Source organism: Arvicanthis niloticus, chromosome 1 (genome assembly GCF_011762505.2).
Source record: "Arvicanthis niloticus isolate mArvNil1 chromosome 1, mArvNil1.pat.X, whole genome shotgun sequence".
Taxonomy (NCBI): domain Eukaryota; kingdom Metazoa; phylum Chordata; class Mammalia; order Rodentia; family Muridae; genus Arvicanthis; species Arvicanthis niloticus.
This window is the reverse complement of record NC_047658.1, coordinates 17,160,653-17,218,335: the sequence shown is the minus strand read 5'-3', so window position 1 is coordinate 17,218,335 and position 57,683 is coordinate 17,160,653. Positions and strand designations below refer to the sequence as shown.

Sequence of the window (57,683 nt, the reverse complement as noted above, 5' to 3'; positions counted from 1 at the left end):
ACTGGAAGCAAAATGGTTCATTTTAAAACTCTATTTTGCTATGGTCCTTTAACGTAGGAATTTAGAAAGTTTAATCACGAGGAAATCAAGGTCATTGCCCTGGGGAGCAATAGACTCTGATCAAGGCCACCTGAGTCAACAAAGTGTGTCTCAGAAACCTTTTCCTAAAAGATGGAGCTGTTCTAGAATTCATATGCCTTCCAGGGAGAAATCACTACATGCACAATGATAACATTAATTAAGAAATATCTCTTGCCCTTCCGCCCCTGGCCAGGATACCAGTGGCTGGAGCAGTCAGTCTCCCAGCCGATCTGCTCCCTTCTGGAAAATGAGTCCGGAGGCACCCTAGGGAGGTCACGGACCACAGAGCAGCAGGTAGGAGAACCCGCACACTGCCCTAGGCCTTAGAAGCACAACTGGCAGTAGGGAGCCCCAAGAGGGCACCTGGTATCCAGACCCTGCCCCTGCAGAGAGCCACTCCCCTTCCGCCCCTGGCCCTGATACCAGTGGCTGGAGCAGTCTCCCAGCCGATCTGCTGCCCTCTGGAAACTGAGTCCGGAGGCACCCTAGAGAGGTCATGGACTGAAGAGCTGCAGGCATCCTAGAGAAAACTCGGCCCACAGAGCTGCAGAGCAGGGGACACCATATCCTGAAGCATCATAGAGGAGCAACTACATTCAGAGCAGCAAACACCCAACTGGTCTACTACCGTGGAGACACCATATCCTGAAATATCCTAGAGGAGCCACTGTACCCAGAGCAGCTGGAGCTCAGGATCACAGAGTAATCCGGACCCCGAGGAGTTCTGACACAACCAAGATAACTGGAAAGGCAGACCCTAGTCAGAACCAGTGAGTTCGAGTAGAACTACAGCTAACCAAATGGTGAAAGGCAAGAGTAAGAATGTAAACAACAGAAACCAAAGTTACTTGGCATCACCAGAACCCAGTTCCCCCACCATAGCAAGTCCTGAACACCACATCACACCAGAAAAGCAGGACTCAGAATTAAAATCACTTCTCATGATGATGATGGAGGACTTTAAAAAGGACATAAACAACACTCTCAAAGAATTTGAGGAGAACGCAGGTAAACAGGTAGAAGCCCTTAAAGAAATGCAACAAAACACAACCAAACGGGTGAAGAAATTACACAAAACCATCCAGGACCTAAAAATTGAAGTAGAAACAATAAAGAAATCTCAAAGGGAGACTACCCTGGAGATAGAAAACCTAGGAAAAAGATCACGAGTCATAGACGCAAGCATGACCAACAGAATACAAGAGATAGAAGAGAGAATCTCATGCCCAGAATATACCATGGAAAACATAGACACAACAGTAAAAGAAAATGTGAAATGCAAAAAGCTCCTAACACAAAACATCCAGGAAATCCAGGACACAATGAGAAGACCAAACATAAGGATAATAGGTATAGATGAAGGTAAAGACTCCCAACTTAAAGGGCCAGTAAATATCTTCAACAAAATTATAGAGGAAAACGTCCCTAACCTAGAGAAAGAGATGTCCTTAAATATACAAGAAGCCTACAGAACCCCAAATAGACTAGACCAAAACAGAAACACCTCCCGTCACATAATAATCAAAACATCAAACATACAAAACAAAGAGAAGATACTAAAAGCAGTAAGGGAAAAAGGCAAAGTAACATATAAAAGCAGACCTATAAGAATTACACCAGACTTCTCACCAGAGACTATAAAAGCCAGAAGATCCTGGACTGATATCATACAGGCCCTAAGAGAACACAAATGCCAGCCCAGACTACTATACCCAGAAAAACTCTCAATCAATATTGATGAAGAAACCAAAATATTCCATGACAAATCCAAATTTACACAATATCTTACCACAAATCCAGCACTTCAAAGGATAATTGGTGGAAAACTCCAACACAAGGAGGGAAACTACAACCTAGAAAAAGCAAGAAAGTAATCTTCCAACAACCCTAAAAGAAGGTAGCTATACAAACATAACCCCACTGCCAATAACAAAAATAACAGGTAACAACATTCATTTTTCCTTAATATCTCTTAATATCAATGGACTCAATTCTCCAATAAAAAGACATAGACTATCAGATTGGATACATAAACAGAACCCAACATTTTGCTGCATACAGGAAACGCACCTTTGTGAAAAAGACAGTCACTACCTCAGAGTAAAAGGTTGGAAAACAATCTTCCAAGCAAATGGCCCCAAGAAACAATCAGGAGTAGCGATTCTAATATCAAATAAAATTGTTTTTCAACCAAAAGTAATAAAAAAAGATAAGGAAGGACACTTCATATTCATCAAAGGAAAAATGTACCAAGAGGAACTTGCAATTCTGAACATCTATGCCCCAAATGCAAGGGCACCCACATACATAAAAGAAACTTTACTAAAGCTTAAAGCATACATTGCACCCTACACAATAATAGTGGGGGATTTCAACACCTCACTCTCAGCAATAGACAGATCGTGGAAACAGAAACTAAACCGAGACACAATGAAACTAACAGAAGTTATGAACCAATTGGACTTAACTGACATCTATAGAACATTTCATCCTAAAACAAAAGAATATACCTTCTTCTCAGCACCCCATGGTACCTTCTCCAAAATAGACCATATAATTGGTCACAAATCAGGCCTCAACAGATACAAAAAGATTGAAATAATCCCTTGTACCCTATCAGACCACCATGGACTAAGACTCGTCTTTGACATGGACAAAAACAAAGGAAAGCCCACATACACTTGGAAACGGAACAATGCTCTACTCAATGATCACTTGGTCAAGGAAGAAATAAAGAAAGAAATTAAAGACTTTTTAGATTTAAGTGAAAATGAGGACACATCATATCAAAATTTGTGGGACTCCGTGAAAGCAGTACTAAGAGGAAAAATCATAGCTCTAAGTGCTCACAAAAACAAAATGGAAAGAGCATACATTAACAACTTGACAGCACACCTGAAAGCATTAGAACAAAAAGAAGCTAATATACTCAAGAGGAGTAGATGGCAGGAAATAATCAAACTCAGGGCTGAAATCAACCAAGTTGAAACAAAAAGAACTATACAAAATATCAACAGAACCAGGAGCTGGTTCTTTGAGAAAATCAACAAGATAGACAAATCCTTAGCCAGACTAACCAAAGGGCACAGAGACAGCACTCAAATTAATAAAATCAGAACTGAAAAGGGAGACATAACAACAGAAACAGAGGAAATTTAAAAAATCACCAGAGCCTACTACAAAGGCCTATACTCAACAAAATTGGAAAATCTGGATGAAATGGACAATTTTCTAGATAGATACCAGGTACAAAGTTAAACAAGGAGCAGATAAACCATCTAAACAGTTGCATAACCCCTAAAGAAATAGAAGCAGTCATTAAAAATCTCCCCACCAAAAAGTGTCCAGGGCCAGATGGTTTACTGCAGAATTCTATGAGACCTTCCAGGAAGACCTAATACCAATTCTCTTCAAACTATTCCACAGAATAGAAACAGAAGGAACAATACCCAATTCATTCTATGAAGCTATACTTACGCTTATACCTAAGCCTCACAAAGACCCAACAAAGAAAGAGAACTACAAACCAATGTCTCTTATGAATATTGATGCAAAAATACTCAATAAAATTCTCGCAAACCAAATCCAACAACACATCAAAGCAATCATCCATCATGATCAAGTAGGCTTTATCCCAGGAATGCAGGGATGGTTCAATATTTGGAAAGCCATCAATGTAATCCACTACATAAATAAACTCAAAGAAAAAAACCACATGATCATCTCACTAGATGCCGAGAAAGCATTTGACAAAATTCAACATCCCTTCATGTTAAAAGTCTTGGAAAGATTAGGAATTCAAGGTCCATACTTAAACACAGTAAAAGCAACATACAGCAAGCCAGTAGCCAACATCAAACTAAATGGAGAGAAACTGGAAGCAATCCCACTAAGATCAGAGACTAGACAAGGCTGCCCACTCTCACCCTACCTATTCAATATAGTACTGGAAGTCCTAGCCAGAGCAATTAGACAACAAAAGCAAGTCAAAGGGATACAAATTGGAAAGGAAGAAGTCAAAATTTCACTATTTGCAAATGATATGATAGTATACTTAAGTGACCCTAAAACTTCCACCAGAGAACTCCTAAATCTGATAAACAACTTCAGTAAAGTGGCTGGATATAAAATCAACTCAAACAAATCAGTGGCCTTCCTATACTCAAAAGATAAACAGGCTGAGAAAGAAATTAGGGAAATGACACCCTTCACAATAGTCACAAATAATATAAAATATCTTGGAGTAAATCTAACCAAGCAAGTGAAAGATCTGTATGACAAGAATTTCATGTCTCTGAAGAAAGAAACAGAAGAAGATCTCAGAAGATGGAAAGATCTCCCATGCTCCTGGATTGGCAGGATTAATTTAGTAAAAATGGCCATCTTGCCAAAAGCAATCTATAGATTCAATGCAATCCCCATCAAAATTACAAATCAATTCTTCATAGAGATAGAAAGAGCAATTTGCAAATTTATTTGGAACAACAAAAAACCCAGGATAGCGAGAACTATTCTCAACAACAAAAGAACTTCTGGAGGAATAACCGTCCCTGACCTCAAACTATACTACTGTGCAATAGTAATAAAAACTGCATGGTATTGGTACAGAGACAGGCAGGAAGATCAATGGAATAGAATTGAAGATCCAGAAATGAGCCCACATACCTATGGTCACTTGATCTTTGACAAAGGAGCTAAAACCATCCAGTGGAAAAAGGATAGCATTTTCAGCAAATGGTTCTGGTTCAACTGGAGGTCAACATGTAGAAGGATGCAAATCAATCCATCCATATCTCCTTGTACAAAGCTCAAATCCAAGTGCATAAAAGATCTTCACTTAAAAGCAGATACACTGAAACTAATAGAAGAGAAGGTGGGGAAGACCCCCGAATGCTTAGGCACAGGGGAAAAGTTCCTGAACAGAACACCAATGGCTTATGCTCTAAGATCAAGAATTGACAAATGGGACCTCATCAAATTGCAAAGCTTCTGTAAGGCAAAGGATATTGTCAATAACACAAAACAGCAACCAACAGATTGGGAAAAGATCCTAACCAATCCTACATCCGATAGAGGGCTAATATCCAAGATATACAAAGAACTCAAGAAATTATACTCCAGACAACCATATAACCCTATTAAAAAATGGGGTACAGAGCTAAACAAAGAATTCTCAACAGAGGAAACTCGAATGGCTGAGAAACACCTTAAGAAATGCTCCACATCCTTAGTCATCAGGGAAATGCAAATCAAAACAACCCTGAGATGCCACCTCATACCAATCAGAATGGATAAGATCAAAAACTCAGGTGATAGTAGATGCTGGCGAGGATGCGGAGAAAGAGGAACACTCCTCCATTGTTGTTGGGAATGCAAGCTGGTACAACCACTCTGGAAATCAGTCTGGCGTTTCCTCAGAAAACTGGACATAGCATTACCTGAGGATCCAGCTATAGCACTTCTGGGCATATACCCAGAAGATGCTCCAACATATAATAAGGACATATGTTCCACTATGTTCATAGCAGCCTTATTTATAATAGCCAGAAGCTGGAAAGAACCAAGATATCCCTCAACAGAGGAATGGATACAAAAAATGTGGTACATCTACACAATGGAGTATTACTCAGCTATTAAAAATAATGAATTCGAGAAATTTTTAGGTATATGGATGGATCTAGAAATTATCCTGAGCAAGTTAACTCAATCACAAAAGAACACACATGGTATTTACTCACTGTTAAGCGGATGTTAGCCCAAAAGCTTGGAATAGTGAAGACTCAACTGGCAGACCACATGAAGCTCATGAAGAAGGAAGACCAAGAGGGGATGCCTCAGTTCTACTTAGAACGAGTAACAAAAGTACTCAAGGGAGCAAATATGGAAACAAAACATGGGACAGAAACTGAAGGAGGGGCTATCAGGAGACCATTCCACCTGGGTATTCATCCCATGTACAGTCACCTAAGCTAGACACTGATGTGAATGGCTGCAAGTGCATGCTGTCAAGAATATGATATAGCTGTCTCCTTAGAGGTCTGCCAAAGACTAACACATTCAGAGGACTATGCTCACAGCTAACCACTGATATGATCAAGGGTTTCCCAATGAAGAACTTAGAGAGAAGACTGAAAGAGCAGAAAGGGTTTGTGGCCCCAGGAGGAAAGCAACAATACCAAACAACCAGAGCCCCCTAGAGTCTAAACCACAAGCCTGGGAGCACATAGGGAGGGACCCCTGACTCCAGCAGGGGAGGATGGCCTTGTCGGGCATAGGTGGGAGAGGAGTTTCTTGGTCCCATAAAAAATGAACACAGAGTGGGGGGGAGGAATGTGAGGGTGGGGAGGGTGTAGTGGGGGGGGTAGGTGCGAGCACTGCCTCATAGAAGCATGAGAAGGGGGGATGGGATAGGAGGTCTCTGGGTGGTGGGAGGAAGTGGAGTAAGAAGATAAAATCTGAAAGGTAAATATAATACCCAATTTTAAAAAAAGATGAAAAAAAGGGGGAAAAGGAGAAAAAAAGATAAAAAAAGAAAGAAAAAAAAAAGAAAAATAGGAGATTTAATAACACAAAGGGAAGGATTTAGAAATTTAGGAGGCAGTTTATGTTAATGGAAACAGCATCATAGAAACTGGAAAATCACACCCTTATAGAAGCATAAGGAGGGGGGATGGGATAAGGGGTTCCTGGGTGGTGGGGGGAATGGGATAAGGGGATAAAATTTGAAATGTAAATATTACAACCAATTTTAAAAAGGGGAAAAAAAAAGAAAAGTTGTTAGAACCAACATCTTTAAAAAAATGTCAGCCCTCTAGGAAAAAGAGTTTTGTTTTTTTTTTCTTGATACTAAAACTTGTTCTGAGAATTGTATATTGCAGAATACACAGTCTTGGTGTATCTACTCATCAAGCAAACTGAGCAGACCTGCTCAAACCTCTGATGTCCTGGAATTCCAACTGAATGCAGTGAAGACACAGCATCAGAGGCTTATCAATTTACTCTTCCCCCCACCCCTCTTCTAATATCTCAACGCCTGTAATCAGCTTGAAGAAGTTTGAGACGAGTCAGCGGCCCTATTCCCTAGGCTTGGGGACTAAGGTGGTTAATATTGGTCTGTCTTTCTTGGGAAAAGTAGTGGTTTTGTTGGAACAGGGAGGATTAGCTAGGATTCATTGCATAGCCATAACCTATTGGTAGAAATCTGTATAATTAATATCAAGATGAAGATATAATTTCTTAAATGGTACAAAATTTACTTTGATTTCAAATTTAAGGTTTTCATTGGTATGAGCTTCTTATTGATATAAAAGTGAGATGAATATTGATACTCTCATGGGCATTGTGCCTGTATAACACATTTAGGAATACAAGGCTTAGACCCAGTCCTTCTTTAACTTTTTAAACTGATTTGGGACAGTTAGCCTATGAGTTAAGGGACTATAGCAAATTCATGGCTTTGAGTTTATTGTTAGGGTGTTTTCTATATTTTATTTAGAAATAGCTGAGAGGAATTAACATATGTTAACCCTGAGAGGGTGTAACATATTTCCATATTGTTAGGGTAACAGACAACAGTCCAGGTTACCTTACATGGATAATTGGTTTTCAAAACGTCAGAAGTCCATAGAATTGATGTTACAAATATTTCTATATTAATGTTCATTTTGATTAGAGACCTGTCTGCTCCTGATAGCTTCCTGTCATGGATTCTAAGAAGAAATTGAGCGTCCTTGGAGTTACTCCAGTTGTGCGGTGACAGCCACTAGGCAAGAATTGCCTCTTTCCATCTACAGACAAATTACTGTCCAGAAAAGGACACACTTGCAGAATAGTCGACTGATTATATCTGCCTAGACAAAGTAATCAGCCCTTAATAATTCTGCATCACCAAGGTCTGTCAGATGATTCTGGGCCAGAAGGCTGAAGATTTGATGCTCCAACGTTCGGTAGTATAGGGGCTTTTCAGGTGTTCAGCGGTCTCTATAAATTGGCTAAGTTTTAGAAGCTATGCTTAGTGCTTTCCATAATTTCAGTTAACTCAGTCAATCTGGATTTCTGATGGGGTTGAAGACCTATAGTCTCATAGCCAATCCTGGCTATTTACTTTGAGAGAAAAGATCTGAGTGAATGGTTTTCAGCTGACATTCATTCTAAAGCCATGAAAAAACCAGGTTCAAAACTAAGTGTTTTAGTTAGGACAGATGACAGAGGTTCTGGTTAGTCAACAAAATGATGGACTGGGTATTAGGACTATCTTGTACCTCACTGGTACAATTAGGAACAATTATGCTCTAATTGCATTTTGAGAGAAAAAAAATTTATTTTAACAGGAAGGGTGAAGCTAGGTGATGAGAGAGAGAAAGAGAGAGAAAGAGGGGGGACATGGAGGCAGATGCTCACGTGTCTCCACCAGTCAAAGATAGTTTATATACCTAGGTTGGGTATTGGGTTACACTTCTGATTGAGCATTACAAAACTTATAAAGCCTTTGATTAACATTTTAAAAAACATATAAAAGGAAAAAGGAAAAGGGGGCATGGGATAGGGGGTTTCTAGGGAGGGGAAATGGGGAAAGGGGATGGCATCTGAAATGTAAATATAATATAAAAATAAATAATAAAAAAAGAAATATCTCTTTAAGCACACACGGACTGGTCCCTGGCATGTAAGTAGCAGAGGATTACCTTGTCTGGCCTCACTGGAAGAGTTTGAGCCCAATCCTGGAAAGATGAGATACACCAGGGAAGAGGGGTGTGGGAAGGAGAGTTGAGTTGGGAGTGGGGGTGGGGTAGGGGTGGAGAGCAGCAACATCTCAGTGGCAAAGGAGAGGGGGATGGGGTGAAGACTTTTAGAAAGGAGACCGGGAATGGGAGCAACATTTGGAATGTAAATAAATAAAACAATTATTTAAAAAAGGAAACAACTATCTCTTTAGTAATAGCAAGCATCCAGCTCTGGTTAATGCTCAAAGGGGATCCAGCCTCGAACAGATTTTGCATTGCACAGATGACATCATCCTGAAGTCTCTTTTACCTTCAGTCTCCAGGTTACACTTTGAACAACTTCAATAGGGACAGAAGCCTGCACGTCTAGCCACTTAGGCAGAGGGGAGAGTTACACAGCACAGACATCCCCAGAAGTACGAAAGTATACCAGAGACCTGAAACAGTGACACAGTCCTAAGTGGACGTTCCCAAAGAATGAAAATACAAGTAGAGCAGAAGGTACCAAGTACAAAACGTGGGATAGGGAAGTGTCACTACGTCTTATGCCAAGCCAAGTCTGCTACTGCTGCTTCTAAGATTTATTTATTTTATGTTTTAAACACAGTCACACCAGAAGAGGGCATCGGATCCCATTACAGATGGTTGTGAGCCACCATGTGGTTGCTGGGAATTGAACTCAGGACCTCTGGAAGAGCAGTCAGTGGTCTTAACCACTGAGCCATCTCTCCAGCTCGCCAAGTCAGCTTCTTAAGAAGAGTATCTTTTATGCTACTTCCTGGAGGAGAAGGGGATGACATGTATGAAGTCAGCAGATACTGTTACATACTCGGATAAACTCAGAGGAGTCAGCTTCTTAAGAAGAGTATCTTTTACGCTACTTCCTGGAGGAGAAGGGGATGACATGTATGAAGTCAGCAGATACTGTTACATACTCGGATAAACTCAGAGGAGTCTAAACAGTGCTGCACAGCTTAATATTGGACTGCTACCCAAGGAAAGACAGGACGTTTTCAATTTTCTTTTTTTTCTGTTTTTTTTTTTAGACAGGGTTTCTCTGTGTAGCCCTGGCTGTCCTGGAACTCACTCTGTAGACCAGGCTGGGCTCGAACTCAGAAATCTGCCTGCCTCTGCCTCCCAAGTGCTGGGATTAAATTCCTTTTCTTTTCGAAACAGGGTTTCTCTGTGTAGCCCGGGCTGTCCTGGAACTCAAGGCTGGCCTCGAACTCAGAAATACTCCTGCCTCTGCCTCCCAAGTTCTGGGATTAAAGGCCTGCGCCACCACTGCCCAGCTACAATTTTCTTATATTGACTCCAAATAATCTTACGCCACAATGTTAAAACAAAGTGCAAAATTGTATAAGATACTGTAGAAACTAGAAGTTTCTATGTTTGTCATCTTGCCAACAATGTTTCAACACACAAGCCCATGCTCCAAATGCCTGCGCAGATGCAGCCCCAGGGCAAAGTTATTCAGAGGTCACCTCCAGGCCCAGGGAGTGGCTAAGACCACAAACAACCTCACAGGCGGCCATGTCTAGCTGAGGTTCCCACCCAGCCCCAGGGAGGACTCACCACACTCGCTCCAGCTCTTCAATCGCCTGCCCCTTCCCACTGGAAGCAGCTGCCATATACTCACCATATCGCCGGTTCAGAGCTCGCATGAACTCCACACACAGCATGTAGCAGTAGCACAAAAGCAATCAAGCCTGCTCAGCTAAAGCATTGAACCAACAACATGGCACCCGGAAGCACCCTCCTCCTCTTCTGATTGACAGGTCAGATTGGAGGCCCTGATTGGCCAGCAAGTCTTGAGTGACATGAGCACCTCCCTTAAGGTTAGAGTCTGATAAAGGGACACAGCATAGCGATTTCTGGTCAATGCTTCTGGTCCAGAGCCCACCCTTTTCCTGATATGTAGGGTGAGAGTGCTCCGAAGGGACAAGGCAAGGTGATTCCTGTACCAGGCTCCATTCCAGAGCTAGACCTTTTCCAGATCTGGAGAGATTTGCATTTCAGAAGCACTTGTGCCTGTTGTCTCCCACCCTACCCTTCTCTCTTCAGGCACTTCCCCCTCTTCCTCCTGGAATCAAGGTTGATAGCTTGCAGGGCCCATTATTCACTTGGAGTGAAACAAAGAATCCGTAAGGGAAGGGTGCCCAGAATAGTAACAATTAAAGAGAGATTTTTAGGAAACACTAAGATTTTTGTTCTGTGTTTTCCTGGTTAAGTTAGGTAAACTGCAGCTACTTTTCACCTTTTACACAACCGTGGGAGAAAAGCAGGAAACAGATGACAAACTCTGGCTGTCTGCAAATGGACAGATGAAGAATACAGTAGTGGGTTGGTCCTTGTGGCTGGATTTCTCATCTGGTCTTCAGTCTATACCAGAATCACGAAGAAGTAGGCTAGGGTTTTGTTGTTGTTGTTGTTGTGTTTTTATTTAAATGAGCTTGCTAGCCAGAGGTAAAACATGAAGACAAGGAGAAAGAGCTACCATTTTCAATGACCTTTATAAATGTAGGCTGCCGAGCTTTGTGTGGTAACGCACTGCAATTCCAGGTTCAGGAGGCTGAGGCCTGAAGATGATAGGTTTGAGGTGAGTCTGGGTTACAGTATCATAACCCATCTCAAGCAACAATCCCCCACCCCAGCCCAAACCACAAAAATCTTATAATAATTAAACATTTTAACTCTATGGGCTGGAGAGATGGCTCAGCAGGTTAAGAGCACTGAACTCCTCCAGAGGTCCTGAGCAATTCAACTCAATTCCCAGCAACCATATGGTGGCTCACAACCATCTGTAATGGAATCTGATGCCCTGTGTGTCTAAATACAGTAACAGTGTACTCACATGCATAAAATAAATAAATAAATCTTAAAAAAAAAAAAAAAAGAATCACAAGAGATTAAAAAAAAAAAAAAAAAGTCGGCTGCCACCAGAAGCTGCGGCCTAGATTAAAGGTATTATTTATCACTTTAAAAGATTCAGATTTTAAAAAGGGATTTACAACTTAAAAAGATACAATTAAGAAAAACCCCTCACAGTACTGAATTCTTGCCGTATAGTTAATTCCATGTATTTGACTACCAAGAATAGCCATCACAAGAGCCAGGACAGAAGAGCTGAGAAAGATTCCTTTCCTGTTGCAGGAAGGAGAGCATGGCAGTCATTTTTTTAAAATTTACTTATTTTTATTCATTAATCAGTTTTTACAGTCCAGACTTCACCCCCTCCCTGTCTGCCCCATAACTGCTCCATCCCATACCTCCTCTCCCACCCCACCACCCCCACCCTACTAGGCCTCTCCACTCACTGGGGCCTCAAGTCTCTTGAGGATTAGGTAGGGTTAGGTGCTCCTTGTCTCACTGAGGCCAGACCAGGCAGTCCTCTGCTGTATGTGTCGGAGGCCTCATATCAGCTCCTTGGTTGGTGGCTCAGTGTCTGAGAGATCTCCGGGGTCCAGGTCAGCTGAGACTGCTGGTCTTCCCATAAGGCCACACTCCTCTTCAGATTCTTCCAGCTTTCTCAAATTTAACCACAGGGGTCCCGGGCTTCTGTCCATTGGTTGAGTGTTAGTATCTGCATCTGACTCAGCTGCTTGTTGGACCTCTCAGTGGACAGCCATGATAGGCTCCTGTCTGCAAGCACACCACAGCAGCATTAGGAACAATGTCAGGGCCCTGGACCTCCCCTTGAGCTGGATCCCAATTTGGGCCTGCCTTTCTCCCATGCTCTTCTCCATTTTTGTCCCTGTAGTCCCTTCAGACAGGAACAATTCTGGGTAGAGTTGTGGTTTTTTTTTTTTTTTTGGTTTTTCGAGACAGGGTTTCTCTGTGCAGCCCTGGCTGTCCTGGAACTCACTCTGTAGACCAAGCTGGCCTCGAACTCAGAAATCCGCCTGTCTCTGCCTCCCAAGTGCTGGGATTAAAAGCGTGCGCCACCACCGCCCGGCTTGGGTCAGAGTTTTTGACTGTAGGATGGCAACCCCATCCACTTGATTTCCTGTCTCTCCACTGGAGGGAGACTCTACAAGATCCCCTTCCCTACTGTAGAGTACTTCATCCAAGATTCCTCCCTTTGAGTCCTGAGAGGCTTTCAACTCTTAGATCTCTAGTACATTCTAGAGGGTCCCCTACCTCCCTAGGTTGCCTGTTTCCAGTCTTTCTGCAGGCCTTCAGTCCTGTTTCCCCTCCCCCAATACCTGATCATGTTACCAACTTCCCCTCACCCAACCAGGTGCCCTCCCCCCCCACACCATTATTGCTTTCTTCTGCCTCCCAAGTGGAATTAAGGCATCCTCACTTGGGTCTTTGGGTGTGTTAACCTTCTTGAGTCCTGTGGGTTGTGTCCTGGCTATTCTGTATCTTTGGCTAATATCCACTTATTAGTGAGTACATACCATGCATGTCCTTTGGGTCTAAGTTACCTCACTCTGGATGATATTTTCTAGTTCTATACATTTGCTTGCAAAACTCATGATATGTTCATTTTAAACATCCGGGTTGTTTCCAGCTTCTGGCTATCAGAAATAAGGCCACCATGAATATAGTGGAACACATGCTCCTGTGGCATGTGGGGGTGGAGGTGGCATCTTTTGGGTATATGCCCAAGAGTGGTATGGTTGGGTCTTCAGGTAGATCTATTTCCAATTTTGTGAGGAAACTCCAGATTGATTCCAGAGTGGTTGTACAGTGTTTGCAATCCCACCAGCAGTGGAGGAGTATTCCTCTTTTTCCACATCCTTGGCAGCATGTGCTGTCACCTGAGGTTTTCATCTTAGCCATTCTGATTGGTGTAAGGTGGAGTCTCAGGGTCATTTTAATTTGCATTTTCCTGATCACTAAGGACTATGAACATTTCTTTTTAAGTGCTTCTTGACCATTCAAGATCCTCTGTTGTGAATTCTCTGTTTAGTTCTGTAGTCCATTTTTTGATTGGCTTGTTTGTTTTTTTTGGTGGTTAGCTTCTTGATATATTTTGTTCTTTATATATTTTGAATATTAGTCTTCTACCAGATGTGGGGTTAGTGAAGATTTTTCCCAATCTGTAGGTTGCCGTGTATCCCATTGATTATGTCCTTTGCCTTACAGAAAATTCTAGTTTCATGCGGTCCCATTTATCAACTCTACATCTTAGAGCCTCAGCCATTGGAGTGATGTACAAATGAATCTGAGGCTCTTTCCCACTTTCTCTTCTATTTGATCCAGTGTGTCTGTTTTTATATTGAGGTCTTTGATCCACTTGGACTTGAGTTTTGTACAATGTGATAAGTATGGATCTATTTTCATTTTTTTTTTACATACAGACTGCCAGTTAGACCAGCACCATCTAGTGGCCCTCAGAGCTTCAGTCTTGTACCCCCTACCCCTCCCTGTTCCCTCTCCCACCCCGATCCCTCCCATCCTCTGCCCCTCCACGCCCCCACACCACATGACTGCTTTCTTCTCACTCCCAAGTGGGATTCCACATCCACACTTGGGCCCTTTGGCTACTTCTCTAACTTGCAATAGAGCTTCACTCTTTAATGAAGAAAAGGATGTTGGGGCACAAATGTCCTTGCACCCACAGATCACCAGCAAAACTAGGAGTCTTAAATATACATAGGCCTTCACTCAATGAAGAAAGTAAAATACCTGCATTCAACCTAAAAGGCTGGAAGTGGATTTTCTTAATGACCCAATGACCTTTTTGCTCTCTGTGTAGGCACATCTCACATAACTTTTGCTATAGAGGAAGACCTTAAAGAAATTCTCCAAAATGACTGTCTTAAACTCATATAACCATTTTCAAATATGAATATTGCCATGCATGGTAGCACATGCTATCAACTCCAGGCCTTAGGAGGCAAATTCATGTCCATGAATTTGAGGCCATGCTCATCTCCATAGACACTTCCATAGTACAACCCATCTCAATGTAATTAATGTTTTTAAGTGAATATTGCTCTGGCATCTAAAACCAGGAGCAACCATTGAAGTGGAATGTCAAATTTTATTTTACCACCAGGCCAAACTTGCAGTCTCCTCTGGATTAGAAGAGAGAAGCATTCCTGATTAAATGTGGGGGAGCCTGTTCATACTCCAGTCTTCCACGCTGTCTCCGCAAGGCTGGGCATTGCCCAGACCATTCCACCATCCATGTGGGCCCAATAGAAAAATGAGACTCTAATGCTTAAATATTAATCAAAGGCTTTATATATTTAGTAATGCTCAATAACAATAAATATGCCCATACAAAGAGAGTTGTTTCCCAATTAGCTAACCTAAATATAAGTTGTTACCCACAACTGCTCTCCATACCTGCATGGTTCTCCATCACTCCTACATCTCTGCTCTCCCCAGCTCCTCCTCTTCCCTTTCCTCTTCCTCTCCTTACCTTCCTCTTCCTCACCTTACTCCTCCCACCTCAGCCCCTCCTACAATACTCAAACTCTAGGCTGAGATATATAGCAGATGATAACAAAAGCCAATTTTGGGGATTTAATAATTTAGTTAACTACCAACCAGTTCACAGAACACACCATGAAACAACGGGAACAAAGTGTGATGTGTAAATCACAAGATTACTGAGAAAGAATACATTAAATGGGGTTGACTTTTACCTCTGAACCCGAGGAAAGAAAAACACCACAGGGAACAATATAAAAATAAATAAGGAGAAGGTGGGAACTAAAAAAATACAAACAAATAAAAGTTTAATAGTTTAAATAGGAAAAGAAAAAGTCAGCTGGCCCTTAACAAGTATAATTTTCTTTATTTGGGTGTCATTGAGAACTCTAGATTACCTTGATTTAATAAGTACACTATAATATATAACACATATTGAATCTGTAATAGGTATTGCTGTATATTTAATCTTGTGCCTTTGGATCATCATTCTTAAAATAGAAATCTTCTACAGGACAGACAGCCTGGGAGTCATTCGATGTTGATCTGGGTAGAAGTTAGGGTTTCCGTTGCTGTGAAGAGACACAAGTTTATTATTATTATTATTATTATTATTATTATTATTATTATTATTATTTTGGTTTTTTGAGACAGGGTTTCTCTGTGTAGTCCTGGCTGTCCTGGAACTCACTCTGCAGACCAGGCTGGCCTCGAACGAGACACAAGTTTTTAAAAGAACAAGATTTAATTGAAGCTGGCTTACACTTTCAGAGGTTCAGTCAATTATCATCATGGTAGAAGCAAGGTAGTGTCCAGGCAGACATGGTGGTGGAGGAGCCAAGAGTTCTACATCTTAATCCAAAGGAAGTGAGAGGAAGACTGTCTTCTGCAGGCAGCCAGTTGGGGCATAGAAGGTCTCAAAGCCCACGTACACCATCCCTGACCTCAAGCTGTACTGCACAGCAATAGTGATTTATAAAAAACTGCATTGTATTTGTACAGAAGCACACATGTCGATCAAGAGAATCAAATGGAAGCCCCAGAAATAAAACCAGACACGTATGGACACTTGATTTTTGATAAATAAGCCAAAACAATACAATGGGAAAAGAAAGCATCTTCAAAAATGGTGCTGGTCTCATTGGATATCTACATATAGAAGAATGAAAATAGATCCATATTTATCACCCTGCACAAAACTCAAGTCCTAGTGGATCCCACAAAATAAAAATGAATGCATTAAACCTCATAGAAGAGAAAGTGGGGAATACCCTTGAACACATTGGTACTGGAGACAGTTTCCTGAACAGAACACCAATGGTTCAGTATCTAAGATCAATAATTGATAAATAAGACTGCATGAATGCAAAGCTTTCAGAAGGAAAGGACACTGTCATTAGGACAAAATGGCACCGTACAGATTGAGAAAGAATCTTTACCAACCCTACATCTGACAGAGAGCTAATAATCAAAATTTCCCAAAAAATCAAGAAGTTAGACACCAACAAACCAAATAACCAAATTAAAAATGGAGCATAATACTAAACACAGAATAAAACTAAACACAGAATTTTCAAGAGGAATCTTGAATGACTGAGCAACACTAAAAGAAATATTCAAAGTTCAGTGGACCTCTAACATGTTAATGATCCCAGGATATTGTGATGGCCAAAGAGATAATTTGGTCTGAGTCTGTGTGACAATTTGTGTGTGCTGTGAATAGCAAAACCAGAGAAGTGGAGCTACACAATCCACTTTTGACAAAGAAGATTTGAGTTTCAACACTGGACACCTTGCCAAAGACTAGGCTCAGCTTGGAGAGAGTTTTTGAGGAAGCGGTGTCTGGGAGTGGCTAAATAAACTACTCAAAGTCTAAGTGGGTCCAGGTTGGTGGCCTAGGTACTGCTTGAGACAGCTGTCCAGATTGCTCTCTCTATGTTCTGCTTTCTCTGGAGATCTCCAGATAGTTCTCTCTCTCTCTCTCTCTCTCTCTCTCTCTCTCTCTCTCTCTCTCTCTCTCTCTCTCCTGGTCGAGAAGGCTCTCTAAACAGTTTTCTCTTGCTGTTCTAAAAGATTCTCTAGCTATATTATCATCACTTGCAGACCAAGAGCCCAGTCTTTTATTTTACATATCAATCTAGTCATTTAATCCAGGTTCCTGTTTGATTATCTTATGAATCCAGTGACCTCGGCCTCTTAATTCTTAGGAGACAGCAAGCACACATTTTCTTCTTCTTCTTCTTCTTCTTCTTCTTCTTCTTCTTCTTCTTCTTCTTCTTCTTCTTCTTCTTCTTTTTTTTTTTTTTTTTGGTTTTTTTGAGACAGGGTTTCTCTGTGTAGCCCCGGCTGTCCTCGAACTCAGAAATCCACCTGCCTCTGCCTCCCAAGTGCTGGGATTAAGGGTGTGAGCCACCACTGCCCTGCAAAATGAATCTTTATTTATTTATTTTTATTTTATATGTATTGGTGTTTTTTTTTTCCTGCCTGTATGTCTGCTGGTAATTGAACCTGTGTCTTCTGGAAGAGCAGTCAGTGCCCTTAACCCACTGAGCCATCTCTCCAGCCACATTTTCTTTTAATATTGCAAAAGAACTCAGAGATCAGCCGGCCTCTGTAAAGCACAGTTGGTAGATGAGCTGGGTGGGGCCTCATTGTGAAATTACCGTTTCTACCACACCTGGGCCTAATCTTACTCTGTCCCAGGCTAGCCCAGAACTCAGTGATCTGTCTTTGTAAGCATAAACAAAAAGACTTAGCTTGCTTGGGTCTCCTGCTATCACCACTCCCTAAGTCTCTTTATCTACTTCGTTATCCTTCTGACAATTTGGTTCAGCTCAGGTGCTTTTGTTCCTTTAGATTTCTGAAACCTTTCATGTAGTTCATATTGCATCCTTATTGTTTTTGAGAAATTATATATATTTTGGACCCATGTTTCAAGAGTTCTTTTCCACACAGCCTTACGGGCTGCTCACAAGGTCCTAGTATTTACCGTCTTTGCTGCAGCATTGGCGACTCCTTAGCCTTCCAGATTTGGGCTCTCTCTGATTATCATGGAGTCATTAATGGACACTCATTGATGGAGGAATGTAAAATATGTAAATATATATATATATATATATATATATATATATATATATATATACCCTTATGCCCACAGCAGTCACCCATACTCCTGGAGGCCTCTGTCTGCTAGCCCTGTCCCAGGGGCAGGAACCATGTCATTCTGTCCCTACCAAGGCCATTCAGTACTCAGGAACACTAACTGATTTATAACATTGGGTTTTTATGTTGTCTTTGTGTTGCAACTGTGCAGTGGTTCTTCCTTCTTGGAATAAGAAAGTATGATATAACTTTATTGTAATTTTTCAGGAGCCCACAGTTGAGAGAATGGATATATTAAAGAAACACTGAGTCTTTAAAGTGTTGAAATTTTTGAAATTTGTAAGGACTATCAAAAGTTGGACTGTGTTATATTATGATAAAACTTAAAATCTTGAGAATAATGCAAAAAGTAAAGGTTAACATTTGGTAATGATATATTTGTTGAGTTGACAAGATGTCAATTAGAATATATATATATATATATATATATATATATATATATATATATATATATATGAAAAAACTGATCATTCTCTTGGAAGGAGAAACCACAATTCAGAAAACACACATACCAGATTGTACTGCAGGAAAGCAGAAGGATCCTAAGCGGGGAAAGGGAAAAATTCTATTCTATCTGGGGAAAGGTAAGCATTCTGTTCTACATACTGCTCTAAGTGGGGAAAGGCAAAAACATTCTCTCCTGTCTCTTTCTCATCTCTTTGTCTTCAGTACTTATACATCTTTCAGAATACATGATCACATGTTACAAATTTCATCACAAGTTCACACCAAAAATCAAATCACAAATTGAAATGGAAGTTTCTGACAGAGAATGTTTACATACATATACATTAGGAGTAATTATCTGGCTTAACATCCATCACCTGTCTAGCTCCACAGGTTCACTGAAGGTTTAAAACTATAACTAAGTTATTAGTGAAGTTTTGTATAGATAAACCCAGGCAGTATTTTATCTTCTGTCCTAGCACCTATAATAAACCATCAGTTACCTTTTTGTGACCTTTGGTTAATTTTTTTTTAAACAGCATAGGACACTGGTCATCTGCAAATAGTGTGTGGGTAGGTGGGTCACAGCAGTCCATCTGTCTTCACACTGGCAGGAGCCTTTTCTATGGGGCCTTCACAGGGAGCCTTTGGGAGCCTGGGCTGAAGCTGAAGCCTGGGCCTTAGCTGGAGCTTTGGCCTCTGCCTTGGTTTGAACCTTGGCTTTGGTTGGCAGAGACTGCGACCCTTAGTTATGTAGCTTCAAATCCGCTTCCCAAGCTTGGGATGAGCGATGAAAGCCAGGCGGCTGAGTTTGTGGCTGGGGCCCTTTGGCATCTTGGGCTTGATGACCCGAGGCTTTACTAGGTCTTGATGGCCTCTGCTCGTGCACTCACTGCCTTTGAATTGTTAGCCTGCATCTTCTTCAGGCCTTTCTTGTTGTGCTTCTTGGCAAAGCGCATGTTCCTCAAGAACTTGGGGTCAACCCCCTTAAGAGAGTCGTATCTTTGTGACCGGGGTTTCTGATGCCATTTCTGTGCCATTTACAGGACTGGTTGTGTGTGGTGTGGTTCTTGGACTTGGCCATGTCTGCACTGTAACCTGAGGCTCTGGTTAATTGTTTTAAAACCTTTTAGAATGTACTCTGAGGAGGAGAAAGTCTGGTTACTTTCTAAGAACAATTAACTGGTGACACTTGGGAGACTGGCAAAGTTCTCATTGCAGTTTTGACTATCAGAAAAGGACCTAATGGCAGTCCCATTATAAAACAGCTTGATAATCATTGATATAACTTTAGAAATTCTTATAGGATCATCATTAAGACTTAAGAAGTCATCTATTTGTTTATATAGCATCACTACAAGACAATACATCTTGTGGATCTGCAGAGATCTGCTCCAAAGGGTTGTGCTATTGCTTAGTGATTGTTATATATGTTTACTAATAATAGGAAAAGCATATTAATAGCAGGAATCTTTCCTAAAATGAATACCTTACAGCCTTCTGAATAAGGATGCACCTGTCACAGATTATACAATAATCCAAGGCAAGCCATTTCAGGATGATCACCTGCTAGTTATTAGCTTGTCCCATTATGACTCCTGACAACAAATACTTATTAGTCTTTTCAGTGCAGGGTAAAAGAGAGTCAAGCTCTTTGGTTTAAACCTAGTGTCAAATAAAAACAAAAGGCCAGGCCTTTAGGACTTTTCTTAAAAGAACAGTTACAAATAGTGATAAGTTCTTTTACTAGGAACCATGGGTCAAGAAGTCCTTTAATATGTTATTGTCAGGTGTTATAGGAAACAAAATTGATATGGCTTATTAGCCACAAATTTTGTGAATGGCCTATTTTTTTTGTAATGTTTCATATGATGGGAGAACTTAATCTTGGCAACAAAGTTTCATCCCTGCATATTGTTAGTCTATTTGGGATGTTCAAATGAAATATCAGGTTTCACATCCTGTCTTATTGCTACATAAACTGGGAAGGTTACTTTTATAAAGTTAAAATTTTGAGTTTATATCTGATAGTAACAGCTTTGCCAGATTTGGGGGTCTATCTGTCAACAAAGGTTCTACATACATTTATTTAGAAAATAAATACATTAAAAATAAAAAAAAAGTTTTACCATTGCTGCATAAAGCACACAGGGAGCCTTCATTGTAGGAAGATAATCCTTGTAACTCTAATGTCAAGTCATCTCTCCTCTCATGAGGCGAGTCTGCATGTAAAAGCAATGCTCACCAAGTCTCGTAACTTGATTAAGTTCCTCAAGACCTGATATACTCCGATCCCTACATATGTGGCACTGCTATCAAAGTGAGTAAAAAATAGGTGAACATGATAAAAAATTCTGAACAGAGTTTCGTTCATGAGCATCTGCAGCTGTTTATTGCAAAGTCATCAAGCAATCTTAGGAAACATTATTTTTCTTTTTTCTTTTTTTTCTTTTCTTTCTTTCTTTCTTTTTTTTTTTCTCCAGACAGGGTTTCTCTGTATAGCCTTGGCTGTCCTAGAACTCACTTGGTAGACATTATTTTTCAAGGGGAGCCATAATTCAAGAAGTCGAGTGTGTGTGTGTGTGTGTGTGTGTGTCTGTGTGTGTGTGTGTGTGTGTGCTTGTGTCTGTCTGTCTGTCTGTCTGTCTGTCTCTGCCTCCATCTCTCTATCTCTGTCCCTTTCTCTCTCTCTCTCTCTCCTCTCTCTTTCTTGTCCTATAGTTCAAGACATAAACCTCTCAGCTACGTATTCAGCACTATGTCTACCTAAGTGCCACCAAGCTTCCCACCATGATACTAACGGACTACCTGAAAGTGAAAGCCAGCCTAAAATTAAATAGCACATTTACACTGTCTTCCTACAAGTTCTCTTATTATAGTGTTTGTATGAGGGGTGTGTGTTTTAATTTGGATTTCAAATCATTATTTTTCTTCAAAAATTGATGGACAGAGATATTTTTAAATTACTTGCTATCAGCAGGACTCAAAGGGCATGGGGTAATGGCCAGTGTCTAAGAGCACTGGCTGCTCTTTCAGAGGACCCAAGTTTGATTCTCAGTATCTACAGGACTAGTAACCATGTGTAATTCTTTTTTGTTGAAAGTTAACTTGGTCAGGCTGTTGGTACAAATAAATAAATAAAATGGAATAAAAATTAAAATTTGTACCAGTTAAGTGGGGCTGGCCTTAGGAGGAATGTGAATTTATGTGTTTTATGACTTTGAACAATTTCCTAGGAGGATACTGAAGTTATTTGGAAAACTGGACTATAAATGCCATTGAGTGATTAAGGGGCTGTTCTTGACAAAAAGTGCAGGCATGGTTTGAGAACTTCTCTGTCTAAATCTCTCTATATATATCCATCTATCTTTCTGTCTCTCTGCCCGTTTTCTGTCTGTCTGTCTGTCTATCTGTCTGTCTGTCTCTCTGTGTATTTGCACGTGTATATGCACATGAATGTAGGTGTCCATGGTGGACTTAAAATAATCACAAGTGTTTACCCTAGAGGTACCTTGCCATACAATTTAAACTGCCTGATATAAGTGTTGGGAACCAAGTCTTGTTCCAGGAAAAAGCAATGTTTGCATTTGCAACAAGATAGATAAACTCTCAGGCTAACTAACTAAAAGGCACAGAGATAGTATCCAAATCAACAAAATAAGAAATGAAAAGGGAGACATAACAACAGAAACTGAGGAAATTAAAAAAAATCATCAAATCCTACTACAAAAGCCTATATGCAACAAAACTGGAAAATCTAGAAAAAAAATGAATGATTTTTCTAGACAGATACCATGTACCAAAGTTAAATAAAGATCAGATAAACTAAACTGACCCATAAGTGCTAAAAAAAAAAAAAAAATAGAAGGAGTAATTAAAAAACTTCCAACCAAAAATATCGAAGGGTCAGATGGATTTAGTGGACAATTCTACCAGACTTTCAAAGAAAGCTAATACCAATACTTCTCAAATTATTTCACAAAATAGAAACAGACTACCTAACTCATTTCATGAAGCCACAGGTGCTCTGCTAGCTAAACCACACAAAGACCCAATAAAGAAATAGAGCATTAACCAATTTTGCTTATGAATATAGATGGAAAAATACTCAATAAGACCCCAGGCCACATCAAACCCATCATTCACAATGGGATGAAGTAGGCTTCATCCCAGGGATGCAGGGATGGTTCAATATATGAAAATCCATCCACACAATCCACTATAAAAACAAACTCAAATACAAAAATCACATGATCATCTCATTAGATCCTAAAAAATGCCTTTGATAAAATACAGCATCCCTTCATGTTAAATGTCTTGGAAAGATCAGGAATTCAAGGCACATATTAAACATAATAAAAGCAATATATAGCAAATCAACAGCCAACATCTAATTAAATGGGGAGAAACTTGAAGCAATCCCACTGTCTTAGGGTTTTACTGCCATGAACAGACACCATGGCCAAGGCAACTTTTATAAGGACATCAGTTAATTGAGGCTGGCTCAGGTTGAGAGGTTCAGTCCATTATCATCAAGGCAGGGACATGGCAGCATCCAGGTAGGCATGGTGCAGAAGCTGGGAGTTCTACATCTTCATCTGAAGGCTGCTAGCAGAATACTAACATCCAGGCAGTTAGGATGAGGGTCTTAAGGCCCACACCCACAGTGACACACCTACCCCAACAAGGCCACACCTACATCAACAGCGCCACAACTTCTAATGATGCTATTCCCTGAGCTGAGCTTAAACAAACCATCACACCCACTAAAATCAGGAACAAGACATAGCTGTCCATTCTCTCCCTATGTATTCAATATAGTACTTGAAGTTGTAGCTAGAGCTAAAGATATTAGTTGATAAGTTATTTTATGTAATTGAGAACTGTGAAGTCTAAATGGATTACATTACCATTTACATTCATAGGGCTTTTGTCTATATGAAATTCTAGGTGTTCACAAAATAAAAACAAACATGATAATGCTAGAAAAGACTGATGATACTTGTCAGTTTTTTTTCTTCTAGAATAAATAATCTTATTTAACTGAATGTAAGTGTGTTGACTACCAAGCCCTTCAGTATAAGCTCTCTCATGTCCTCAAAGACTACTATAATATGCAAAGGTTTTAACACATTGGTGACACACTAAAAGTTTTACTTGTGCATAAATTCTTCATGTCTTAGAGATTAAGATTTCTCCACGACAAACCTTTTTTTTTTTTTTTTCTTTTTTGAGACAGGGTTTCTCTGTGTAGTCCTGGCTGTCCTGGAACTCACTCTGTAGACCAGGCTGGTCTTGAACTCAGAAATCCGCCTGCCTCTGCCTCCCAAGTGCTGGGATTAAAGGCGTGCGCCACCACTGCCCAGAGACAAACTTCTTGATTGTTATAAAATATCCCTTTCACTAAACACAATAAAGTTACTGCAAGTATATAAATAAGACCAGGATTGCTATGGATTATTTGCTGATTATTTTGGGGAGCATATATATTTGTCACCTATTCAATGTGAAAGATATTTGTAATAACTGTGATTATGCAACAAAATATATTAACAGTTTTATAATATGACTCTCATAGGGTCATGATTAAAATGGTGATTTTTATGGCATTGTTTCCTTGTCTTATTTCTTAGAAGAATGCCTTTCAAACACAAGTCAGGTACCTGATATTGAGATACATGGTTTTGTGAGAATTTATAATCATCAATACATTTAGTTATGATTATATACAATGTTGCTTTTTCTTAATATATTGAGAGCATATTAAATTTTCTTGAGAGGCATATTTGTATAAGCTTTCACATGAAGTTACCTGCCATATCTTCTAGTACTTTGACAATATTCTTCAATATTGTAGTCTTCTAATTAGTAGCCTAAAATATAGTATGAGAAAAAGTACTAGAAATTTTGCAAAATTTATGTTACTATCTCAGCAAATGTTAAACCCATGCCTAATTTATTCACCACATTCGTTTTCCCAATAAATATTACATAAGAGCATCAATAACCAAAAAAAAAAAAAAAAAAAAAAAGCCTATGCCCTTATTTGAAAAAGTAAAGGAAAACAGTCTTACAGAGTTTCAGGTTACTACAGGTTTCCAGTATCACATGTTTGTAAAGATTCTTCTGGGAAGGATCCAGAAGGAGCCATTCCTCTTAAATGAAGTTCATATGTGTATCATTATACATCACTGCATCCTAAGTTATCCCTTACATGTGTACAACAAGAAGGTTGTTACTGCCACCATGGAAGGTGTGTATTTCATTGACAATATATTCATATAATTCTGATGCTTCCCACACTCAATCCATGACATTGATGTTACAATACTATTACAAAGCAATGAAAAAAGAGAACAAGGTCACCCCCATGTCATTTTGAAAGGGTAACATAAACCACATTTGTCTGTGTTTAAGGACCAGTCCTGATTTTTAAAAAGGCCATAAGGCACCAGCTTCAGGACTAGACTATAAGTCCCAGAATCTAAGTCATAATGCATCAGCTCTAGGAACAGAACATAAAATCCAGAACAAGATCATAAAACTCCTCCCAAGGAGCAGCTTGAGGCTAAGCACAAAAATGGGGACATATTTTATCTCAGAATTGTCCATTTGTGCTGGTCAGCCCTATTTCATTGCATGGTTGAACGTTCAGGACATAGCAATGCAGACCAGTGACCATGTATGATCCCCTAGTGCCTGCCAATGAAATTTGGGATTACCTAATCCTTCTAGACAGTTATCCCAGTTCCCTATAGGAACCCCTGCATAACTGCCTGGGATCAACATTTTAGAGAATGGTTGAACCCCACTTGCTGGTTGTTTCTGCAGAATAAATACTCTTTGTTTTTGCATACTATCTAAGTCTGGTTATTCATTCAGCGATTTTCAGACCCTTACAATTTCTGTGTGGTTTGAATAGGATATAGCCTTGGAAGAGAAATGCTTCTTATGAACAGACATACAGAATGACAAGTCAAACAATTAACAGTAGTGAGTGTATGTCAGAGAAATGATGTGAATAATTACTAATTACAAACAGATGGGCAAGCTGGGCATATTGGCTCATGAACTCCACAGGCAGAAGCAGGGGCATCTCACTAAGCAGGAGCCAGCTTGCTCTCTGCAAGAAATTTTGGGACAGCCAAAGGTACATACTAAGACCCAGTTTCCTCAAAAATCAATAAAACAAGTAAAAAACGTAGAAAAACCTCAGAGGCTTTCACTGAAGTTTCTACAAAGTGTTATGCATTTGCTGCAGTTCTGTATTCATCTTCAAACCTGAAGTGTCCCAGTTTAAATTGCAAAATTAATAAGATCTTACCAAAAGAGAATACATGTTAAAACAGTTGCAAATGAACAGATGAAAACATTAGCAATTTGAATGTTGATCATAAACAACATACGGTAGAAAAGATGCCACAGTGAAGAAGAACTTTACTGGTCTTACAAATAGGTAGACTCAATTTCCACGACTTATCTGGGAGGCTCACACCTATTTATAAGTTCAAGTTCAGGGTCTCTGAAGCAATCTTCTGACTTGGTGAGGACCAGACAAACCACAAGTGGTACACATGCGTGCATACAGGCAAAAGACTCATATTCATATTTTAAAAAATAAAAATATACACAACGGGTAAGAAGAATGCCACACACCTGAAATCCAGTAACTCTGAAGTCACTGGCAGTATTAATATAATGAATACATGTCATACTGGAAAAAATGATATCATCTCCATTGTTATTTTTTTTTTATTCACTTCAAATCCTGATCACAGCCCCTTCCCTCTGGGGTTCCCAGTCCCACTTGTATACCCATTGCCCCCTCCCCTTCTCCTCAAAAAAGGGGATTTTCCTTTGGGTATCATCCTACCCTGGGGCATCTAGTCCAATAAAGAAAAGACCATACCTAAAAATAATAAGAATAGAAGAAAGAGAAGGAATCATAGACTTAAAGGCACAGAAAATATTTTCAAAAAATTATCAAGACCTTGTCAGTGCTGTCGCCGAGTGAGGTCTTGCCACTGAGCTGCCCTTCGGACCTCTGCCGCCATGGCCTGCAGTCCTAGAAGCCCATCCCATCATGGGAGTCACCGCGATAGCAGTGCGAGCCCGTGGTCCCCTGCGAGATGGAGTCTCGGACAGAAGCGCCAAGCGAACGGAAGGGACTGGAAGCCCGAGGACTCCAAGGAAGGTGAGCTCCAGACTGCGGACCACCGACCTGAAAACTTTACAACTCCTTAAGGCCATAAGCCCCGTTCTAGATGTTCTGACTAGGCAAGTGCAGTTGAACAAGATGAAAAGAGGACCAGAGTTAACAAAGAGATTGCAAGGTACAAAAGAAAGCTACTCATAAATGACTTTGGAAGAGAGAGGAAATCATCATCAGAAAGTTCTGATTCAAAGGAGTCTATGTCTTCAGTGCCTGCTGATGAAAGACGGATGAAAGTGTCTTGATGAGAACGCAGAAGCAGATCAACTATGGAAAGAACACTATTGCCTATCACCGATACATTAAAGAGGTTCCCTGAAATACATCAAATTTCAGGTCCCCTGCGACGACCTGAAATCCATCCCAGGACCCCCAACAAATTTAAGAAGTATAGCCGGCAGTCGTGGGACCGACAGATTAAACTCTGGAAGGTGGCTTTGCATGCAAGAAATACAACCTGTAGATCTTGGAGAAATGGAGACAGAATTCACAGAAAGCAGCTCCGAGCCTCAGACAAGTTCACAGGATAACTTTGATGTGTATGCTGGCACACCCACCAAAGTCAGACGTGTGGACTGCCAATTGGAGGAGGAGTTTGATTGGGAAGCTTGTTTGACTCAACCTTTGAAAGACTTCTCTGCCGTGAGTTAACTGCCACCTGGTGGTTACTCTGAGAAATACTTGGCTCTGCCTGGCTGCCTGGAAGGCTTGAGTTGCTATGCATTTGTATTTGTTTTCTGTTAAGAGTTTATTTTCTCATGATATTGTTTTTCTTGCTTTATTTTTATGTATGGTGAATGTGTTACGCATGTTTTAAATTGGAAATAAAGCTGAATCCAGTGAAAACTTAACCCTATTATCTTTCTGCCCCCCAAGTTAGACTTGTGGTTTTCCACAAGCACTTGAGACTTCAGTTGCCGATACATTAAAGAGGTCCTTTTCAAATGGGTCGGCAGTGGATTTTAACCATGTGTTTATGGGACCAATTTAGAATCAGCTGCCTTTCAGGTAACTGATAAAGAATTCCCAGTCAGGCAGCTGCAATTTGTAAAAACTTATTTTCTGGTCTTTTATCAATGTGAATGTAGTTTTCCCTCATACAGAGCTCTGAACAAAGATAAGCTATTATATTAATGAGCTTTATGTAAGTTATATAGTTTTAATTTGGAACTTGAAATAGCATTAGTGTGAGGTAAGTATCTTAGCACATGCTCTGTGAGAGCTGAGGCAGAAGAGAGGGATTTAAGAAGAACTTTGTCTTTTTTAATGGTCAGTTAACTTACCATGTAATATTGCTGTAAATGATAATGTGTACAGATACTCTGTTCATGTATTCAATTGTAAACTTGTCAATATTTGCAGTTCTATTGCTTTTGTATGGAACGATAATTGCAAAATAAAGATGCTTTAACTGAAACAAACAAACAAAAAACCTCCAAAAATTATCTAAGAAAAATTTCCTAAACTAAAGAAGAACATGTTTATCAAGGTACAAGAAGGAATAAACACATCAAAGAGATTGTACCAGAAAGGAAAATTTCCTCACCACATAATAATCAATCAATACCAAACAAAGAGAACAAAGCGAGAATATTTAAAAGCTACAAGAGAAAAAACCCAGTAACCTATGAAGGCAGGCCTATTCAAATCACACCTGGCTTCTCAATGGAGACCTAAAGCCAGAAGTAAATGAAAAAAGGTTTGAGCCGGGTGGTGGTGGCGCTCGCCTTTAATCCCAGCACTTGGGAGGCAGAGGCAGGCATGATTTCTGAGTTTGAGGCCAGCCTGGTCTACAGAGTGAGTTCCAGGACAGCCAAGGCTACACAGAGAAACCCTGTCTTGAAAAAACCAAAAAAAAAAAAAAAAAAAAAAAAAAAAAGAAAGAAAGAAAGAAAGAAAGAAAAGAAAAAAGGTTTGAAGCTAATATCACACATTAATTCTCACAGACGTCAATATCCCACTTACATCAACGGACAGGTGCTCCAGACAGAAACTAAACAGGGAGGGAAATAATGGAACTAACAGACATTATACACCAAAAGTATCTATTTCTATTGAAATATTTACAGAACATTTTGCCCAAATGTAAAGGAATAGATAGAGCATGTTGTTAGCAGTTCATGAAACTTTCTCCAAAATTCACCACATACTTGCACACACTAAATCTCAATACAAAAAAAAAAAAAGCTGAAATAACCCACTGCATCCTATCAGACCATCATGGATTAAAGCTGGATATCAAAAAACTCACAAACAACAAAAAGCTTACAAACTTAACAGCTGAACAACTATTTACTGAATGAGAAATGTTCCACAACACAAAGAGATATATTAAAGACTTTCTAGAATTCAATGAAAAGGAATACACAGAATGTGCAAATTTATGGGATAGTATAAAAAATGAAAGTGGTGGGCTCATAGAAGTATATATGTATACACACACACACACACACACACACACACACATATATATTCTTATACTAGCAAATAACAGCATATCTAAAAAATCTAAATCAAAATGTAATAAGCACACCCAAAGCAGTAGGCAGCACAAAATTGCTGAATTGAAGTTGAAATCAATAAAACAAACCAAGGAGAATACAAAGAATCAATAAAAGAAAGAATTGGTTCTCCGAGAAAATCATAAAGATAGAAAAACCCTTTTCCAGACTATGTAGAAGATAAAGAAAGAATGCTCAAATTTATAGGGAAATGCATGCAAAATGAAAAATTCATCCTGAATGAAGTAACACAGGCTGACTCCAAAAGATGAATATAATGTGTATTCACTTATAAGTGGATATTAGATATTAGGGAAATGATAACTGATCTGAAAGCCCACAGATACAGCAATATTAGGTAAAGAGGGGGGAAGAGCATGGATCCCCTTGGAAAGGGGAAATAGAATAGATTCTGTGAGTAGATGGGGTGTGGGTGTGCCCAGGAGCAGAAAGGGTCAGAATGGGGAACGCAGAGAGAGGGAGAGACTGCTGAAATGAGGAAGAACTTGGAGGCTATTTTGTAAACCCAGTTCTGTGGCAATTTCTTGGAATCTATGAAGGTGACCCTACTGAGGACTCCTGGTGATGGAGGATATGAAGTCTGAAGTGGATATCCTTTACAAACAAGTAAGACTTCCAGAGGTAGGAGTGACATTCAGTTGAGTTGTTGGCTGAGGAGGGCATGTGGGGAACACTAAGCAAATCAGGCTGTTGCTGGGACAAAAGTTTCCTTTCTGAAAACTGAAAGTGCTGCCCATTTGCTCAGAAACAATTCCCACAGTTCCCTGAGGTCAGGTGCACACAGGCTTGCAGCCTTCCCCCTTATGCTCTATTCTCTGTGTGGTGAGAAGGTGCTCTATAGGCTATGGAAAGAGAATCTTGGAGACCAGCCCAGCTAAAACTTAAAACCCTCCACCTACAAGATATGCTGAAGCATGATGACACAGAACATATGAGAATGTCCAATGAATGTTTGGTTTGACCTGAGACCATACCATGAGAATGTCTTACTCTACCTGGATAGCCAGAAACCAAAGATTAAACAACAAGCCTTGGAAATGCATGGGTGAAGTTGAAGTTCTGTCTCCTTTAAAAACTAAGTTGTGTCACATGATGTTCTCTGGAAGCTGTCTCCTGAGAGAACAGGAGATGTTTTGCTGAAAACAGACTGTTGAGAGGGCATGTGATTTTAGAATGTAAATAGAACCCCACAAACAGTGAGAGGAGACTCTTGCATTGCTACATGGTGCAACACTTCACTGGTCTTTGATGGTCTCAGCTGGTTTTGAATTCCTAGAGTGAAACATGCCAAAAAACTTCTCATCGTTAAGAATACCAGCTGATTCTGGCCAGTTTCACAGACTTGGCAAAGTCTTGTTTCTGCTGGATCATGGAATCACTACTAATTTGCTTTTACTCTTGGACTGAACTCCTGGTGTCTTGACAACAAAGAGTGGGATAGTCCTAAGGAACTAGTTCTATACAAGTCCACAACCCCCTTTCCTATTAACTTTCATGCCCCAATATCTCTGGTCCATGGGCTAGAAGTGAGAGTAAAGTTAAATAAAGTAGGTTTTGAAAAATCTAAGCCTGCACATGGGTCTGGACCATGTCCTCTGCTGACATGGTAAAGCTGTTAAAATGGTATTTTTGTGGGACTTCTAACAGTTTGAGCCAGTGTAGCTCTTTTCTTCCTACTGGGTTTCCTTGTCCAGTCCCAATATGAGGCCTTTTGCCTTGGGATTGTATTTAGTATGAGCTTGTTTGGCGGTCCTCTCCTAGAGGAATCAGAGGAAGGGAAGAGGATCTAGGGAAGCAGGGAGGTAGGGTGGACCTAGAAAGAGTAGAGTGAGGGGAAGTGTTCAGAATATACTGCATGAGTGAGGAATGTATTTTCAATTTAAAAACATTAATTCAATTTTTGCTAAATGGAAACACAAAAGGAAGCAATAATGATCAGAGAAGTGAGATAGTGAAGACAGGGAAAGCATGATTTTGACAGATACAGTTCCTATTCTGTCTGTGTGGAGGGTGAGTATCACAAAGGAGTTTATGAGAATCTCAGTTTTGGCCATTTCTAGATCTATACAATCAGAAGTTTTGCTCTCCACAAGGTGAAATATATATCATGCAGGAATAAAATTCTTAATGACCAGAAAACATTAGAAAATAAAATTAGAGATAAGAGCAGTGATTTCCTGGCAGAAGGAATGGCATTAAAACGTATGTTTAAGCAACCAAAAATACAGCTACAGCCAATAGCCTTTATCTCAACTTTCTGAGTTGACATAACTTTGAAAATGCATTGGACACATCTTCAAAGGAGTGCCCCAAAGGTAGCTGGAAATCAATATTCATTGGATGAAGCAAACCTCCCCAAATAGTATACCCACCAATCTGCTCACCCTTCATTCATGTAACAGGGAATTAATACATGCTGGGAAATTATGCCCCCCACCCCCACTCCCAGGCTCTTTCAGTTCCTTGTTCGTAACGGTGACTACAGAAACTGATTGTCTACCCTGATTATTCCCAGCACTGGACACAATAAACTATTCCCCCTATTCTGGATTGAAGGCCAAGCCCATGCTCCTCCTGCAAAAGCTGTGTGTGTGACTGTAATAGACAGTTGACTACAGGACCCAGAGGTAGGACAATACTATAGAGAAGTATATGTTTTTTAAAGTGTTTATTTTATGTACATGTGTGTTTGTGCACATGTCTGTGCACAATATCTACAAAGTCCATCAGGTCCTTTGGACTGGGGTTACAGGAGATGATTGGCTACCAGGTCATTTCTGTGAATAGAAACTGTGTCATCTAGAACAACAACCAGTGCTCTTACCTAGTATCCTATTTTTCTGGCAGCTTTTTACTTTGTTTTTGTATTTTTTTACACTTTAATTAAAATGTTACATCACTTTTTACCTTCCTTGTCCTTTCTCCATCCCTTCCAAATTCTTCCCTGTTAAATAAACAATGGACCACTTAGTTGATAGACATTAATATACATTGAAGCCCAAAGACATCTGCCACCAAGTAAAAACACAATAAAAGACACCTGTAGCCATGGAAGCAAATATAAGGACCATCAAATAAGCTTTAATAAAGGGATTTGTCACACATACAGCACACATCAACACCAACTTCAAAACTGTCAAAATATGAACCACATGTAGAGATGTGAACCATCAGACTTGTGTGAACATGGTGATTTATTTGCTCCAAGGCTATTATGAAAAAGAGGTGCAGCAACAATTTTTCTGGTGATTGAATGTGATGTCAAAATCTTTACCAAATCATTTGTAGAAATAGGACTTTTCTCGTGTATGTTTTTATTACCTGATGTCAATGTAAGAAACACTTTCAAATATTTACAGGGCTAGTGGCATGGTCAAACATTTATGACAAGTTTATTTCTAGGACCAAGAGTCAGGATTTTTATGACATCCTGTAATTCCTGCTCCAAGATGACCAAAGGGGCTGTATAGAACCAGCAAGTACATGCACAAAGCCATATAAAAATACACTGACAGCAGATAATTAAAATTAAATCATTAAATGGATGCATTTTTACTTATGAAATTTTCTTGTATAAGTATTCATTCTAGTAAAAACAGAGTTAGGGAATTACAAGGCTACCTTCAGGTTTTCCTTATCATGGTTTGATTCATGGAAGAGAAAAACAAGAATGAGAAGAACATGGCTTAGAAAACCGCAGGTTTTAAGGGATCTCATAGCTGGGGAATAGAGTAGTACAATGGTAAATCTGCCCAATCCAAGGCTTGCAGTTTATAATCATAAATATTGAGTTGTGTTTTCCTTGACCGGACATGTTTGGGTCAGAGATTTACCACAACATTTACCACAACAAATTGGTGACCGAGATCTGGAGCCCCTACATTTTACACTGATGCTAGTAAATCAGGAAAGGCAGGATATAAATCAGAAGACATAAGTAAGGTGGCTGAGAGTTCCTATAAGTGAGTTCAAAAATCTGAATTATATGCAATAATCATGGTGTTGTCAGATTTTCTTTCTTTCTTTTTTTTTTTTTTTTTTTTTTGGTTTTTCAAGACAGGGTTTCTCTGTGTAGTCCTGGCTGTCCTGGAACTCACTCTGTAGACCAGGCTGGCCTCAAACTCAGAAATCCGCCTGCCTCTGCCTCCCAAATGCTGGGATTAAAGGCATGCGCCACCACCGCCTGGCATCAGATTTTCAAGAGTCCCTTAATATAGTAACTGACTCTCAATATGCAGAAAGGGTTGTTTTACACATAGAGACTGCTGAACGTATTCAGGATGATTCTGAATTGACCTCACTATTTATTCAACTACAACAAATTATCAGAAATAGGAGTAACCCACTATATATAACACACGTAAGATCCCATACAGGTCTGCCAGGCCCTCTAGCACAAGGTAATAATGAAATCGACCAGTTATTGATAGGAAGTGTGCTAGAGGCTTCAGAATTCCATAAAAACACCAGTAAAGGTTTAAAGAAAGAGTTCTCTATTACTTGGCAACAAGACAAGGAAATTGTGAGGCAGTGCCCTACTTGCTCATTATATAACCGAACTCCCTTGCCTACAGGAACTAATCCTAAGGGTATACAAAGAAATGACATTTGGCAAATAGATGTCTTTCATTTTACAGAGTTTGGTAAACTGAAATATGTGCACCATACTATAGACACGTAGTCAGGATTTCAATGGGCAACTGCCTTGGCATCAGAAAAGGCTGATTCTGTAATTACACATTTGTTAGAAGTCATGGCCATTATGGGAATACCCATGAAAATTAAAACAGACAATGGTCCGGCATATATCTCTAATAAGATGAAGAAGTTTTTTACATATTATAATACAAAACATGTTACAGGCATATCACACAATCCTACAGGACAAGCAGTTGTGGAGAGATCTGATCGAACTCTAAAGGAGATGCTTAATTGGCAAAAGGGATCAATAAGAACCCCCAAAGATAGATTACATAGTGCATTATTAACTCTAAATTTTTTGAATGCTAATGAACAAAACACCACAGCCGCTGAGAGACATTGGATGGTGGAAAAAACTACTGAACTAAATTGACCTGTTTATATTAAGGATATTCTGACGTCAGAATGGAAAGTGGGAAGTGTGTTACGCTGGGGGAGAGGTTATGCCTATGTTTCCACAGGAAAAGAAAAGCTGTGGGTTCCTTCCAAGTTGATAAAAATCAGACATGACAAAGGGAGACCCCCTGAAGACCTCGTTGACACAGAAGAAAAGGGAGACTAACTCAACCAACCAAATAAGTGATGCATATATGGTGTTGTTTATGTCTCTTTGTTGTTCCAGAGTTTATGACAGCTCTGGAACTGGCTGGGACTAAAATGTCTATACAAAGCCAAGAACATTTAATTGGGTACTAATTTCTCATGACTTAATACATAGCAAGATTCATACTTAGGGATGCTGAGACTCCAGGACCTTCTATTCCAGCTTCATGCTTGATTCTACTGCAACTACATCGAAGCTATTTCTTTTAAGGACTTGCTTCCAGAACTTTTCCAGAACAGCCAAATTGCCTGTCCAGCCTTTCTGACATGTCACATTCATCGTGTCAGGTAAGCAATGAACTTTCTCAGCACATAGTGACTTAAGGCAAATGATGCCGGCTAGCTCTCCTTTGACTAGCCAATTTTCCTATTTTCCTTTGGGCCCCCAGATGGGAATTCTTTGCCCCAATTCAACTGGAAGCAGACAAAAGGAGATCATCGTCCCAGTTCCTTATGTTGGGGTGGATGGTTCTGGTTACTTTAGAAATTATACATGAGTTGTCATTTAAAGAATACTTTACAAATGTAGCTTCGGACAGGGAGGGAGCTAGAGAGCTTAATCTCAGGGATTTCTACCTTTCCTGTCCTCTTCTCTATCCTTCCTTCTTAGGTAAAAGGGAGAGAGGAAAGAAAGGGGGGAGATATAGTAATATCATAGAAATAGACAAATAGGGTTAGGTTAGCAAATTTACTCTTAAGTTAAACAGTACACAGGTATATCTTACATTGGTAGAAATCTTTATGATTGTTACAAGGTTGAAGTTATAATCTCTTATATTGGTATAGATTTTGTACAAATTTAGGGTTTTCACTGGTGTGAGTTTCTTATTGATATAAAAGTGTGATTAATATTTTTACTCTCATATAGGCATTGTGCCTGTATAACTCATTTAGAAATACAAGGCTTAGACCCAGTCCTTTTTAAATATTTAAAAAAAAAACTGATTTGAGACAGTTGGCTTGTGAGTCAGGGGCCTACAGCAATTGCATGGCTCAGAGCTTACCGTTAGGGTGTTTTCTAGATTTTAATTAGAAATAGTGGAAAGGAATTAACAAACAACAGTTCAGATTGCTTTATATAGTTGGTTTTTAAAAACGTCAGAAGTCCACAGAATTGATGTTACAAGCATTCCTGTATAAACATTCATTTTATTGGAGACCTGTCTGCTCCTGACAGCTTCCCTGTCTTGGATTCTAAGAAGAAATTGAGCATCTTTGAAGTTACTCCAGTTGTGGTGAGACAGCCACTAGGCAAGAATTGCCTCTTTTCATCTACAGACAAAATACTGTGCAGAAAAAAGACACACTTGTGGAATAGTTGATTGATGATATCTGCCAAGACAGAGTAATCAGCCCTTAATAATTCTGCATCATTAAGGTCTGTCAGATGATTCTGGGCCAGAAGGCTGAAGATTTGATGCTCCAACGTTCTGTAGTATAGGGGCTTCCCAGGTGTTCAGCGGTCTCCATAAATTGGCTAAGTTTTAGAAGCTATGCTTAGTGCTTCCCATACTTTCAGTTAACCTGGTCATTCTGGATTTCTGACGGGGTTGAAAACTTATAGTCTCATAGCCAATCCTGGCTATTTACTTTGAGAGAAAAGATCTGAGTGGATGGTTTTCAGCTGACATTCATTCTGAAGACAGGACATAAGCCAGGTTCAGAACTAAGTCTTTTAGTTGAGAGAGATGGCAGAGGTTCTATTTAGTTAACAAAAATGATGGAGTGGGTATTAGGCCTATCTTGTACTGTAACTTTAATTACGACATGGTAATATAGTTTGTGTTCAATTTATATCTGAGAGAAAAGAGTCTTTTAATTGGACAAAAAGGGGGAAGTGTTGTGGATAGCCCCAGCCTTTTGTTTTCATGGTATTTCCACTCCTGGGAGGGGCTGCAGAGGAGGAGTGAATCTTGTGAACCATCTGTCCAATTAAATTTGAAAAATAAAGGCTAGAGCCAGCGATTGGGAAGAAGGGGAGGTGGAGAAAAAGGGGAAGAGTCGAAAAAGGGGAGAAGAGGAGTTGCCTGGAGGAGTGGTGAGGAAGAACAGAGAGCCGAAAGAGCGAGAGGGCCATTGGAGCCGTTGGTAAAAGGACAAGGAGGAAGAGAAGAACATGGCTTAGAAAACCTCAGGTTTTAAGGGATCTCATAGCTGGGGAATAGAGTAGTACAATGGTAAATCTGCCCAATCCAAGGCTTACAGTTTATAATCATAAATATTAAGTTGTGTTTTCCTTGACCGGACGTGTTTGGGTCAGAGATTTACCACAACAAGAATGTATGTTTGCAGTTAGAGAAACCAATTCTTCTACGCTGATCTTATCATTGGGAAGATATAGCAAAGGCTGCTGAGGTAGATAAATTATGTTACTGGGGGTGGGCTTGAGAGTTTACATCCACATGCCATTGTTACTTCCTACTTCTTGCTACATGCTGAAGGCTGAAGATGTGAGCTCTGAGTTTCTCCTTTAGCTGCCATGTCTGACAACTGATGTAATGATACGTTGATGGTGTGGAACTGAAAGCCAAATTAAACTGTTTATAGGATGCCACAGAAAATTCATTAATACACCCATAAAGTTTTATACCTGGATGAGTTTTTTTGTGTGTAAATAAAGAGAAGTGTGAAATATAAAAGAAATATAAATATAAATCCATAGTGGTTTTATCCACATGAGTTTGCAGGTGCAATTGAAATAAAGAACACTGTTGCTTGAATAGATAGTTGACACTTGTCAGATTACTTTTCTCCAGAATCATGTGTAGCTGAACATAATGATTTTACTAAATCCTTCATAGTCAGATTCCCTTCATTATGAATTCTTTCACTTCCTAAACATTCATATGTGCTCTTTTATATATTCAAAGACTACTCTCACATGCAAATGTCGTATTACATTGATTACATTCATAGGGTTTCTCTCCAGAATGTGTTCTTGTATGTATTCAGAGAGTACTGTGATGTGCAAAGGCTTTACCACAGTGAGTCCATTCATAAGGTTTCTCTACAGTATATGATCTTCTGTGCATTTAGTGATAAAAGGATTTGCCACATTGCATTCACAGGGCTTCTCTCCAGTAGGAATACTGTCATGATGATGATTAAAGTGCAAAGGCTTCACAATATTTCATATATTTATAAGGTTTCTCTCCAGTGCCTTTCAAGATGACTGTGATGTGAAAAGGCTTTATTATTCTGCTTACACTTGTGGGGTTTCTCTACAGTGTGTGTTCTGTTATACATTTGATGATGACTCTGCTGTGCAAAGGCTTTACCACAGTGAATCCATCCATAAGATCTCTCCAGTATGTGTTGTTTTCTGAATTTGGTGATAACTGTGATGTGCAAAGACTTTACCACATTGTACTTGCAGTTTCATTCCAGTATGAATGTCTTCATGATCATGAAGATTGCAGAAATGTCCAAGGGCTTTACAATATTAAATACATTTATAAGGTTTCTCTCCAGGCTGATTCTTTGCATGCCTTTGAACATGACTGTTATGTGAAAAGGCTTTATCACACTGATTGCATTTGTGGGTAGGCTGCTCCAGTATATATTCTTTTACATAGTTGACATTGACCTCAAATGAAAAGGTGTTACCACATTGCTTATATTCACAAGGTTTCTCTTCAGTATGTGTTCTTTGAGGTATTTAAAGACAAATGTGTTGTAAAAATGGTTTATCACGTCAATTATATTCGTAGGGTTTCTCTTCAGCATTATTTTTTTGTGTATCTGGAGACAACTGTGACTTGCAAAGACTTCACAATACTGAATACCTGCACAGTGTTTCTCTCCAGTAAGAATGATTTCATGTCTTTACCACATTGCTTACATTCATAGGGTTCCTGTCTAGTATGTATTTTTTCTGTATTCAAGGTTGACCATGTTATGCAATGGGTTTACCACATTGATTACATTCATAGTAGTGTTTCTCACCAGTATGTTTTTAAAATGTATTCAGGGATAACTTCCTGAATTGTGAAATGGCTTTATCACTTCTATCATACTTGTAGGATTTCTCTCTAATATCTGTCCTTTTCTACATTAAGAAATATGATGTGCAAAAGCTTTACAACATTTCTTCTGTTCATACTGTTTTTGTGCAGTATGAATAACTTTCATGATGATGAAGACTACAGAAATGTGCAAAGCACTGACCATGTTAAATACCTTCATAGGGTTCCTCTCCCAGATGATTCCTTTTATGTTTCTGGAGACTATTGTGATTTTCAAAGGCTTCACCGCAGTGATTACATTCATAGGGTTTTTTCAGTATGATTCTTTTTATGGTATTGTAGAGTACTGTAATGTGCAAAGGCTTTCCCACATTGCTTACATTCATAGGGTTTCTCTCCAGTATGTGTCCTTGTATGTATTATGAGACTATTGTGTTGTGAAAAGGCTTTCTCACATTGATTACATTTGTAAGGCTTCTCTCCAGTATGTGTTCTTTTATGTACTTGGAGATGACTCTGTTGAGAATAGGCTTTATCACATTGATTACATTTGTAGGGTTTCTCTCCAGTATGTACTACTTTATGTATTTGAAGATGACTGCTTTGTGCAAAGGTTTTACCACATTGATTACATTCATAAGGTTTCTCTCCAGTATGTGTTCTTTTATGCAAACGCAAACTACAGTGATATGCAAAGGCTTTATCACATTGATTACATTTGTAGGGCTTCTCTCCAGTATGTGTTCTTTCATGTATTTGAAGATACTTGGGTTGTGAAAAGGCTTTATCACATTGATTACATCTGTAGGGTTTCTTTCCAGTATCTGTTCTTTTATGTATTTGTAGACTACTATGACATGCAAGGGCTTCACTCTGTTGAAAGCCTTCAGAGGGTTTCTCTTGAGTTTGAATTCTTTCATGCTTTTGACGAAGACTGTGATATGTGAAGGCTTTCTCCCATGGTGTATATTCATAGGGTTTCTCTCCAGCAGGACTTCTTTCACGCCTGCAATGATAATTGGAACATGTAAAAGTATTATCACATACATTACACTGATGAATCATTTTTATCTGTATGAATTAATTTTACAATTTGGTCTAATTGCAAAGTAGAATCAGACCTTAAGGTCTGTTGGGCCTAACACAAGGTCTAATCTCCATTTCACCTCCACCCTTCAGTCATGTACACAGGTGGAGGGCGTGAACAGGCCCTAAAGAGATTTACATACCTGAAGGCCAGAGGTGGAGCCAATTAAACATTCCTCCCCAGCCCCTCCCCCCTTGTCCCCTCCCCTTTTTAACTCAGGTCGATCCTGGGTTTGAGGGAGTATGCATCCAGATCCGTCCACAATTCGCCATGTGAATAAACCAGTTTTGGAAACCCAAGGGCTTCCTCGTGTGTTGGGGCTGCGCCGCTATGAGGAACTGTGAGGAGCCAGGGAGAGACTTTTAGTTAATGAACAGCCGGGCCCAACTTCCAGCTGGAGAAACCCAGAGCGTTCCCAGCCGACTACCCACAGCATGGCAGGAGGAACCGCGGGATCCCCAAGCCTTTTTTTTCCCCACATCTGGCGCCCAACGTGGGGCCTTGGAAGCCACACAACCACGCAGCTACTGATACCGCGGGAAAGGTAAGCCCCGAACTCTTGAAACAAGAAATCTGTTTTTTTTCCTCCTGTGTTTCAGTCGGAAGCCATCGCGTGGATTTAAGTAAGCCAAGGGAGCCTTTGCTACCTCCTGGCCAGGGCCACTCTCTGGTGCTGGTTCAAAGCTTCCCTGGCCTCTGCTTAAATCCCGACAGCCCGCAACGGGCGTTGGCACAGACTCTATCTAGACTCTCTCTAAAACAAAAAGAAATCTGGTGACGCAGCAGCCATTTAAAAGCCATAAGGGCGGCTGCCAGTTCTTAAATCTGCGGGAAGGCTTGGCGCTCTTGGACCATTGTGGAATCCCCCAAAGCCAATAGGCCAAGGGAACGTTCCCATTGGACAAGGCGTTTCTCCTCTTTTCTATCATGGGAAACTCCACCTCACGTAAATGTTCACCCCAATCCAGGCAAATATATTCTTTACTAAAGACCCACGGGATAAGAATAGGCAAAAGGCAAGCCTCCTTGTTTTGGGAGGAAGTCCTTCAGATAGCACCATACATGGCAGAGGATAATATTTACAGTCCAGACTCTTGGAGCAAAGTAGCTTCCCTTATCAAAAACAGAGATAAAAAACCCCCTTGTGAGTTTTTGCCGATCTTAGCTGCAATTCGGCAATGTATAAGACCATCGAAAATAGGACAGACTGAGAACAACACAGCTCCTGGGGCCCCTCAGTTAAATGAACCCAAAAACCAAGGCCCCAAAAGTCACCTGGTTTCAGACCTTGAGGCCCTTACCCAACTAATAAGAGAAATAAAATCCATATACCCACCCCTTCCCCCTTATGCCTTGGAGGAAATGAAACCATGTGCTCCTCCTTTCCCTCCCTCCCCCATCCAAAGGCAAGGCTTCATTAAAATACCAAAGGAGCTTTCCCCTGCCTTCCCTCTTACCTCCCAACCAAAGAGAGATAAGTCCCCTCCCCCTCCTCTTAGCCGCAAAAGTAGCAGTCCTTCAAAATCCATAGATAAAACCCAAACTGCTCGAACATTCCCAGTTAATATCCACCCCACTCGAACTAAACCACTTAAATGGCACCCTATCCAAGCCTCCGACCTAAAAGAACTCAGGCAGGCAGTGAAGGAAGATGGCATTCATGCACCGTGGACAAAATCGCTCCTACAGAGCCATATTGCCAACTTAAACACCCCCCAAGATTGGAGAGATATTTGCCGTTCTGCCCTTCCTGATCCAATGTTTCTAGAATGGGAGGCGTATTATCGTGATGAGTGTCTTCAGCAAGTCAGGCAAAACCAGGGAAGGGAAGATGACACTCCATGGGGTTTTAAAGAACTCTTTGGCCAGGAAGATTTCTCTACTGGGGCACAACAGGCAAGTCAGCCAACAGGCTACTATGACCAGGTCCGCCTCTGTGCCATTCAAGCCTGGAATAGGCTTACTCCACCTTCAGGGTCTCAAGACCCTGCCCACTCCCTGCTCTCCCTTCATCAGAAGCCTGGAGAATCCCTATCTGATTTTATTCTCAGAACTAAAATGAGCTTAGAAAGAAAAATCTCCAACCCCACAGCTAGGGACCTTCTTCTTAAAACCATTGTTTGGGAAGGCATGACTTCCGAGTCTAGACTAGCTTGCCAGGGTCTCCGGGAGGAGCATCACGATAGGTGGATTGTAGCAACCAGAGAAATAGGAACCCCATCAAATCAGGTTACATCCATAGCTCAGGCATTTGTGGCAGCAATAAAAACAGAAAAAATCTGCCTCAAATGTGGGGAGACAAGACATTGGAAAGATGAATGCCCTACAACCTGCCATCTTCGGGGCCGGGAGACCCAGCGAGACCTTGAGCTTGCGCGTCCCCCGCCCCCGAGCCGCCCGCTGCGAGCTGGCCCCGCCGCAACCGCCACCGCGCTAACCAGTGCCCGGAGAGAGCGGAGAGGCGGCATGAGCGAGGCGGGCGAGGCCACCACCTGCGACACCACGCTCCCGCAGGCCGCTGACCCTGCGCCTAAGAGCCCTGCGGCCAGCGGCACGCCCCAGGCCCCGGCGCCAGCCGCGCCCCTCGCGGGGAGCCCTGGCAGAGACGCAGCCCCCAGACCCGCCCCGGCCTCTTCAGCTCCCGTGGGCAGCGAGGACTCGGAGAAGAAAGTTCTCGCCACCAAAGTCCTTGGCACTGTCAAATGGTTCAACGTCAGAAATGGATATGGATTTATAAACCGAAATGACACCAAAGAAGATGTGTTTGTACACCAGACTGCCATCAAAAAGAATAATCCACACAAGTATCTGCGCAGTGTGGGGGAGGGAGAAATTGTAGAGTTTGATGTGGTTACAGGAAAAGGGGGTCCTAAAGCAACAAATGTGACTGGCCCAGATGGAGTTCCAGTAGAAGGGAGCCACTATGCTGTGCGCCGTAGACCTCCCCATAATGCTGGTGAGATTAGACAGATGAAAGATGGAGTCCTCAAGGGAACACAACTCCTGGTCCATCAGAATCCAACCTACCGCCCGAGGTTCCGCAGGGGACCCGCTCACCCACGCACGAGCCCATATCGTTCCCTACAGGTGGTAGAGCCAGCTACAGGTGGTAGAGCCAGCTCCAAGAGTGTTCTCCCCAGTTATTGCCCACAGAAAACCTCTCCGCGAAACTCCAGGACAGTGAGTAATTCCCAGTCTAGTTCACAAAACTAGGCAGGCTTCTTTCTGTCTCCCCCCTCTTTCTCCACGTGTTCCTTGTTAGCTTCTTCTAATTTTTAGCTACTGCCTAGTTCAAAAGACTAGGCCCCACTCTTTCTCCATGTGTTCCTGGTCAACTTCTCTACTTTAACCCCTCCTCTTTCTCTCTGTCTCTCCCTCTCCATGTGCTTTCCAGCTCAAGGGCAAGATGGCAGACCCCCTAGCCTCCACTTTGCCCATCCCCCAGCTCCACAGAGAGGGCTCCTTCACAGACAACAGCAGTCTTTCAAGTCACAGTGCCTGCTGTGACCCTCCTAAGACTCCTTCCTTAGGTGAGAGATTCCTATAGCCTTTCACTCTCTGACTCTTAGCTCTCCTATCAAGCCTAGGTATCTCTCCCTATAAACTTCAAGTTAGCTTTTTGATCCTTCTCTACAATTAAAATTTCTAATAAAAAGAAAGGTGGAATACAGGTCCTCTCTGCCAGAACACCCGGACGCCACATGGCAGAGCTAGGCCCCTCCCCCCACTGCTTCTAAAACCGCCATACTGCTTTTCCCCAACAGGAGGACCTGCAACAAACGTTCCTGTTTTTCAACAAAAATTTTAAACCTTTCCTTTTCTTCCTAACAGAAACACCTAGAACAACAATGCTTGTGTTTTTTCAACCAAAAATTTGTTATTTTTTCTATTTTAATGCTGCCTTTTCTCTCTAATACTTGTGATAGATGTCCAACATTATTTTTCAACCTTTATAATTTCTTCAAGGTTTAAAAGCCATCTAATTTCCTTCCACAGTTAAGTCAACGTGCTGATCACCATATCTTGAGTCTTAATTAACAACTAATTTCTTTTACAGGCAAAGTGTTGCTGCCAATCCCAGATACAAAATTAACATTGTTTTTCTCCCTCAGCTATCCAAGATACCTTCTAAGACTAAATTTCCTCAAACACCTTTGCTTTTCCAGGATCTTAACGACAGGCCATAAGGTGCTTGTTCTCAAGCAATTTAATGCCCCATGTCCAGCCTACAGACATCTCCCTGCCGGAGATGCTGCTTCCCTCCTGTGATTATCCTACAGGTATACCCACAGATCCAACAGAGTCCAGCCATCCTCTAGAACCTGCCTGAGATGCCAAGCTGCTTTCTCCCAGCCACCTCATCTGACTGCAGACTCCAGAGACACGCTGAGATCCAGAGACAGCGCCACCTCCTGAAACCTGCTAAGCTGCCTTCTTCCAGTCGTCTCATCTGACTGAAGACCCCAGAACATGCTGAAATCCAGAGACCCACACCAGGCTCCAGAGATGCACGCCAGAACCCAGAGATGCTCACTACAGAAGACAGATCCAGACCTTCCAGCTACAAATGAACTCTTTTGCTAAAGTCACATAGCTAAAGTTACATGTTAGTGAGGAAAACATAATGTCTATTTAGATTAATCAGATGTCATTACCCTCAAACTGTACAATCTGTATTTAATTGTTTCAATGATTCCCTGCCTTCCAAACCCTACCCTCAATTCCCATTACCCTTGACTTGGTTATGCTACACCCTCTGGCCTTCATAGTGTTTTATTTTGACCACCTCATCCAAAATTTTCACTAAAAACAGTGAGATGTTGGGCCGTGGAGACATGGTTTGGACATAGCCTGGTTGAACGGGTTTTAAACCCCGGAGACCCTTTTAGGGACGGTAGGATGTTTAGCCCTGTTCCTAGGCCCCCTTGATAGAGCGCTGGGTTTGAGATAGCCAGGAGACCCAACAGGACATTGCCTGTCAGGGACGGCATATTATCTCCCCGCACTCTGGGACTCCAAACTACTTCCATGTGGTCCACATCTCTCATTAACACAGAGTTGCCCCTCCTTTTATGAAAGAAAAAAGGGTGGGATGTTGGGCCTAACACAAGGTCTAATCTCCATTTCACCTCCACCCTTCAGTCATGTACACAGGTGGAGGGCGTGAACAGGCCCTAAAGAGATTTACATACCTGAAGGCCAGAGGTGGAGCCAATTAAACATTCCTCCCCAGCCCCTCCCCCCTTGTCCCCTCCCCTTTTTAACTCAGGTCGATCCTGGGTTTGAGGGAGTATGCATCCAGATCCGTCCACAATTCGCCATGTGAATAAACCAGTTTTGGAAACCCAAGGGCTTCCTCGTGTGTTGGGGCTGCGCCGCTATGAGGAACTGTGAGGAGCCAGGGAGAGACTTTTAGTTAATGAACAGCCGGGCCCAACTTCCAGCTGGAGAAACCCAGAGCGTTCCCAGCCGACTACCCACAGCATGGCAGGAGGAACCGCGGGATCCCCAAGCCTTTTTTTTCCCCACAAAGGTCTTATCACATTGTTTAGTCTTGGTGTTCCCCTTCACTGTGGATTGTTTTGCATCATTAAAGATACCTGTGACTGTCAGGACATTTATTACATGACTCACATTTATACCAGACATTTTCTATATGAAGTTTTTCAGATACTTGAAGAAAACTGCAAGAATTCACAGATTTACTACAGTAATTATGTTCATAAATTTTTTACACTGTGAGTTATACTGTATTTGAAAAGTGAAGGATAAACATTCCCAACGTTCATAGCAATTCTCTGCAGTATATGTTTGTGGTTGTATTTCAAGTGAAGTTGAGAAACTAAGTGATTACAAACTAGTATCAAATTCAGTAAGTCTCCTCAAAGTGGAGACTACCATATATCATCTAATAAATAGTCCTAGGAAAGAGAGATACTCTGCTTCTATCAATATCCTTATGCTCATGTAAACTATCCAGTATGACATATCATATACCTATTAAAAGAATAACAAATGAAGGGTTTCCTCCTTGCATTCACACAGCTTGACTTTTTCTTCATCACAGACATGAAGTGTAGGGTAGGAATTAAGGTTTCTCCACAACATTCTTAACTCTCCTAAACTTCCCCTCTCACTGAACTTAGCAAATTTCAGACAAGTATATGAATAACAGCAGCTTTACTATGGACTATTTGCTCATGAGAAGAATTTGAAAATATACATTTCACCTATCCAGTGTGGATACACTTGGCAATATCTGAGTGGTGTGAAAGTACATGGAAATGCAGTTCTACAGTGTAGCTCTAATGGTGATACGATTCAAATAGTTCTATCTGAAGAAATACTGTCAGAGAGGAATGCCTTGCAAGCACAAATCAGCCGCCTGACATCGAGGGACCTGCCTTTGTGAGAATTTAATAGTCACCATAATCCTAAAGCTGTGAATATTTACACTGTTACTGATCTTTAAAACTTCAAGAACACATTAAATTTCTTTCAAAAGCACATTTAAATCAGGTTTCACACAAAAAATTACCTTCCATATCTTCTAACATTCTGACAATGTTCTTCAATATTATGGTCTTCCCAATTGTAGCCTAAAATATAGTATCAGAAAATAAATATTATTGGAAATTAGTCTATAAGTCTTTAGAACCATGCATGCTTTAATCACCTCATTCTTCCTCATTCCCATTCAAGGATACAGAAGAGCATCGATAACCAAGAAATCAGTTGTTCCCCCACCTTATTTTAAAATTCAAAGGAAAATTCAGATTTACCTATAGCAATGAGGTTCCTGTAGGTCTCCAGCATCACATCTTTGTAAAGTCTCTTCTGAGATGGATCCAGCAAGGACCACTCCTCCCCAGTGAAGTGTACATGAACATCATCATAGGTCAATGCATCCTAAAATATCCCATACAAAAGAAACCGTGATAGTAACAACATTGCAATGAATACCTCATTGACAACATATTCTTATAATTCTGATGATTCTCACACTCAGCCCACAACAGAGAAATCCTGCTATAATCATGACATCATTTTAGGAGAAAACCAAATTATGAGGATCACCAGCCATTGCTGGAGCATTTGAAGAGCATATAGCCTAGCAAATGAAATGCCAATTAAAAGATGGATAGACAGAGACAAACAGAGACATTCAGACAGAGACCCAGAGAGAGAAAGAGAAAAGACACACACACAGAGAGAGAGAGAGTCAAGCAAATTAACACCATTGAGAATTCAGCATAAACAATTAGAAACTACAAAAAAGTATGAGCAAGCTAGGTGTATTTGCTCATGCCTTTAATAGCAAAACTCACCAAGTAGAGGCAGGTGTAACTCACTGACTTGGATGACAGCCTGGTCTATTAAACAAGTTCCAGGAAAGCCAGTGCTACCTATTATGACCCTGTCTCTGCTGCAAAAAAAAATCAATTAAAAAACCAAAAAACTACCATAAAACAAACAAAAGCTATGAACAACAACAAAAACAAAACAAAAAAACCCAAAGAAAGAAAGAACCTCAGAGGTTTTCATTAAACTTCCTACAAAGAATGAAACATTCACTTAGTTCTGTCCTCATATTCCACGAATCTGAAATTCCCCAGTTTAAACTGTAATACTAATAAGATCTTACTTAAAGACAACAGAAGTTTAAAGTTATAATGAACAAATGAAAACATTAGCAATGTAAATGTTGACCATAAATAAACAACATAGTGCAGAGAGATGACTCAGTGTTTAATAGCTCTTGCTGGTCTTAGATACAGGACTCAATTGCCAGTACTTACCATGGAAGCTCACAACTATTTATTACTCCAAGTTCAGGAGTTCCGAGGCTGTCTATTGACTACTGTGAGGACCAGAAACACAGAGGTGCATATGCATTCATAGTCATTCAAAAATTTCAAAACAAACACAACCTGTATGAAGAATGTCTCACTCTTAAAATCAAATGAATCAGAAGGATCGGGCAGTATTAATGTCAGGAATACACACCATCCTGGGAATCAGAATAATACTTTCTGGCAAATTTCATTATTCAAGATGTGAGTGAAACACAAAACAACAGCACATGCTTATCATGTGCAAAAACATACATTCCAAGATCATAAAACAATAAAGTCAGGCATATTGACCCATATATAATCCTAGCCCAAAAGAGCCAGACAGGTAGATCTCTAAATTTCAGTCCATTCTAGTCTCTATACCTACTTAGAGGACAACCAGGGTTTCACAGAGAAACCCTATCTTCAAAAACAAAACCAACAAAATTAAAACTATAAAAGCATTAGGATAGTGTTTGAGGTCAGCCTGGTCTACAGAGTGAGTTCCAGGACACCGAGGGCTATACAGAAAAACCCTGTGTTGAAAAACAAAAATAAAAAAAACCCAAAACCACAACAACAAAACCCAAAAACATTAGGATAGCAGAATCAGGTAGAACTGAATGGAATTGCTTCAACACTATTGTATTTGATTTAGGGATAGAGTCTACAATGGTGACAGCATGAGAAGGAAGCTGACTGATCAATTTCAACCACAAAACAGTAGACACAAAATGGGTTGGGTCTATGGACACTCCAATCCTCTAATCCTATCCTCAATGAGGAATTTCATCTAGAAAGGCTCCTCTTACACCAGCTTCAATAAACTCCCTGAAAAAAATTATTAAAGACAAATGAGTGATCAAAGACACCATCCCAGACAGGGAGATGTTTCATTCAATTGACTGCATTCTGACTCTGATAACTCTTAAGTTCATGGTCATCCCATGATGAAAACGCTGATAGTGTAACTTTAGTGATTTCCATATTCTGCAACAACTTGTACCCTGTTCAAATGTCCAAAGGCTCTTATGACACTCAAATTAATCTCTGGACTGACACATCTTGTAGAATCAGAAAACAGTTTATATCGTTCTAACATACAGTGGCACAGAATACATATTCCCAATCCAATAGAAAAGAATGGGTACATAAAGAGTAAAGATTGAACCAAAGCAAGACAGAACCCCAGCAGGACAAACACCAAATCCTGTAGTTCTAGACTCATGCAGCTTCAGGTTCAAAGGACTTAGATGGCCCTACTCCTTCAACTTTCATAAATCTTTCTCTTTGGTTACTTCCACTCCCTACACACAGCTGAACATGGCAGATGTCTCATCACTTAGATAGATCAATATCTTGTGGTCTCAAAATGTGAGTCAGGCTTCAACCTCAGTTTCATGCAGGGAACTCTTACAGTGTTCTTAGTGTAGCTCTGACTCTGTCAAACATAGATGGCTGGAATAAGTGAGCAACCAAAACCACACACTAAGAATTCATGACATTACATTTTTATTTTTCATCTTTCTTGTTTCCAGAACCAGTACAACATCAGTGATCCTGCCAAGTTTGGCTTCTTAAGTTGTGATGGACCCTGCCATGCTTGGACCACAGTTGTAACAGGTTTTATATAAAGTTGATTCCTGGGACTCTGAGTCACTTTGTCTACTCATTACATTAATCAATGTCATAGTAGGAGAGTGTGACCTTTTGTGCACATTCTTAGGCTTCCAATGGAAAGCCAAGGCCTTCTCTTCAATGGTGATAACCTCCTTGAAAAAACCTGCCTGTTTCAGCACTTGACTGCCATTGAAAGTACCTAGTGCTGTTTTTATCCAGGAATCACACACTTTGTTTTCCCTTTTGCCCCACCAGTTCCTTTTTTTCACTCTAGTTGTGAATGAGCCACTTGTTTTTTTGGTTTTTTGTTTGTTTGTTTGTTTTTGGTTTTTCGAGACAGGGTTTCTCTGTATTGCCTTGGCTGTCCTGGAACTCACTCGGTAGACCAGGCTGGCCTTGAACTCAGAAATCCCCCTGCCTCTGCCTCCCAAGTGCTGGGATTAAAGGCGTGCGCCACCAGTGAATGAGCCACTTGTAATAACCATCGAACAGGCTGAACATTCCATCTAAGAAATCAGCCCATTAATTTTAAATTTTGCCTTACTCAATTTCTCAGGGCATAGGTAGAAAAGGAAAGATTTGGTGTAAAAATATCAGACAAATGATCTCTAGGTTAATTTTCCTGGACTGTATTTAAACTGACAGCCTTTGATTCAAATTCCTCTATCTCCATTACCATCAACACTCCAATTACCCAGGTCATTCAAAAAAAAAAAAAAAAAAATGGCCAAGTAAGCTCTGTGTACAACTTCGGCCACCTAAAGTCCTGATATCTTCCACATTCATCAAAGAGACAAATTCCCTGGTTCTATCCAGCAACAAAAATCTTTAAGCCACATTTTTCCTCCTAATTTGAATCTCTGCTGTTGTGATAAACCTCTAACCAAAAGCATCTCTTGTACTGAATGGGTTTATCTGCCGGATTCTGTCAGATCATACTTCATCACTTTGGGAGCTTAAAATATAAACTCCAGATACCAAATGAAGGAACTTAAACCATGGGCAAACACTGCTTTCTGGCTTTCTCTCTGGTCTGGTCACTGCCTCATGCTCAGGTATCTAGATAATCCAGACCAGGACCACTTACTTATGGCTATTTCCACCCTCAGTGGAAGAGCCTTTCCACATCCATCACCAATCAACACAAGCCTCACAAACATAGCAACCAGTCATTCTGATGGATACACCTTCAACTGAGGCCCCTCAGATGAAATGTTGACAACTGAAGCTAATCAGGACAAGGAGACAATATTATGTAATAATTTAAAAAAGAAAACAGGGGCTGGAGAGATGGCTCAGTGGTTAAGAGCACTGACTGATCTTCCAGAGGTTCTGAGTTCGATTCCCTGCACCCACATGGTGGCTCACAACCATCTGTAATGGGATCTGATGCCCTCTTCTGGTGTGTCTGAAGACAGTGACAGTGTATGTACTCACATACATAAAAAAACCCAGTATGTTGAGCATATCACTGACTTAAATAGCAAAAACTGAAGCACTGAAAACTCCAATAACTGGAAAACAAAGATGTGCCAAGAAATGAGAAAAGGCAAACTTTTAGAATCAAAAAGAGTAAACTAAAACTTTCTCTACAGAAAGTCCCCAAAACAACAAAAACTCAAGGAACTAATAACATAATATAGTAAAATTTCAAAGTACAAAAACAGGTGCCGGCCAGTGGTAGCACATGCCTTTAATCCCAGGCCTTGGGAGGCAAAGGCAGGCAGATTTCTGAGTTCCAGGTTAGCCTGGTCTACAGAGTGAGTTCCAGGACAACAGCCAGGGCTATATACATTGAAACCCTGTCTCAAAAAACCAAAAAAAAAAAAAAAAAAAAAAAAAAAAAAAAAAAAAAAAAAAAAAGTAAAGGCCTGTCATTTTCCACAGAAACAATATAATTATATTAGAGTTAATAAAATAACGTAACATAGATGGCACCATTGATAAAAGAAGACACAAGATAGGCCTATAAATACATTAGTCCTTTTAACAATAACCCACAGGATTATAGTCAAATCAAAATCAAAGAAATCACTGGCCAGCACTCACCCGTGCACTCTGTTTCTTTCCTTTACCAATGATAGATAATATACTATGGGCAGAGGGTTATTCTGACTGGAGAGATTTCCTTAAAGCATTCTAATATTTCAAAACTGAACAAAGTAGTTCTGACTACTAAAATTATCTCATTCTCTGATGATAAAGAAAAGGGTGACCAGTAGTAGTGGCCGAGTGGTTAAGGCGATGGACTAGAAATCCACTGGGGTCTCCCCACACAGGCTTGAATCCTGGTGACTACGGGCAGAGGACATGCTTTGCCAGGCGGTGGTGGTGCAGGCCTTTAATCCCAGCACTTGGTAGGCAGAGGCAGGTGGATTTCTGAGTTCGAGGCCAGCCTGGGCTACAAAGTGAGTTCCAGGACAGCCAGGACTACACAGAGAAACCCTGTCTTGGAAAAAAAAAACAAAAACAAAAGAAAAGGGTGTCTGTTAGGATCACTTAGACACCAAAGGAAGAAGATGTGCACTTTTAAAAACTAAATGAATGATAACAGATTATCAAAAGAACAAAACAAGTTGTTTAGCTGGATAATCTGTTATCTTTTATTTAGTTTTAAAAGTGTGCATCTCCTTCCTTTGGTGTAGACTTATATCCAATCATCATCAATCATAGGAAGCAAAATGGTGCCTAAGAGAGAGAATGCTTTCCATGTGTGTACAGGTGACACACACAGAATTTGTCAGACACTCTGGATCTGGCATAGCAGGTGTTTATAAGCCTCCTAACTTGAATGTTGATATCTGAATTCAGTACAACTCCAAGAAGAATATTTACTGAATGGCCTGTCCAGCCCACACAGTACTTTTTAATCTCATAAATAAAAAAATTTTATCGCAGATAAAAAACCTTACTGAAAAAAAGAAGTAAATAAGTGATCCCTAGAAACCTGAGGTCTCAGTATTAAGATGTTGGGTATGAGACAAGGCAGGATGCCTCCAGACCTTCCCCACTGTTACCTGGGACCCAGTACTCATGGTTGGCCCAAGTGCTGCAGCTTCCTCTTCTACAGGTGGTACCTTAGGTAGATATCACAGACAATCCCACCTTCCCATATAATGGCTAAAACAAGTAGCCTCATGGGACTAAGAAACTTCTAGACTCTTGGCCTTCCCATTCACAGCTGACCACTGTAGGGGTAGTTGGGCTACAAACTGTAAGTCATCACAATAAATTTCCTCAATATAGAGACACATTCTATAAGTTCAGTAACTCTAGAGAACCCTGACTAATACATATCCCTTCCCGCTGATCTCTGTGTCCCAGCTACAAACTATGGTCAGACAACGTCTGCTTAACCACAGGCCATGCCTACCCAAAGACAAGGCAGTCTGTACAAAGACTTACCCTAGTATTAGTTACCAATGACTATATTTTTAGTCACCCTTAGCACTAGAATACTAGGGGAAGCTTCCTCTCTCCCTGTTTATGCCTTCTGTAGATAATATATACCATCCCTACTTGTCATTCCTATTTTACCTCATTTCTGTTCAATCACATGCCATGCTTGTCAGAAAAGCCAGTAGGCTATTCACAGACCTACCAATGCTATCAGTTACCCCTGACCCAATATTCACAGTTGTCCTTAGCACTGGAAGAGAATAAAAGAGGCAACATCACCACCCGCCTCATCTATGCCTCCTATGGATAACTAAGATCATACATATCCCTGCCCTCCTCTTCATCAAGCCTCCAATACCAGCAAGCATTCCCACTTGAACACAACAGCCAAGTAAGCCAATAAAATAGACAACATTCAGCTAATACACTCTCTGAGAATATAGAGGGAACAAAACTCCCATTCAAACAAGATAGAAATCCTAACCTAGACTTATAATCACCACAAACCCAGATGTCTAGATACCAGTATAGGCAGATAATCATTTACACCAGGGGAAACAGGTCAGCAACAGAGACAAGCTATCCTATCAGAGCAGGTTCTGAATATTCCAACATAGCTGAAAGCACACGAAAAAGATCTTAAAAACAACTATATAAAGATGATACAGGTTCTTTTTTTAAAGTTTTATTTATTTAATATATATCATGCATACCAGAAGAGAACATCAGATTTCATTATGAGATGGTTGTGAGCCACCATGTGGTTGCTGGAAATTGAACCCAGTACCTCTGGAAGGGCAGCCAGTGGTCTTAACCACTGAGCTATCTCTCCAGCCACAATACAAGTTCTTAAAGAGGCAATGAATACATTCTTTAAAGAAATCCAGGAAAACACAATCAAACAATTTCAGAAAATTAACAAATCCATTAAAGACAGCCTGGAAAAGACAAATTATTGGAGGAAACCAACACACCCCTTAAATAAAGCCAAGAAAAAAAGAGTTGAAGAAAAAAAGTAAAACAGTTCAAGACCTTAACCTGGAAATAGAAGCAATAAAGAAAACACAGACTAAGGAAATCCTGGACATGAACAATTTAGGGCTGTAAAGAAGAACTACAAAGGCAAAGTTTACCTGCAGAATGAGATGGAAGAGAGAGTATCAGACATTTAAGATATAATAGAAGACATGGATACGCTGGTCAAAGAAAATGTTAAATAGAAAAAAAAGTTCTAGCACAAAATATCCAGGAACTTTATTGTATTTCAAGAGACAGAATCTATGAATAACAGGAATAGCTAAGGATGCCAGCTCAAATGTCTAAAAAGTATTTTCAAGAAAAACAGAAAAAAATATTTTTTTAGCCTAAAGGGGATGTTAAGAAGCATACACTAGCTGGGTAGTGGTGGTGCACGCCTTTAATCCCAGCACTTGGGAGGCAGAGGCAGGTGGATTTCTGAGTTTGAGGCCAGCCTGGTCTACAGAGTGAGTTCCAGGACAGCCAAGGCTATACAGAGAAACCCTGTCTCGAAAAAAAACAAAACAAACAAACAAACAAACAAAAAAATCCTACACTAAATAAATTGTACCATAAAATAAAGTCCGTTTGCTATGTAATAATCAAAACACTAAACATATATAACAAGAGAGAATAACTCAAAAGGGGGGGTCAAACTAAGTACCTTATTATATCTCTGTGTTCCAGAATTCCACCTGTCTTCTTAAAGCAGACTCTAAAGCCAGAAGGGCTTGGATGCAGGTTCCATGAAACCACAAAAGCCAGCCCTGACTACTAAACCTAGAAAACTTCAGTCACCATAAATGAAAAAATTAAGATCTACAAATACAGCCCTATAGAAGGCAAGGGAAGGAAAAATCCAGCACAAGGAGCTTAGCTATATGCATGAAAACACAGGCAATAAGTAATCTCACATTATCAGCAAAACCAAAAGTACACACACACACACACACACACACACACACACACACATCACTGCCAATAAAAACAACATACAAGAGTTAGACTAACATTCTTAGTCATCAGGTAAATGCAAACAAAAACAACCCTGAGATTCCACCGTACATCAATCAGAATGGCTAAAATTGAAAACTCAGGGGGCAGCACATGCTGGCAAGGATGATGAGAAAGGTGAACAGTCCTCCATCTCTGGTAGGATTGTAAATGTGTACAACCACTCTGGGACTCAATCTGGGGGTCCCTCAGAAAACTGGGAAAAGTTAGATTCCAAGACCCAGTGGTACCACTCCTATGCATATACCCCAAAGATGTTCCACCATATCACAAGGACACACGCTCCACTATGGTCATGGCACCCTTATTCATAATAGCCAGAAACTAGAAGCAAAGTGGTTCATTTAAAAACTATTTTGCCATGGCCCTTTAATGTAGGAATATAGAAAGTTTAATGAAGAAAAAAGCAAGGCCATTGCCCTAGGGAGCAACAGACTGGGATCAAAGACACCTGAGTCAACAGAGCAAGTCTCAGAAACGTTTTCCTAAAAGGCTGAAGATGCAGCTGTTCTAGAATTCATATCCCTTCCCAGGGAGAAATCACTAATGAGAACATTAATTGACAAATATTTATTTGGGGCTCGAGAAATGGCTCAGGGGTTAAGACCACTGGCTGCTCTTCCAGAGGTCATGAGTTCAATTCCAACAACCACAAGGTGGCTCACAACCATCTGTAATTGGATCAAATGTCCTCTTCACATAAAATAAATAAATATCAAATAAAAAAAGAAATATCTCATTAACCACACGGACTGGTCCCTGGCACATAGGTAGCAAAGAACTGCCTTGTCTGGCCTCACTGAGAGAGGCGGAGCCTAATCCTGGAAGACTTGATGTCCCAGGGAAGGGGGATGGGGTAAGGGGATTAAAGTGGGAGAGCACCGCCTCAGAGGCAAAAGAGAGGAGGATGGAGTGAAGAAATTTTAGAAGGGGGACGAGGAACATGGGCAAAGTTTGGAAGGTAAACAAATAAAACAATTTTCAAAAAGAAAGAACTATCTCTTTAGTAATAGCAGGCATCCAGCTCTGGTTAATGCTCAAAGGGGACCCAGCCTAGAACAGATTTTGCATTGCACAGATGACATCATCCTTAAGTCTCTTTTACCTTCAGTCTCCAGGTTACACTTCGAACAACTTCAATAGGGACAGAAGCCTGCACGTCTAGCCACTTAGGCAGAGGGGAGAGTTACACAGCACAGACATCCCCAGAAGTACGTAAGTATACCAGAGACCTGAAACTGTGACACAGTCCTAAGTGGACGTTCCCAAAGGATGAAAATACAAGTAGAGCAGAAGGTACAAAGTACAAACGGTGGGATGGGGAAGTCTATAACACCTATATCTTATGCCACGTAAGCATCCAAAGAATGTCATCTTTACACTACTTCCTGGAGGGGAAAGGGCGACATGTATGAAGTCAGCAGACACTATTATACAATGGGATAAACTCGGAGGAGTCTAAAACAGTGCTGCACAGCTTAATACTGGACTGCTACCAAGACGAGAGGGACATTTACAATGTTCTCATATTAACTCCAATATATCTTACATCATATTGTTAAAACAAAGTGCAAAAATTGTAGAAGATACCGTAGAAACTAGACGTTTCTGTGTTTGCCATCTTGCCAAGAATGTTTCAACACACAAGCCCATGTTCCAAATGCCTGCGCAGATGCAGCCCCAGGGCAAAGTTATTCAGAGGTCACCTCCAGGCTCTGGGAGCAGCTAAGACCACAAACAACCTCACAGGCGGCCACATCTAGCTGAGGTTCCCACCCAGCCCCAGGGAGGACTCACCACACTCGCTCCAGCTCTTCAATCGTCTGCCCCTTCCCATTGGAAGCAGCTGCCATATACTCACCATATCGCGGGTTCAGAGCTCGCATGAACTCCTTTCACATCACTCAGTAGCAGCACACAGAGCAGGACACACCAAACACTCGAGCCTGCTTAGCTACAGCCTTGAACCAGCGGTATGGTATCCGGAAGCACCCTCCTCCACTTCTGATTGACAGGTCAGACTGGAGGCCCTGATTGGCCAGCAGGTCTTGAGTAACATGAGCACCTCCCTTAAGGTTAGAGTGTGATGAAGGGACACAGCATAATGATTCCTGGCCCGTGCTTCTTGTCCAGAGCCCACCCTTTTCCTGATATGTAGGGTGAGAGTGCACTGAAGGGACAAGGCAAGGTGGTTCCTGTACCAGGCTCCATTCCAGAGCTAGACCTTTTCCAGATCTGGAGAGATTTGCATTTCAGTAGCACTTGTGCCTGTTATCTCACACCCTACCCTTCTCTCTTCCTGCACTTCCCCCTTTTCCTCCTGGAAAGCAGGTGGATAGCTTGAAGGGCCTATTATTCAAATTGCAGTGAAATAAAAAATCCTGCCCACAGGGGAAAGGTGCCCAGAATAGTAACAAAGAGAGATTTTTAGGAAACACTAAGATTTTTGTTCTGTGGTTTCCTGGTTAAGTTAGGTAAACTGCAGCTACTTTTCACCTTTTAACAATGGTGGGCAAGCTGTGCAGTGATGGCACACACTTTTAATCCCAGCACTTGGGAGGCAGGGGCAGGCAGATTTCTGAGTTTGAGGCCAGCCTGGTCTACAGAGTGAGTTCCAGGACAGCCAGGGCTACACAGAGAAACCCTGTCTCGAAAAACCAAAACCAAAAAACCAAACCAAACCAAAACAAAACAAAAACAACAACAAAAAAAACACCCAAATGTTTAATAGCTTTGACAGAAAAGGAAAAAATGTCAGCTGGCCCTTAATGAGTATACTTTTCTTTATATGGGTCTCATTGAGAATCCCAGATTACCTTAATCTATTAAGTACACTATAATGTATAACACATATTGAATCTGTAATAGATATTACTGTATATTTATCCTGTGCCTTTGGATCATC

At 40.6% G+C, this 57,683-nt stretch overlaps 2 pseudogenes across 1 annotated transcript; one reads left to right on the top strand and one right to left on the bottom strand.

The window, feature by feature from the left end:
- The first annotated feature begins 26,855 nt into the window (after positions 1-26,855).
- LOC117693309 (histone RNA hairpin-binding protein-like) lies at positions 26,856-27,742 on the top strand (annotated as a pseudogene).
- A 5,359-nt stretch (positions 27,743-33,101) lies between these two features.
- Positions 33,102-56,771, bottom strand: LOC117724732 (uncharacterized; annotated as a pseudogene). Its single transcript, XR_013109917.1, has 4 exons — positions 56,640-56,771; positions 46,676-46,802; positions 46,432-46,492; positions 33,102-39,812 (listed from the first exon to the last, which is right to left on the bottom strand). The product of XR_013109917.1 is annotated as an uncharacterized LOC117724732 (transcript).
- Between the last annotated feature and the right edge of the window lie 912 nt (positions 56,772-57,683).